The following is a 72,089-nucleotide window of genomic DNA, read 5'->3' on the forward strand; positions in this document are numbered from 1 at the left end:
CGCTTGCTGTTATGAAGTCCCTTGCAGCCCAGATGGGTCCGAAGTCGTGTGCTATGCCATGCAAGTACCTTGAATCGGTATACATTTTCTCAGTCTTGTCTTCTGCCATCTGGTAGGCCTTCATCAGCGCTATCAGTTCTGCTTTCTGGGCTGACAGACTGGGCAGCAGACTTCTGGACCACAGGATCTCTTGATTGCTGGTCACTGCACATCCCGTGTGGAATCTTCCTTCATCATCTGCGAATCTGGAGCCATCCACAGAGAGGATCAACCCTGGGTTGGTCAGTGGCTCTTCTGCCACCTTGGGTAGTCCTGCTGTTTCCTGTTGCATGATGCTGAAGCAATCATGGTCATCCGTCCGGAGCAAATTCAGATCCCTGCAGAAGGTATCATGCAGATTTTGATCAGACTTTTTATCTGAGGGTCCATATCTGTATCCCCCCTTGGGAGTGGGAGTAGAGTGGATGGGTTGAGGACTGTGCATCTGGAGATGGTGACATTGTTGGGCAGGAGTAGAGAGCACTGGAGGCGAAGATGCGTGGCGGTGAAGAGATGTTTTAGCTGGGTTTGGTTGAGGATTGCTGAGATGTCATGCAGAGCCAGGATTTCCACTGATGTCAGTAGTCCTGTCCAGGAGGGCGTGTGCTGCAACTGCTGCTCTCATGCAGGAGGAAGAGGCTTCCCTTGCAACTGGATCCAGGCAAGCTGAAAAGTAGTCCGAAAGTCTCTGCTTTCCCCCCTGAAGCTGTGTCAGGACTCCAGTAGCAAGGCCTTCTTTTCTCATCAAGTAGAGACGGAATGGCTTCTCGTAGTCAGATGGGCCTAGTGCTGGCGCTGAGACTACAGAGCCTTTTAACTTCTTGAACGAACTGAAGGCCACATCTGTCTGGAGGAACGGGGTCACGCTGACGTATTCACACAGAGGCTGCATTAGGACAGAAGCATCAGGGATCCAGGCTCTGCAATACGAAACTAGACCAAGGAAGGCCTGTAGCACCTTTGGAGTTCTCGGAGGGACCATCTTCTCCACTGTGGTCTTCCGGTCATCTGGTGTTTCGCCTGGTGAGCAATACAGTGTCTCTGGAACGTAACTTGCTTCAGACACCACTGGACTTTGTTCTTTGAGATCTTGCAGTGCTGCTCCGCCAGGTAGAGTAGGAGATACAAGGAATGGGCTTTACACGTGTCAAAGTCAGTTGCACAAAGGAGTAGATTGTCCATGTATTGTAACAGGGTTACTTCTGCTTGTTCTGTGTCTCAGTTGGTGAGAACTGTGGACATTGCTTTGGTGAACTGTGAAGGGCTGTTCTGGGCCCACTGTGGCATCACTGTCCATGTGTGGTGTCCCCCCTGGTGCATTATGGCAAACAGGAACTGGTCTTCCGGATGAAGGGGAACAGTGGAGAAAACATTAGCCAGGTTGTTCACTGTGAACACTTTTGATGTGGCAGGCACATTTGAGAGCAGAGTGTGCGGATTCGGCATAATTGCAGTTTCAAACACCGTGGTGTCATTCACAGCTCTCAGGTCATATACCATTCTGAACTTGGCTGGCTCTCCTTTTACAGTCTTTTTCTTGACGGGGAAAAGCGAGGTATTGCAAGGCGATGTGCGAGGAACAATGATTCCTATTTCCAGGTAGACCTTCAGTTGGTCAGAGGCAGCTTGACTCTAGGCCTGGCCTGGGCCTTACGAGGGTACGGGGTACATGGCTTGAGTGACACCCGTACTGGGGCAACTTGAGGTTTTCTCATGTGCTGGGGTCCCTTAGACCATAGACTTTCTGGTACTACATCCAGTATCTTGTAGGGCCGCCAGCATGACTCTTCTCGGGTCAGGGATGAAGAAAGTGTCACTGTCCCATCTTCCTGGAACACTGTGGTTGCCTTCAGCTTCTGCAGTAGGTTCGCTCCCAGCAAGTTGAGTGGCAGGTCCTCTACACCACAAACTGGGACAGGATAGAGTGTCCTGGCTGAGTGCACACGCTCAGTGGCTTTGTAAGCTGAGAATGTCTGACTTGACCATCAATGCCCATGCGAGACACAGAGGATAGGCAGGTGGGATCAGCGAGTTCCACAGGTGTCATCACACTTCTGGCTGCACCACTTTGGATCTGACAACGCCATCCACTTTAAAGGTAATTTGAGGTATTGGTCCTGCAGATGAAGTTTTACATGTCAGGAGCATAGTGTCTTGCGGGCCTGGCTTGCTTGCCTCTGTCCTATGGACGGGGTACTTCACTGCTTTCTGCACTTCTTCCTTGACCTGTTTCTCTGGACCAACTCTTGGGTTGCATGGGTCCAGTCTCTTCGGGGGCGTGGGTGCTTTGCACTGGTTCTGGTAATGGCCAAACTTGCAGCAGAATCAGACGTACACGCTTGGGAGTCAGGGCCACAGCTACCTTTAAGGTAGCTTTATTACCTTTAAAGTGGATGGCGTTGTCAGGGGTGGTTAGTTAATTACCATATTGTCTAGCTCTTCTGTCATTGGTTATCTAAACATATATGGAATATTGTGACTAATGCTCATATGACAGCGGATTAAGCAACTAAACTTGAGTTCTGTGTCTAGGACAAAGTGGATACATCTGATCAGCAGTCACCAAACATCTGACACTCTTCTGCTTTTTTGGATGGAAAACCCCATATGATCTGTCTGGGTTATATCAGTTTGTCAGCCATTTTAAACCATTGATTATAATGTATATATTAGCTGCGAGCATATAAGTATATATTTGATTATAGAAGAGTATACATGCAAGTGAGATCTACATGATATATATATTTCTATCACACAGTCCTCAAAGTTTTGGAGGATGGTACATATGTCTGACATCCATGTCCACTCCTGAGGTCTTATGTGTGGAGTTTGAACTGAATAACGATGGCATTTTTGATGCTGGTAGTCAACAACTGCTCTCTTCTGCTCACAAATCCTTTCCAACATATGCAGTGTTGAGTAGTGTTGAGCGATACCGTCCGATACTTGAAAGTATCGGTATCGGAAAGTATCGGCCGATACCGGCAAAGTATCGGATCTAATCCGATACCGATACCCGATACCAATACAAGTCAATGGGACTCAAGTATCGGACGGTATCCCTGATGGTTCCCAGGGTCTGAAGGAGAGGAAACTCTCCTTCAGGCCCTGGGATCCATATTAATGTGTAAAATAAAGAATTAAAATAAAAAATATTGCTATACTCACCTCTCTGACGCAGCCTGCACCTTACCGAGGGAACCGGCAGCATTCTTTGCTTAAAATGTGCGGAAATAGGCATTCAGGACCTGAAATTACATCACGGCTTGCTGTGATTGGTCGCGTCGCGGTCACATGGGCGGCACGCAACCAATCACAAGCCGTGACGTAATTTTAAAATGCGCGCGTTTCCTGCCTCCCGTGACGTCACGGCTTGTGATTGGTCGTGTCGCCCATGTGACCGCGACGCGACCAATCACAAGCTGGAACGTAATTTTAAAATCCTGAATGCCTAGAATTAGGCATCCAGGACCTGAAAATTACGTCACGGCTTGCTATGATTGGTCGCGTCGCGGCCACATGGGCGGCACGCGACCAATCACAAGCCGTGACGTCACGGAAGGAAGTAAACGCGCGCATTTTAAGCACAGAACGCTGCCGGTTCCCTCGGTGAGGTCCAGGCTGCGTCGGAGAGGTGAGTATAGCAATATTTTTTATTTTAATTCTTTATTTTACACATTAATGTTGTTTCGATACCGATACCCGATACCACAAAAGTATCGGATCTCGGTATCGGAATTCCGATACCCGCAAGTATCGGCTGATACCCGATACTTGCGGTATCGGAATGCTCAACACTAGTGTTGAGTTCAAACACGTGGGGACATGACACACCAGTCAGTGAGCCAGAAGCTGCAAACGCTGCTGAAGCACGGCAAGGACAGCTGAAGCTGTAGCTGACTTTCCAAAATGGGCAGACAGATGGTGTACTTTCTCTAGCAGATCCAGCAGCTCCGAGTAGCTTTTGAGAAATTGTTGAATGATGAGATTAAGCACATGGGCCAGGAAAGGTACGTGTGTGAGCTCACCTTGCCTCAGAGCTGCCACCAGGTTATGGCCATTGTCACACAGGACCATGCCTGGCTGTAGGTTTAGCGATGTCATCCAAAAATCTGACTGCTCTTTCAGCGCTGTCCACAGCTCTTCATCATTGTGCGGTTGGTCACCTAAGCAGATTAGCTTCAGCACAGCCTGTTGCCGCTTGGCTGAGGCAGTGCTGCAGTGCTTCCAGCTTCTGACTGATGTGCTAATTTCAGAGATGGAGGCTGAAAAGGAGGAGAAGGAGTTGCAGGAGCTGTAGACTGTGGGGGCAACTCTGATTGACGTAGGGCTCGCAATCCTTGGCATGGGGAGGATGTATTCCATCCCAAGGTCCAAATGGGTCCTTGCTTCCACTATGCTAACCCAGTGTGCCATCAGTGAGATGTACCATCCTTGCCCACAAGAACTTGTCCATGTGTCCGTGGTTAGGTGGACTCCCACCTATGGTATCAGGGAGTTATTTTAATAGTGGTGTTTATGCATACTTATATTGGGTACCAATCTCTTGATGTATTGTTGTATGGTATTGAGTTATAGCTATATTATAAACTTCTCCTGCGCTCATGTATATATTATCTAAAGGTAACCCTCACACAATATATAGTAAGTATGGGGTCTGTTAAAGAGTAGTAGATTAAGTTGTATTGTACCATGTATGCTGTACTACAATCATTCAGATAACCATGCTACAATAATTTTTGTATTGGTAGAATTATGAGGCATCAGTCAGCAAACCATACTCTTGCCCTTTACGGGGATGATGCTTGTAAATGTTTGTGTGTTTTTAAATGTTTTTAATATATTGTGTGGTTAATGGATTAAACAATAAATTTGTAATTTTTGCATGCTGATCCCTGCAATTTGCATGTCTCTTTCTTCTCTTTATACTTGATTATTTTTGACATGCTGCAGGTTGAACACATAGTCTATAATATTTGATGGTGCCCTCCTTTTTGAATTTCTGTGGACTTTCCTAGTACCAGCATTGTTGAGGGCACGGGTAATGTTGTGGGACATGTGCTGGTGTAATGCCGGTACGGCACACCGGGAGAAATAGTGGCAACTGGAGACCGAGTACCTTGGGACGGCCTCCCTCATCATGTTTAGGAAAGTTTTTGTCTCAATAAGCCTAAAAGGCAACATTTCGAGAGCAAGCAGACAAGAAATGTTCAAATTTAGTACTGTGGCCTGTGGGACATTGGCTGGGTATTTGGGCTGGCGTTCCAATGACTGAGGTATAGACAATTGAAGGCTGCGCTGGGACAAGGACGTGGATGGGCTTGATGATAGTGCTGGTTGACTGCGGGTAACAACAGGTGCAGGACACGAGGCATCTGAACATGCACAGTGTACTGGGGATTGGCTTCTACGCAAAAGAGTGGAAGAAGCACTGGTGTCACCTGCAGACAGTGTTCCTTGAGCCTGTGTTTCGGCCCACAAAGTCTGGTGCTTTGCTGCCATGTGCCTGATCATGCTGGTGGTTGTCAGGCTGGTAGTTTTCCTACCCCTGCTGATGTGGGCATGGCAAGTGAGGCAAATGGCCTGTTTGAGGTTATCGGCAGAGTCTTTTAAAAATAACCTGACTCGGGAAGATCTAACAGTTGCCTTGGCAACTTTCCTCATGTTGGTGTTACGGGGAATGGATGCACGCATCTGTCTGTGGCCAACACACTGCTTCTTCCTGCCTATTGGGGTGATATGCCTCCTAACCCATGTGTGCTGCTGTCATCGCTCTGCATGTCCTCCTGCCAGGTTGGGTCAGTTACTATGTCATCCACCACCTCGTCTTACACATGCGCACCCTGGTCCTCCTCCTGACTTTCTGGCAATTGTGTCTCATCATCGTCACCTTCTTATGACACTTTCCCACCATCGCCTTCATGTGATCGTGGCTGTTGAAATCTTTGGGCATCGCTACATGCGATCTCATCTGGCTCCACTTCTAGTTGATTAGCCGAGAGTCCTGAATCTTTAAAGGGAAAACTGAACAGCTCTTCGGAGTGTCCACATGTGGGATCAGTTTTCTCAGGGCACTTGGCATGGTTGCAGGAAGGAGGATTAGGGTGAGTAATATGCAGTCCACACTCATGGCTATTCAGACTTGACCGTGTGGAAGACGTGGTGGTGGTGGCTAAGTGAATGGAAGCATTATCTGCTATCAAATCAACAACCATTTCGCACTGCTCTGGATTCAATAGTGGTGTGCTGCGGTCCCCTAGAAACTGGGACAGGAAGGTCGACCGAGAAGATGTGGGTCTTTGTTGTGGCACACTTTCAGCTTGGCCACGGCTTTGTCCTCTGCATGCACCATGAGCATCACTTCCACTTCCCCGTCCCTTGCCCCTTGCCTTGCCCATTTTAAATGGACTACTGAAATATTTTAAAAGTTCAATAGAACATAGACCTGGCTATTCATTGCTTGCATTGAGAAACACATGATGGTGTCTCCGCGGCTTTTCTACATGACGGAGATAACAGACGGTTTAAGTGTGTGCGTTTTTAAAAAAAAATTAACCACTAAATAAGGAGTAGACCAAAGCTAGCAGACAAAACAATGCAACGTATGCCTGCTAAGCGAGGATCATAACACCACAGATACACCAGGCATCTGATGGATATAACAGACTGTTTAATTTTTTTTGTAGAAAAAAAATTTAACCACTAAATAAGGAGGAGACAAAGGCTAGCAGACAAAACAATACAAGGCATGCCTGCTAAGCGAGGATTTTGATGCCACAGATATACCAGGCATCTGACGGAGATAACAGATTATTTAAATGTATGGGGGTTTTTTGGAAAAAAAATTTTTAACCACTAAATAAGGAGTAGACCAAGGCTAGCAGACAAAACTATGCAACATATGCCTGCTAAGCGAGGATTTTTACACCACAGATACACTAGGAGTCTGTCGGAGATAACAGACTGATCAAAATGTGGCCTTGATTTTTTGGGGCCCACCAAAATTTTGTCAATAAGTGGGCTATGACATGAAAAAAAATATTGGTCCACTAAAATTGTAAGATATTTGATAATGATATGCGATGAGTGTGGTGTACAAATCACAGTGATAAATATAAGAACTGTAGCTAAATATTTTTGGGCCCGCTACAAATTTTTGGGGCAGCAAAATGGTGTCCTAAAATGTTGGAAGACACTCCAAAAAATAATATAGTACCAAAAAAAGGACAGATTTTTCTGCGCACTCACATCTGATGCCTGGGACAAAAAAAAAATTGTTAGATTTTCACGCTCTTGTATTGCAATAACCTGGCCGTAATCTGCAGCGTGACCGAGCAAATAAATGTAGAAAAAAGGGGGCTATGGATTGCTTACTATTAAAATGAGCAGGTATAAGCGGAAAAAAAAAATTGCCACGGAGACCTGCAGCTACGTATATATAAAATACGCAGCAGCAGACAGGAATGGAGCTTTTTAAGGTACTGTATGCAGTGAGATCTACATACTCACATACAGTGCCTGCATTCCTTGCACTGATGTGTATATGTGCACATAGACTCCCCTGCCTACCTAGTGTTGCAGTCTATGTACCCCGATTTAGTCCTAAAAAGTACTGGTGGCTTATCAGAATTTGTGGATTCTGTGATGGTAGACCCACACTAACTAATAAATGTCAGAATGTGACCCTATCTCAGCAGCAGCTCTCCCTACACTAGCTGAGTCCGGAGCAGAATGCGGCGAGCAGAGCGGCACCAGGTCTCTTATAGACCTGATGACATTGTGCGGCCAACCAATCACTGTAATACCACAACAAAGATGGCTGCGGTATTACAGTGCATGGCAGACAATCCCTGCATGCTGATTGGTGCTCTAAAAAGCACCAAAACTAAAAGGAGGAGACCCGAGCTCCCACCGAATAGTCCCGGAAATACTCGGTGCTCGCCGAGTACACCGAGCACAGTGATACTTGGGTGAGTACCGAGTAGTGGCAAGCACGTTCGCTCATCACTAGTGGAGACCCCTCTATTTTTTCTTAAACAGTTTTTATTGAATATTTTCATATGTTACATACAAAAAGTAAAAAGTATCCATGCAAGGACAAGGAAAAGCAAAAAAGAGCAAAACAGTCAAGTAAAATGGCAAGACAATCAGGTAAAGCATAACCGCTTTACATGCGTCGGATTCACTCAAGTGACCATTAATTGATTGTCCAGAGAGTTGACATAATGCTGTCTTGAGTATCATATTCCTTATCATCATTAACATCCGATAAACAAAATAGAATGAAAAGAAGAATGGAGTGTAAAGTAGGTAATAGTGTTGAGCATTCCGATACCGCAAGTATCGGGTATCGGCCGATACTTGCGGGTATCGGAATTCCGATACCGAAATCCGATACTTTTGTGGTATCGGGTATCGGTATCAAAACAACATTAATGTGTAAAATAAAGAATTAAAATAAAAAATATTGCTATACTCACCTCTCCGACGCAGCCTGGACCTCACCGAGGGAATAGGGCAGCGTTGTTTGCTTAAAATGCGCGCTTTTACTTCCTTCCGTGACGTCACGGCTTGTGATTGGTCGCGTCGCCCATGTGACCGCATTTTTAAAATTACGTCACGGCTTGTGATTGGTTGCGTGCCGCCCATGTGGCCGCGACGCGACCAATCACAGCAAGCCGTGACGTAATTTTCAGGTCCTCAATGCCTAATTCTAGGCATTCATGATTTTAAAATTACGTTCCGGCTTGTGATTGGTCGCGTCGCGGTCACATGGGCGACGCGACCAATTACAAGCCGTGACGTCACGGGAGGCAGGAGACGCACGCATTTTTAAAATTACGTCACGGCTTGTGATTGGTTGCGTGCCGCCCATGTGACCGCGACGCGACCAATCACAGCAAGCCGTGACGTAATTTCAGGTCCTGATGCCTATTTCTGCATTCAGGACCTGAAATTACGTCACGGCTTGCTGTGATTGGTCGCGTCGCGGTCACATGGGTGGCACGCAACCAATCACAAGCCGTGACGTAATTTTAAAAATGCGCGCGTCTCCTGCCTCCCGTGACGTCACGGCTTGTGATTGGTCGCGTCGCCCATGTGACCGCGACGCGACCAATCACAAGCCGGAACGTAATTTTAAAATCATGAATGCCTAGAATTAGGCATTGAGGACCTGAAAATTACGTCACGGCTTGCTGTGATTGGTCGCCTCGCGGCCACATGGGCGGCACGCGACCAATCACAAGCCGTGACGTCACGGAAGGAAGTAAACGCGCGCATTTTAAGCACAGAACGCTGCCGGTTCCCTCGGTGAGGTCCAGGCTGCGTCAGAGGGTGAGTATAGCAATATTTTTTTATTTTAATTCTTTATTTTACACATTAATATGGATCCCAGGGCCTGAAGGAGAGTTTCCTCTCCTTCAGACCCTGGGAACCATCAGGATACCATCCGATACTTGAGTCCCATTGACTTGTATTGGTATCGGGTATCGGTATCGGATTAGATCCGATACTTTCCCGGTATCGGCCGATACTTTCCGATACCGATACTTTCAAGTATCGGACGGTATCGCTCAACACTAGTAGGTAATAGAAAGTATGGAAAAAAGAGAAAGGAGGAAATAGGGGGGTCTGATTAAGAGGACGGAAAAAAATGGGGGGTAAGGGGGAAGAGAAGAGAACTGAGGGGTGAAGTATGAGGAGAGTTGAATCTCCCCCGTTTGTGTTATCGGCCTCTCTATTCTACCCTACTTCGCTAATTTGTCTCCAAGAGTGTTAGGAATTCCGGCAATTCGCGAAACATAATCCATTCCTGCCATGTTTTGTAAAACATATCCTCACGCTGTGTCATAACGGTGGATAGCCTCTAAATCCTACATAGAAAATCCATTTCAACTATCCAAACAAACTTGGGGCTGTCTTAGAACGCAGCTTCCTAGGAATGATAGTATGAGTGGCCATTTTGCAATGTTTTACAAGTCCTATCTTGATGCTCCCGAAGGAGCCTGCGATCATTGACAGTAGGCCCATCTGTGGGTTACTTTGAATGATGTCACCAGAATCCTTTGAGTAAATTTCAAAGACCTTATTCCAAAGTCTTTCAATTGGTGGACAATCCCACCAGATGTGGAGCATGGTACCTCCAGATGCCTCGCATCTCCAGCAGAGGTCAGATACCAGTGGATATATCTTATGAAGGTGGGCTGGACATCTGTACCACCTAGTTAAAAGTTTAAAGTTTGTTTCCTGAGCCCTACAAGCCAAAGGAAGCCTGTGTGCACAAAAGAAAGCTTTTTTCCATTGCTCGAAAGAAAACTCTAGCCCAATCTCCTGTTCCCAATCCAAGGCAAACCATGACTTATTCTCGGGTCTTTCTGACATAAGAATTGAGTAGACTTGTGAGGCTGAGTGTGCAGGGCTCATTTCTTGCATCATCAATGATTCCAGTGGCGTCAGATCTGTCTCATTTAAAGGAGCCGGCTGGAGGGATGACATGAAGGAACGTAGTCGCAAATATGCAAACCATGAGATATGGAGTTCTGGAAATTCCTCCCTCAGTTCTGCCAGTGATCACTGTCTCTCTAATGTCCTAGAGCTGTGCATCACTCGGAGTTTAGGTTGGACCACACTAAAAATGACCCTGCTCCAACATCCGGGGGAAACTCGGGATTGTCAAACACTGGGGTCATGGGACCAGGACTGTTTGAGAAACTCCGTGCCAAAATAAAGAAGTCCCATATTTTTAGTAGATCACATGTCAGAAAAGGTAGAGAGTTGGTCCAGTTACGATGTATCTTAGTGAAGTCAGTGCCAGTGGTGAAAGAGACCTTTCTATCGAGACCCATAGTTTTCCTCTCTGATCATGAAACCAACCCAAGGCCTGTATCACTATGGCTGCCCGATGGTAGTTTCTCAAGTTCGGCATGCCCGTACTGCCATCTGATTTGGGTTTGCTGAGCAGTGTGCAAGTCGAGGTCTCTTCAGCCCCATATGAACTTACTACAGACTGTGTCTAGATGCTTACAAAATTTACCTGTATCACCGGGACTGCCTGAAACAGGTACATCAGTCTGGGGAGAATATCCATTTTGATGACATTTAATTTACCAAACCAGGACAACCTAGCTCTCCCATATCTTTGAAGATTGGCTGTAATACATGTTAAAACAGGGGTGAAGTTGGCCTGATATAATTGGGAAGTCTCTGATGTCAACTGCACCCCCAGATATTGCATTGATGTGGAACACCACCGAAAGGGAAATTCGTTTTGTAGCACTACCCTCTCCTGACCCGGCACACTAATATTAAGTATCTCAGACTTAGATGGATTGATTTTAAAATTACTTACCCTGCTATACCTATCAAACTCCCTCATAACCACGGGTAGTGAAAGTCTCAGATTCATGATATACAGCAATAAGTCATCTGCATATAAAGACAGTTTATGTACTCTAGGCCCAACCTGTATGCCAGTAATATTGGTGTTGTTTCTAAGGGCTACCGCTATGTGCTATAATATACAGCAGCAGTGACAGCAGGCAGCCCTGTTTCGTTCCATTTGATATCTTAAAAGAATCTGAAAAGACACCATTGCACTTTACTTTAGCTGTGGGGTTATGACATAGAGCCTTTATCTTCTCCTGTAGGTTAGGTCCCATATTCATCTGACGGCGTGCACTATGGAGAAAGGACCATTTCACCCGGTCAAATGCCTTTTCAGCATCGGCAGATAGAATACATGTGGATAACTTTGTAGTTTTATTGTGGGACGTAAGTAGGAGTGTCTTAATAGTATTGTCCCTCACCTCTCTCCGAGGGACAAACCCTACCTGGTCAGTATGAATTAAGTCTGGTAGATAGGTGGCCAATCTCATTGCTATAATTTTGGAGTATAATTTTACATCTAGGTTGATTAGTGAGATTGGCCTGTTGCTGGGGTGTAATTTAGGGTCCTTCCTGGCTTTAGGAATGAGAGAAATATGAGCCTACAGTGTCTGGTCAGGAAATGGGTGCGCCAAAGTAACCTTGTCAAGATAGGTGTTAATTGGGGGGGGCTAGTAATTTGTAAAATTTGGCTGTGTAGCCGTCTGGGCAAGGACTTTTATTAGTCAGGGACATTTTGCTTGCATGAGGTCCTCCTCACTAAAAGGTAAATCCAGTATCTCCCTCAAGCTAACGATAACGAGGGAAGGGCAGTCTCTCTGATATATTGATCTGTTTTCGTTTGCTTATCTGTGGGGGACATGTCTGCATAGTGGCTTGTGATGTTAAAGAACGCTTCATAATAGCCCCTGAACGACTTCACAATCTGGCCTGATTCATTCACCTCTACTCCTCTGGTATTGCGAATAGAGGGTATATAGGTATTGGGGCTCCTCGGGTGAATACTTCTAGCCAATGGGCCCCCGCACCAGTCAGCAAACTCGTAAAAGAAACACTGCAATCTTTCCCTGTATTTGGTAAAACTTGATCTACTAATTTTTTCAAGTCCTCTCTTGCCTTTTTTAACTTAGTAAGGGTTGCACTAGCTAGATCACGTTTATGTTCCTGTTCCAGGGTGTGTATCTGCGCAAGCAGCATCTTCATGTGGGCAGTCTTCTCCCTTTTAAGACTGGAACCCTCTTGTACTAAAATCCCCCTAATTATGCATTTACGGGCCTCCCACTGGGTGGGCAACGGGGTGGGGTCTCCCTCATGGTTAGTTAAAAATCTTGGATGATGGTTTTAGTTTCATTAGTTGTCTCAGGTTCCTAATAGACTCCAGCTAAGAAAGTGATGTGAGACCAGTAAATGGTCTATCCTACTATAGGAGTTGTGGAGGTGGGAGAAGTAGGTATAGTCTCTGTCCCTAGGGTGTAGGATGTGCCAAATATTCACTATCTGTAGTCTGTGAAAGTCAGCTTTCCTCACAGCTAAGAGTGAGGGAAGAATGGAGGACTTACCTGAGGAATAGTCAAGTGTCTTGTTCATTATCAGATTCAGGTCACCTCCTATTATCAGTTGACCCTCCGTGAAGCCCTCTATCCTTCTCAGATATTGACAAAATGCCTTGATTTGGCCGTTGTTAGGAAGGTAGAGATTGGCCAAAGTACATAATTGATTTGATACAGAGACTTTCAGAAAAACAAAACGACCCTGATCATCCCTATCTTCCGAGTGAAAACTGAAGATTCTTGTGAATAGCTACACTGACTCCCCTGGATCTGGACTCGGGGTGATGTTCTTTTTTAAAATGAGTTTCTTGAAGAAAAACAATTTGTGTTCCCAGCTTATGCATACCATATAGAACTTTAGTTTTTTTCTGAGGGGTATCAAAACCCCTGACATTTAAAGAGGCTATCTTGATTGTAGACATTCTGTATACATATAATGGAAAGGGGGCACCACGGATCATGGGATACCACCAGGACCTGAGACATATGAGCATACACAAAAGGTGAAACAGACAAGGTCCTAAGAAAGGGGATCACCACAACAAGGAAATGGCGAAAAATTATATATACACAGCTTTATTGAAATATATATACAAACAAGGGTAACAAACACATGGACATATAAAAACACTTAAAAAGCATACAAATGCTATACACAACAGCCCCTAATACGGCCGTACCCCACATAGGACTCGAGTCATGTACATATGATGTAATTACCTAGAACCAAATTGCTCATAGAATGAAAGAAATAGGCCAAGCTACCTGGGCACTCCCCTGGGTACTGCAAATGGGAACAGACCACTAATAGTGTGAATGCAAAATAGCAAGAGTATAAAGCCCACATAGACATACAAATCCCTGCACTGCAAGTGCTAGATAAGGGACACACATGCACAAACCTGCCTAGCATGTAGAGACGACAGGTGTGTACATAACGGTACATAAATGTCAAGCAGCAAAAAATATATCAGCATAATGCCTCAATAGCATGTGACTAACTATCTAACATGCCACTATACAGAAAAATAGCACCAAGATAGTGTGAGCTGTAGAGATAGCATATTACCCAGGGCACATAATGCCCAAGCCTATAGCGCCTGGAAAAAGAGTCCTAATGTGGGCTACAAGGAGACCCAACGCGTATCGCCACCACACCGGGCAGCTTCGTCAGGGGTAATTTAAAGACCAAGTACTTGCCCCTTATATAACACATAAATGAATAGCATTACCATAATCAGCTGTGCTGCTGCTAGATCGGCCGCATGGAGTAGTATGAGTCACACCAACATGGAGAATCTCCCCCATCTGAGCATGCTCCGGCATCGAACGCTGATTGGTGTGAAAATACAGTTGCCGGGGAGACAAGAAAAGCTTCCAGAGTTTAACCCTTCGGTATGAGGGAGCCACTACATGCACCACGCTGCAATGTAATCCATAACTGCAGCAAATGCAAGTGCCGGCTGGCACATACCGATCAGATGTCAGTGTCACACATGTGCAGCCTGGAGCAATGCTGGGATCGCTCTACACAGGCTCCTGTCGCATATTAATGAATGCCCAAACCGAGTAATCCAGGCAATCAAAGCACACAAAATCGTTTGAAAATAGAGGTGCCCACACAGTATAAAACATAATGTATCCACCATATTGGCTATGCAAAGGACCATAGGATACCAGTAGGATGAATGAGCGCAAATTACGCTACATAAATCCAACCAGTTAACCACTACTAACCCATATGTTCAGAAACTGCGTAACGATCGCACAGCGCATGCTCCTGCGCCGCATAGTGATAGAAACCTGCAAAAAATATCAGAGCTGTCAAGACGCATTAAGATGAGCCAAATACACTGTATGAGCTGTCATACTGCCAATAAAGTATGTGAGCGCTAATGCCATGAGAGGGAACCGCTCCATGCACCACGCTACGATACCACCCATAGATGCAGCAAGTACAAGCGCCAGCTAGCACATACCGATCAGATGCTGTTGCCACATAAGTATAGCCTGGAGCAATACTGAGATCGCTCTACACAGGCTCCTGCGTCGTATAATAAGAAATACCCAAAATTACCCAGGCAATCAGGATGCCATTCAGTGAGCACTTCAAAGTAGAAGTGTCCACACAGTGTAAAACGCATCCACTGCAGTGACTGTGCAGGAATGCAATAAAACACCAAACGAATGAATGCATGCAGCCAACGCTACATAACTAACCAGTTAACCCCCTCATGTCCTGTGTGTTCAGGAGCAGCGTAACAATCACACTGCGCATACTCCTACGCTGCATAGCGTTAGGAGCCTGTATAGAATAACCAGGACTATCAAAATGCTTTAGATGGACCCTATTTGCTGTAGGGTTACACCCTAACCCCATAGAATGAAAAATACATTAACGCACATGAACTTGCAACGATATTATAATGGAAGGTACACAGTGGACAAGAAACTCACAGACTATCAAAGATATAGTAGAGGTGCCAAATATTAAAGGGCATTTACAGCAAACCCCACGACTATACCCGAAAGGCCTTATTAAGTGTAGTGGCACAGGGGAGCCAATCTGAATACCCGAATATCCTGGCCCTAAGATGAAAAACAGTGGTACACTTAGGGATTAGAGAACACAAAGACCCCCTATAGATATACAGTACCTCATGAAGGAGTAATCTTTATTGCGCCCACCAACATATACTCATGAATACAGGGACAAAAAATCGTAGATACCATAGTAGAGACTCATATTGCCCCCTGCAACCACGGACACCATAGGTGGTACAGAAAGACATATAGGTCGCTATAGTAGATAACCCAGGGGAGGCCAATTCAATCAGGTTTGTTTGTAAAACCCTGTAAATAGAAGGTCCTCATTGAGACCAAAAGGAGTTAGACAATTAAGATCGAAAATCCATCTAGATTCACGCCTCAAAAGTTCCAGGGTGACATTGCCCCCTCTAATGTTCGTTTGAACGCCCTCCAATCCAAGTATCTTGGTATCCACCAGTTGGGAGTTATGTTCGTCCAGGTAGTGTGTAGCCACTGACGTTAAAGTCTTTCCTTTAGCCTTATCCGCTTTAGCCATGGAAATATTTGAGAAGTGTTGCTGTATGCGTTTCCTCAACTCCTGTGTAGTCTGTCCGACATACACCTTACGGCACGGGCATATCAAAGCGTACACCAGGTTCCGAGATTTGCAATTGAAGTAAGCCTTAGTGGAGATCTGTAAAGGCAAAGTGGGCAAGGTAATAACTCTATCACCAACCATATAGGGACAAACATTACAATTCCCACAAGGGAATGTACCCGTGAGTCTGACCCCCCTATTCAACCTCTTGGTTGGCCGCTGAAAATGGCTATGGCTCAAACAGTCCCTCAAATTTTTAGCCCTCCTAGCTATTAGACTCGGTTGAGTAGCAATGTGTGGTTGCAATCTGACCTCACTACGCAAAATACCCCAATATTTGGAGAGGATATTTCTTACATCCGTCCACTGGTTATTATAGGCCGTAATAACCCCCAATGGTTTAACAGATGTCTTAGCACGAGGATGTAAGAGAACCGACCTGTCGCTATCTCTTGCTGCAACAAAAGCGCGAGAGATTACCTTGTGTGGGTATCCACGTTCACGAAAGCGTGTAGTGAGTTCCCGAGAGCATCTGTCGAAGTCATCTTGCTGGCTACAGTTCCTCTTGACTCTGAAAAACTGTCCTCTCGGAATGCCTGTCTTCAAATGTTGAGGATGGAAACTATTGAAGTGGAGGAGACTATTAGTAGCTGTAGGCTTCCGATACAAGGTGGTATTGATTTTTGTCTCCCTCACACTCAGTTTAAGGTCCAGGAATTCAATATCCACTTGGGAGTAATGAGATGTCAATCGGATGTTCCATGGATTTTCATTTAGTGTCTTGACAAATTCCTGACACTCATCCAGGGTGCCTGTCCAGAGGAATAGAACATCATCAATATATCGAAGCCACTTGATAACATATTTGGCATACCCCTCCAGACAGTACACCCTGGTAGCCTCCCACCACCCCAAAAAGAGGTTGGCATAAGCCGGGGCACAGCGAGCCCCCATAGCCGTGCCCCTCACTTGCCTATAGAAGACACGGTCAAAGGTGAAGAAGTTCCTATCCAGGATAAACAGCAGCAGATCCAACAGAAACGAATCGTGTCTCCTATCCCCCGATGAATTCAAGTCCAGAAAATACGCTACAGCTTGTGTCCCCAACTCATGGCTTATACACGTGTAAAGGGACTCCACATCCAGGGTCACCAGCCACGTGTTGGGAGGAACCTCGAAGTCCTGCAGCAATGAAATCAGAGATGTTGAGTCCTTGACATACGATTGTAAATTAAGGACCAGGGGCTGAAGAAAAAAGTCAATGTAGGTGCAGGGACGCTCAAGTAGTCCCCCTATCCCCGACACTATAGGCCTGCCCGGTGGAACCTCCAACGACTTATGGACCTTGGGGAGCATGTAAAAGGTCGGGGTCCTAGGATGTTGGGTGGTCAAAAACTCTCTCTCACGTTTATTAATGATGTTATATGTAAACGCATTATCTAACAGCCGGTTTAATTTAGCTTGAAAAGCACCTGTAGGGTCAGAGGGAAGTGTACCACTGTTTTTCATCTTAGGGCCAGGATATTCGGGTATTCAGATTGGCTCCCCTGTGCCACTACACTTAATAAGGCCTTTCGGGTATAGTCGTGGGGTTTGCTGTAAATGCCCTTTAATATTTGGCACCTCTACTATATCTTTGATAGTCTGTGAGTTTCTTGTCCACTGTGTACCTTCCATTATAATATCGTTGCAAGTTCATGTGCGTTAATGTATTTTTCATTCTATGGGGTTAGGGTGTAACCCTACAGCAAATAGGGTCCATCTAAAGCATTTTGATAGTCCTGGTTATTCTATACAGGCTCCTAACGCTATGCAGCGTAGGAGTATGCGCAGTGTGATTGTTACGCTGCTCCTGAACACACAGGACATGAGGGGGTTAACTGGTTAGTTATGTAGCGTTGGCTGCATGCATTCATTCGTTTGGTGTTTTATTGCATTCCTGCACAGTCACTGCAGTGGATGCGTTTTACACTGTGTGGACACTTCTACTTTGAAGTGCTCACTGAATGGCATCCTGATTGCCTGGGTAATTTTGGGTATTTCTTATTATACGACGCAGGAGCCTGTGTAGAGCGATCTCAGTATTGCTCCAGGCTATACTTATGTGGCAACAGCATCTGATCGGTATGTGCTAGCTGGCGCTTGTACTTGCTGCATCTATGGGTGGTATCGTAGCGTGGTGCATGGAGCGGTTCCCTCTCATGGCATTAGCGCTCACATACTTTATTGGCAGTATGACAGCTCATACAGTGTATTTGGCTCATCTTAATGCGTCTTGACAGCTCTGATATTTTTTGCAGGTTTCTATCACTATGCGGCGCAGGAGCATGCGCTGTGCGATCGTTACGCAGTTTCTGAACATATGGGTTAGTAGTGGTTAACTGGTTGGATTTATGTAGCGTAATTTGCGCTCATTCATCCTACTGGTATCCTATGGTCCTTTGCATAGCCAATATGGTGGATACATTATGTTTTATACTGTGTGGGCACCTCTATTTTCAAACGATTTTGTGTGCTTTGATTGCCTGGATTACTCGGTTTGGGCATTCATTAATATGCGACAGGAGCCTGTGTAGAGCGATCCCAGCATTGCTCCAGGCTGCACATGTGTGACACTGACATCTGATTGGTATGTGCCAGCCGGCACTTGCATTTGCTGCAGTTATGGATTACATTGCAGCGTGGTGCATGTAGTGGCTCCCTCATACCGAAGGGTTAAACTCTGGAAGCTTTTCTTGTCTCCCCGGCAACTGTATTTTCACACCAATCAGCGTTCGATGCCGGAGCATGCTCAGATGGGGGAGATTCTCCATGTTGGTGTGACTCATACTACTCCATGCGGCCGATCTAGCAGCAGCACAGCTGATTATGGTAATGCTATTCATTTATGTGTTATATAAGGGGCAAGTACTTGGTCTTTAAATTACCCCTGACGAAGCTGCCCGGTGTGGTGGCGATACGCGTTGGGTCTCCTTGTAGCCCACATTAGGACTCTTTTTCCAGGCGCTATAGGCTTGGGCATTATGTGCCCTGGGTAATATGCTATCTCTACAGCTCACACTATCTTGGTGCTATTTTTCTGTATAGTGGCATGTTAGATAGTTAGTCACATGCTATTGAGGCATTATGCTGATATATTTTTTGCTGCTTGACATTTATGTACCGTTATGTACACACCTGTCGTCTCTACATGCTAGGCAGGTTTGTGCATGTGTGTCCCTTATCTAGCACTTGCAGTGCAGGGATTTGTATGTCTATGTGGGCTTTATACTCTTGCTATTTTGCATTCACACTATTAGTGGTCTGTTCCCATTTGCAGTACCCAGGGGAGTGCCCAGGTAGCTTGGCCTATTTCTTTCATTCTATGAGCAATTTGGTTCTAGGTAATTACATCATATGTACATGACTCGAGTCCTATGTGGGGTACGGCCGTATTAGGGGCTGTTGTGTATAGCATTTGTATGCTTTTTAAGTGTTTTTATATGTCCATGTGTTTGTTACCCTTGTTTGTATATATATTTCAATAAAGCTGTGTATATATAATTTTTCGCCATTTCCTTGTTGTGGTGATCCCCTTTCTTAGGACCTTGTCTGTTTCACCTTTTGTGATTGTAGACATTCTGTCAACCCCAAGGATAGTTGCTGTAGAGGATCATAGAGAGGGCCAGAACAGGACTGAGGGTAGAGCCTGAGAGGGTAAGCAGAAGGTTAGGGAAGGATGGGAAGAAAAGAACAAATGGGGAACAGAAAGCAGAAAAAGAAGAGGAAAAAGTAAGTAAATATAGAGAACTTAGAGAAAATTAAGGAACCTAACAAGGGTAGGCAACTTCCTCAATCCTAGGCTGAGGAAACGGTATTCGGGAAGTCCTCTCGTAACAAGGAGAAGATCTCCTGACGCCTGCAAGTGCAAGTTTTCTATGTTGGGGGTGTCTCAAGATGTGGGTACACCGCCCACATGGACCTAGCATCATATCACATTTGTTTGTATAGATCCAAGCATCTAGAAATAAATCAACAAGCACGGTAACTCCAATGCTTCCCCCTATCTTCAGAAAAGCACACACATAGGCGGAATCAATACTATATTCTCTTTGTCTAAAACATGAAGCCGAAATATGGAATACTGCCATCTCAGCCCGCATGTTGGCTCTCCTCCACCAGAAGAGCTGTTGTCCCATTGGGAGCAAGGTGCCCCTCTTAGTCATGTTTAAGTCCCAATTGACATATGGACTATCTTGGTCCTGGTACACTTGACAGGGTCCACATCTTTACAAAAATTATAGAGGAACAAGGAACAAGTGTCACTGTTCTGCAGATTGTGTGGAAGATGGGCGAGAGCCTGTGCAGCTACGCCCGGCCGGTTGCGGCAATCGTTGCTGGGAAAGTCTGCGACGGTTGTTGTATGGCGCCACAGATCTTGGCATGTTTGTTGGCCAGTTAGTTATCTGAACCTGTGGGAGGTTCCAGAAATCCCTGCAAGCCCTGAAGATCCCTCAGCGATGCCACTCCCCTCTGGTCTCGTACCTGTAATTGGAAGGGGAATCTGAATGAATAGGGCATATTCCGTTCTCTCAATGCCTCCAGAAAAGGACGAAAAGCCCTGCGTTTGTCCAGGGTTCTCCAGGACAAGTCTACTAAGAACTGCAGATGGGAACTGCAGGTGGTAACCTTTCTACCACCAGTCACAACTACTGGCTCACACGCTGTTGTCTGAAGTATGACCGGCGGTAACAAATTCACCACTGAACAGAGCCGATGTTTTTTGTGCTGTCGCACAGATGACAAAATGGGAAACACCGGATGCTCAGGCCCCCCATTCATTTGAATGGGGTCTGGGTTCGGGTTCAAGTTTGGGTATCTTTCTGGTCCCTGAAACAAACTTTTTAAAAAAGTTCGGCTGAACCAGCTGATCACGAACATCCGCAAGTTCGACAATCACAAGATATGTCATATAATGGCTATAAATTGGTTTTGTTCCACATGTACACATGATAGCTTATTCTGAAAAGATACCTGAAGCAATAGGTATACATTAAAGGCACTCGCTCTATTTTTATATTTTTGCGGTTAAATGATGAATTAATATATAAATTAGCCTTAGTCCTAAACACCACACAAATGCATATATGGACAGAGCAAAAAAAGGAAGGAAACAAAGTTTCATAATACTTAAAATATATTCCTGCAATAGAAATAATGAGTCAGCAAAAATAATGCAAACGTTTATGTGCACCAAGCTGAATATAAATGTTATGAGTTCTACTCTGAAATTAGTATACTTTATGTAAAATGAAAACTTATAGCCACTAATTGCACAGTCCATAAATGCTTCTTCTTTGCTATGGGGAAGCTGGTGGGTCATCTGTTCAGCAGTCTGAGGAGGGAGTTGGCATTGTCACCAAAAGCAAGAGTTTATTAAATATTATTGTTGAGAATGCATACTATTTTAAGAAGATATGAACACTTGAAGAAAGAGTCTTACAAAAAGCCATGGAAAGTCAAGACACCAGCTAAAATCTATCAGTAATTAGACAGCAATTCTGGTCCAACTGATGGCCTATAAAATGGTGTCTCTTTACTAAGTGCAACACAAGAAACATCTCATGATGGGTAAAACCAGTGAGCTGTCTCAAGACCTTTTCAACCATATTGTTGCAAAATATACTGATGGTATTTGTTACAGATGAATTTCTAAACTATTGAAAGCTTCGGTTAGCACTGGTGGGGCCATAATCCAAAAGTGGAAAGAACATAATTTCACCATAATCCGGCCATGACCATGTTTTCATCACAAGATTTTAGACAGTGGAGTGAAAAGAAATATCAGAAGAATTGTATAAGAGCCAAGGACCACCTGTGGAGAGCTACAGAAAACCTGAAATCAGCAGGTACAATTGTTTAAAAGAAAGCAAAGTAATGCACTCAACATCCATGACATGTATGCACGCTCACCATGCAGGAGTCAATAACATTTAGACAAGCCTCTGAAATACTGGGAGAATATAATCTAGTTAGATTAAACCAAAATTTAACATGTTTGGAGGCAAAAAGGAGCTACATATCTCCCAAAAACACCATACCAACAGTAAAGTTTGGAGGTAGGATCAACATGGTATGATGCTGTTTCTCAGCATATGGACTAGCAAACTTTCTATGATTGAAGATTGAAGTAAGGATGAATGGACAAATACACTGTGACGTTCTTGATAAAAATCTGCTGCTATCAGGATGATGAAGATAAAAAGAGGGTGAACATTTCAGCAAGACAATGATCCCAAACACACAGCCAAGGAAACTCTCAATTGGTTCCAGAGAAAGAAAATAAAGCTGCTAGAATGGCCCAGTCAAACACCCGACCTAAATCCAATAGAAAATGTATTGAAGGAACTAAAACTCAGAGTTCATAGAAGGAACCCACAGGACCTTCAGGATTTGAAGAGTGTTTGCGTGGAAGAATGGAACAAAATCACACCTGAGCAATGCCTGTGACTGGTTTCTCCTTACAGAAGGCATCTTGAAGCTGTTATCACCAACAAAGGTTTTTGTATGAAGTACTAAATACATTTCAGTAAGCATGTTCAATTATTTTCCCTGTATCATTTCTCATTATTACATAAACTTTAAATTATGGAAAACTATGGTTTTATTTATTTTTTGACTGCGTATAATGGATTGGTTTTTATGACATCTGATGAGAATTTCATGTCAGTAGCACTTTTAGAAATTTATTTGCTTAAAAACTGCTCATGTGTTCAATACTTATTTCACATCACCATAGCCCTATTCATGCTGATGGTTCTGTTCTGCATCACTTGACTTCTTTGTCATACTATTTTTGTTTTTATCTATACAAAATGTGTGAATTTAAAGATTCTGAGGGCTCTCAATTTTTCATAATTTGTATCTGTTGGTTGAAAGAGTGCTACAACATAATTTTTCCTATATTAAAAAAGCATAGGTTTAATTTTTATTTACAAATCTACAGTGTTTGGGCTTTTAACAGGAACATAACACTGTTAATAGTGAAAAATTTTGAAGTAGTTTTGCAGATACAAGGCATCAAATATGAAAGAAATAATCTAAGAATTTTAATAACTACAAGTAATGTTTGAAATCCACTTAAAAGTGGAATATTAAATAGTAAAATAAACCAGGGAGAAAATATTTTGCTGTGCACAATTACAAAGATCTCACTGTATTTATGGGAAATATATATACAGTATGTTTCATCTTAAAAAGTATGTAGGAAATACTTTAAACCTGATAACTTTTTAAGTGGCAGCTTCTAGTGATTTTAACTAATGACAGCCAGATGGTGCCAGTTAACATAAACCACAAAGTATTTTCTTAAAAAAAGAATAACTAATTTTATATCTTTAAGACATTTCCAGCTATATTTTTAACAGAGTCAAATAAGCTTTACTCTTATTTATGAAAAATAATGTTTCCTGAGGATATTAATAAAATAGGTGATGTAAGACACTGCAATATAATTAAAATATATCTAAACCCCTTATATTTTAGCCTAATGAAATCCTAAAATAGTCAAACTGAATCATTTAGTATTCATATTAAAATTCTAATACTTGTAATGTAACTGATTGCATATAGATAAAGAGAACCTGTCACAGATTTTTGCTACTCTGAGAGTAGCATTATGTAGGGACAGAGACTCTGATTCCAGTGTTGTATCACTTAGTGTACTGGGTGCAGTTTTCTCTGTGAAGATCTAGCATAGCTGGGAAAGCTGAGCTGTATATAATCCTGCCCCCATACCACTGATTGGCAGCTTTCTGTGTATACTGTATATTGACAGCGGCTAATCAGTGATGGGAGTAAGGTTACACACAGTAGGTTGACTAGTAGGCCCTAGACACCTAGTCCTGCAGCGATTATCTCCTGCAGATACTAGGCTTAATAAAATCAGTGTTTTAAGTGTCACATCACTGGAATCAAAGTTTCTGTCCCTACATCATGCTGATCTCAGATTACATAACAAAAACCTGCTGACATATTCCCTCTAAAGGAGTTTCACAATTGTAGCTAGATGACTTAAAGGGAACCTGTCACCCCCAAAATCGAAGGTGAGCTAAGCCCACCAGCATCAGGGGCTTATCTACAGGATTCTGTAATGCTGTAGATAAGCCCCCGATGTATCTTGAAAGATGAGAAAAAGAGGTTAGATTATACTCACCCAGGGGCGGTCCCAGTCCGGTTCTGGTCCGATGGGCATCGCAGTCCGGTCTGGGGACTCCCATCTTCTTACGATGTCATCCTCTTCTTGTCTTCACGCTGCGGCTCCGGCGCAGGCGTACTTTGTCTGCCCTGTTGAGGACAGAGCAAAGAACTGCAGGCCTCTCTGACCTTTCCTGGCGCCTGCGCACTGCAGTACTTTGCTCTCTCCTCAACAGGGCAGACAAAGTACGCCTGCGCCGGAGCCGCAGCGTGAAGACAAGAAGAGGACGACATCGTAAGAAGATGGGAGCCCCCAGACCGGATTGCGGTGCCCATCGGACCAGAACCGGACTGGGACCGCCCCTGGGTGAGTATAATCTAACCTCTTTTTCTCATCTTTCAGGATACATCGGGGGCTTATCTACAGCATTGCAGAATGCTGTTGATAAGCCCATGATGCTGGTCGGCTTAGCTCACCTTCGATTTTGGCGGTGACAGGTTCCCTTTAACAAAATATTGTATACTATACAGTAACATACTGATTGGTGAAGATGTGACTGATGAACTCTCCACTGATCCTGAAAATAAAGGGGATGCAGATTGTTATACCAGACGCGGGCAGGAACACAACTTTAGAAAATTTCCTAAGGGCCCTATTTTCACTAGCTGATATAAACCTTGTGTGACACTGTAATGTTCGTTGCTGGTTCCCCGTAATTTGCTGCTGTAAACTTGTTTCGTCAGGTGACATGATTTTACTGCATGCACAACAATCATGGTTTTCTTCAGCACAGCACACGTGAAACAGGTGATGTGCTGCCGATAACATGTACATGCTGTATATGGAGACTGAGTGATCGCCATAGTGATCGTTCTGTCTGATTCATTGCTGGCAGGCTTGTGTTAAAAAGCAAATAACGAGCGTCGGACGTCTTGAGTACAGTGGATGGCAGATCATTACTGGCCATATTGGCCTGTGTAAGTGAGCCATTAAAACCATTGCCCTATTCTTATCTCAACTCATGAGGGGCCTACAGTTCTGACCGATACCACTCATTATGCTATGACATACACTAATAACATGACATAAAATTAAAGAAGCACTCACACTGTTTTTATCCTCTTAATATATTGCAGTAATCATATTATACAGCACTGTGTACTTACAATTGCTCATTTTACCCTTCTACACAGTTAGTTTTTTTCCATTTGGTCTATGACATCACATGATTAAAAACTGACTAGCTGAATCATTTCATTCTAACCTCAATCTAGAAACAGGAGGTCAATTTTCCCTCTATGAGTCATCCCCTTCTTCAACTCCTGACTCAACTGATTCCTCCTCCCTCCTGCCAGGGAATTTAGACTGATGTAGAATTGTAAGGGTATGTGCACACGTCAGGATTTCTTGCAGAAATTTTCCTGACAAAAAAACGGAAATTTCTGCCAGAAATCTGCATGCATTTTTTGTGTGGTTTTTGACGCGTTTTTGATGCGTTTTTTGTGCGGTTTTTCCCAGATGCATAGAATTGCGGGAAAACGCAGAAAATCCGCAAAATTAATGAACATGCTCATTTTTTTACCACGATGCGTTTTTTTTGCGGAAAAAAACGCATCTATGTGCACAAAACATGCAGAATACATTCTAAATGATATAATGCATAATGCATGCATTTTTAATGAGTTTTTATAGAGTTTTTAGCGCGAAAAAACGTGAAAAAAACGCGAAAAAACCTGAACGTGTGCACATAGCCTAATTCTAGTGATGACTCATGCAGGGAAAAGAAACTTCCTGTTTCTACATAGAGCTTAGGATTCAACTAGTCAGTTTTTAGTGATGTGATGTCATAGCTCTAACTGAAAAGAAAAGCATTAACTGGATAGAAGGGCAAAATTATCAATTGTAAGAACGCGGTGCCAGATAATATGATAATTGGAATTTGTTAAGATAAAAAATTTGGGGGTGCTTCTTTAAATCTAATAATATCCCAGTAATAACTAATTGAACCATCATTTAGCAAAATTAATTTATTACAAATGTTTCTGACAGTTTAAAATATATCTTCTAAATTCTTGTTGTTGAATGTTAATCTTGCCTGTTAATAAGTTTTACCACAAGAAAGAAAAAGTCACCAGGACACTTTTAGAACACTCTACAATGACCAACGGAAATCCCAAAACATATACACCACAGTAAGGAAATATATATTTTTTAAAGTATACCATTTCTAAGGACTCCCTAAATCTAAAAAGAGAAATTGACAAATTGAGAACATTGGTTGCATGGGGAATGTTTCTAAGATTTTATAAGTATCTGGCATGGAGATGTTACTTTCAGGGCGCAGCTACAACTCATATTGAAAATCACAAAGCATTTTGAAATATCATCCAATGAAGTCGTCTCTGTAGCCTCAGCTATGGATAGAATTCTTTTCTTTAGCACTCCCATTTACATGTTGAAAATCTTTTCGGACACACTGCAGAATTAAAGAATTAGCTATTCTGCTGTGAATTTCCACTGGAAATGTCATGGACTTTAACCACTATATTGACATAGTTGATATCCACTGCATAATTTGAATAAGAATCAATATCAATATTATTATCATTAATTTCTCTATATACTGCAACAATCTTAAAAGTTATCATCGATCCTCTGTTACCTTTCCTAACCATCTGACCACTGTCCGGGAGGAATTGAATGGCGCACTGATTATACATGCGGCATTCTGCTACATTCAAAGTTTACGACACTGACAATAATACCCAAGCTCCATTTAACTCCTTCTGGTGATGGTCTTTCAGGTGAGAATGAAGGTGGGACACTGATTCCTTTCTCTGGCAGTGGCTGGGGGTCCGAAGCCCATGCCAATTTCACAGTTACTGTATTCGGTAAGTATGTGAACATTCGTTCCAACTAGATTACTAATTTTACATGTAGTGTTCAATTTCATTTCAATATCAACATAGCGGAAATGACGTTTTGTACAGTTCATACTGAAATCAATGGCAGAGAAAATCTATTTTTAACCACTTCTTGCTGTGGCCAGTCGTTACTCACCTCTCCTGGATCCAGGGCCAAGTGTTCTATCTTCTTTCTCTTTCGGCCCCTCTGTATACTGGGTTGCCATGGCATCCTAAAAAAAATAAAAATAAAGATTATTATTATCCTGACACACTCCTGTGATGGCAATCACCAGGGCCACTTAGTAGTTGGCATCCACCACTATTGTAGTTAATACTGCGCTACTCTAATCAGGACACATTCAGATTCTGTTATCATGCCTCCTGACATACCCAGCATCCTTATCTTGCCACAGCATGCCTCCTGACATGGTCAGCTGTGCCAGCGTTTCACAGTGTGTCTCCTGACATACCAACCTCTGCTATGCCTCTTGACATACCACCTCTGCTATGTTGCTGAGCTCTATTACACTGTCACATTGTCACCTCAGCTGCCTTGCTAGGCTCCATAGCCATTGAGGGCCCCTTATATAACCAGCTTTGCCATATTGTTGCTATGTGCTTACAGGTATTTTCATCTGTGCTACTATTCAGGACTGTTCTACATAGCCATTGAATGCCCACTGACATACACAGCTATGCTACATAATCGGACTCTGTTATAGTGATACTGTGTGTGCCTCCTCACATACTCAGCTTACTACTGAACTTTGCTACATTGCCACAGTGGGCCTACTGACTTACTCGACTGTGCTACATCACTCAACTCTACTTAAGGCCTCATTCAGTCATCACATACATGTTCTATCTGTGTTTTTTTATGGCTAGAACACCTACCCGTTATAGTCTATGGGGCTGTTCATGTGTCCATGTTTTTTTGCAGACTGAGTGGTCCACAAAAAAATCAAGGAGACATGCCCATTTTTGTTCCATTTCAAAGATGAAAAATACCTGAGTCTATGGGTCTGTGAAAATTTCAGACAGCACACTGATGGCATCAGTGTGCAATCTGTGATTAACAACTAAATGGTAGAAAAAATCATGGATGACTTACTGATGGTTAAAACTGCCATGCTAACCAAACTACAAGGAAAGTTGGATTCCAAAACACTGATGAACAACAGTTCATGTTTTTACGTATGACCTCCTGTTCTACTCAGCTTTTGCAATGACTGCTCTACTTCTCCAGTTGCCTTCCCACCTCTACAGTCTCCATGGTTCCCACCAGACTGCCCTGATGTCTTATGGACTAGGTGAGACATGGTTCCCACTAGACTGCCCTGATGTCTTATTGACTAGGTGAGACATACTATTATAAAGAGCAAGTTCATTCTAGGGTTAAAGTCTTCATCAACTGATGTAGAAGAGATCACAATTCATTAGAGGAGGTTTAAAATGATACTAACATCTGACATGGTTAAAGATTACAGGCTGCACTAGTGCACCATGGCAACTTGCAAATGTTAGTAGAAGTTTGGCATTTTCTTGTTAGAATTACTTTACAATTACAATATTTGTTTCCAGATTAGGTGACTGTGTGTATAAGACAACATTGTGATTCTTCAAGAAAGGTCAACGATGTAAAATCTGACACTTCTGATATGTAACTACACAAACAATTGCACACCTTCTTAACTTTCATCATGGTAAATCACTTTGTTTGCAAAAAAGTAAGCTAAGTGTATTTCCCTCTATACGTGCATGAAGATATTTTTTAAAAGTTAAAAAGAATATTTTTAAAAGTCGCCATGCCATGCTAGCAAAATGAGAGTATACTTACCATCAGCGTCGGACTGGAGCATCTTGGGCCCACCAGAGTGGGGCCCACTATGTAGCTACATAGAACATGCTAATATCAGGGTATAATATAAGATAGTACATATCTTAATTATGTAGCAGGCATTGTGGTAGCCCCCTCATAGAATATAATGTAGCCCCCTCATAGAATATAAAGTAACCCCTCTCACAGGGTATAATGCAGCCCCCCACAAAATATAATGCAACCCCTTATAAGGTATAATGAAGCCCCTCCCTAGAATATAATGTAGTCTTCTTGTTACACCCGGTCCAGTTCCTGTACCTTCGCGGGGTCTCGCTCTGTGCCGGCTCCACGTCATCCTGACACGGCTTCTGCTTCCCCCTCCTCCTCTGCTTCCTGGCATGCATCCAGCAGGATCTTGGGCCGTATGCTCAGGTCTCATGCGCGCTCGCTCCCGGTCTCTTAAAGAGACAGCACGCTTTTTCCAAAAAGTGCTTCTGACCAATGGTGTGTTAATGATCACTATTTCTGGCCCCTCCACCATAGGGAAGGAGCTGCAGCAACAAGTATCCTCTGTTGCTAACTTCCGGTTCATGCTAGTGTGTGCTTCTGTCTCTGAAATTCTTTGCCAGTACTCCGCTCATACTGTTTGTCTCCACAGACTATCAGCTACCCGTTATCTGGCTCTCCAGGACGACCTCCAATCTGCCTACTCCAGTGCTGTCTCATCCCGCCATTCAGTTTTCTGCATCTCTGGACAATGTCTGTACCACCGGTACCAGCTTTTACCTGTACACCCGAAATCCGTACTTATATTTGGTATAGTCGCGTCTGTAATGACCCGCTCTATAAAACTACCCCACTAGTTAACCCCTTCAGTGAACACCGCAAAAAAATAAATAAAAAACGAGGCAAAAAACAATGCTTTATCATCACACTTCTGAACAAAAAGTGCAATAAAATGTGATAAAAAAGACGGATATAAATAAACATGGTACCGCTGAAAACGTCATCTTGTCCCGCAAAAAAGAAGCCACCATACAACATCATCAGCAGAAAAATAAAAAAGCTATAGCTCTCAGAATAAAGTGATGCAAAATCAATTATTTTTTATATCAAATAGTTTTTATTTTGTAAAAGCGCCAAAATATAAAAAAATTATATAAATGAGGTATCGCTGTAATCGTACTGACCCGAAGAAGAAAGCTGCTTTATCAATTTTTCCATATGCGGAACGATATAAAAGCCCCCCTAAAAGAAATTCAGGAATTGCTGGTTTTTGTTCATTCTGCCTCACAAAAATCGGAATAAAAAGCGATCAAAAAATGGCATGTGCTCGAAAATGGTACCAATAAAAACGTCAACTCATCCCGCAAAAAACACAACCTCACAAGACTCTGTGGGCCAAAATATGGATAAATTATAGCTCTCAAAATGTGGTGATGCAAAAACTATTTTTGGAAATAAAAAGCGTCTCTTAGCGTGTTACAGCTGCCAAACATAAAGACACGCTATAAAAATCTGCTATAAATAGTAAATCAAACCCTCCTTTATCACCCCCTTAGTTAGGGAAAATAATACAATTAAAAAATGAAATGTATTTATTTCCATTTTCCCATTAGGGTTAGGGTTAGGGTTGGGGGCTAAGGTTAGGGTTATGGTTGGAGCTAAAGTCAGGGTCTGGGGCTAAAGTTAAGGTTAGGGTTGGGGCTAAAGTTAGGGTTTGGATTATGTTTATGGTTGGGGTTAGGGTTGGGATTAGGGTTAGGGGTGTGTCAGTGTTATGGGTGTGGTTGGGGTTATAGTTAGGGTTGAGATTAGGGCTTGTATTATGGTTAGGGGTGTGTTTTGGTAGGGGTATGATCAGGGTTATGGTTAGGGTTGGGATTAGAGTTAGGTGTGTGGTTAGAGTTATGGTTGGGATTAGGCTTAAGGGTGCATTGGGGTTAGGGTTGGAGTTAGAACTTGGGTGGTTTCCACTGTTTAGGCACATCAGGGGCTCTCCAAACACGACATGGCATCCGATCTCAATTCTGCCAATTCTGCGTTGAAAAAGTAAAATGGTGCTCCTTCCCTTCCGAGCTCTGCCGTGTGCCCAAACAGTGGTTCTCCCCACATATGGGGTATCAGCGTACTCAGGACAAATTGAACAACAACTTTTGCAGTCTAATTTCTCCTGTTACTCTTGTGAAAATAAAAATTTTGGGGCTAAAATATAATTTTGTGGAAAAAAATTATTTTTTATTTTCACGGCTCTGCATTATAAACTTAGCGAACCACTTGGGTGTTCAAAGTTCTCACAATACATCTAGATAAGTTCCTTTGGGGTCTAGTTTCCAATATGGGGTACTTGTGGGGGTTTCTACTGTTTAGGTACATCAGGGGCTCATCAAACGCAACGTGACGCCCGCAGACCATTCCATCAAAGTCTGCATTCAAAAACAGCGCTCCTTCCCTTCCGAGCTCTGCCATGTGCCCAAACCATGGTTCACCCCCATATATGGGGTATCAGTGTATTCAGGACAAATTGGACAACAATGATTGGGGTCCAATTTCTCCTGTTACCCTTGGGAAAATTTAAAAATTGCCGGCTAAAAGATCATTTTGTGGAAAAAAATGATTTTTTAATTTTCACCGCTCTACATTCTAAACTTTAGTGAAACAATTGGGGGTTCAAAGTGCTCACCACACATCTAGATAAGTGCCTTTGGGGGTCTACTTTCCAAAGTTGGGTAACTGGTGGGGGGTTTCCACTGTCTAGGCACATCAGGGACTCTCCAAACGCGACATGGTGTCTGATCTCAATTCCAGCCAATTTTGCATTGAAAAATCAAACTGCGCTCGTATTTGTCCGAGCTCTGCCATATGCTCAAACAGTGGTTTACCCCCACATATCAGGTATCAATGTACTCAGGGCAAATTGCACAACAACTTTTGTGGTCCAATTTCTCCTGCTACCCTTGGAAAAATAAAAAAATTGCCGGCTAAATCATCAATTTGTGGAAAAAAATATGATTTTTTATTTTGCACCACTCTACATTCTAAACTTTAGTGAAACAATTGGGGGTTCAAAGTGCTCACCACACATCTAGATAAGTTCCTTTGGGGGTCTACTTTCCAAAATAGGGTCACTTGTGGGGGTTTCCACTGTTTAGGCACATCAGGGGCTCTCCAAACGTGACATGGTGCCCGATCTCAATTCCAGCCAATTTTGCATTGAAAAATCAAACTGTGCTCCTTCCCTTCCAAGCTCTGCCATGCGCCCAAACAGTGGTTTACCTCCACATATCAGGTATCAACGTACTCAGGGCAAATTACACAACAACTTTTTGGGTCCAATTTTTCCTGTTACCCTTAGGAAAATAAAAAATTGCCAGCTAAAAGATCATTTTGTGGAAAAAATATGATTTTTTAATTTTCACCACTCTACATTCTAAACTTTAGTGAAACAATTGGGGGTTCAAAGTTCTCACCACACATGTAGCTAAGTTCCTTAGGGGGTCTCCTTTCCGAAATGGGGTCACTTGTGGGGGGTTTCCACTGTTTAGGCACATCAGGGGCTCTCCAAATGCGACATGGTGTCCTATCTCAATTCCAGCCAACTTTGCATGGAAAAATCAAACTGTGCTCCTTCCCTTCCGAGCTCTGCCATGCGCCCAAACAGTCACTTTTAGGCATTTTCTGTTATATAGGCCCCTCAAAGTCACTTCAAGTGTGAGGTGGTTCCTAAAACAAATGGTTTTGCAAATTTTGTTGTAAAAATGAGAAATCGCTGGTCAAATTTTAACCCTTATAAGTTGCTAACAAAAAAATTATGTTTCCAAAATTGTGACAATGTAAAGCGGACATGTGGGTCATGTTATTTATTAACTATTTTGCATGATATGACTCTCGAATTTAAGGGCATAAAAACGAAAGTTTACAAATTGCAAAATTTTCAACATTTTCGCCAAATTTCCGTTTTTTCACACATAAACGCAAGTCATATCGAAGTAATTTTACCACTATTATAAAGTACAATATGTCACGAGAAAACAATCTCAGAATCACCAGGATCCGTTGAAGCGTTTCAGAGTAATGACCTCATAAAGTGACAGTGGTCAGAATTGAAAAAAATGGCCTGGTAAGGAAGTTGAAAACAGGCTTCAGGGTAAAGGGGTAAAGCCACTCTGGGGAGAGCTCAAGCACACAGTTCATGCTAGACAGCCCAGGAATTTTCAGGAACTGGAGGCTTTTTGCCAAAAAGAGTTGGCAGCCTTACCACCTGAGAAAATAACGAACCTCATCCACAACTACCACAAAAGACTTCAAGCTGTCATTGATGTTATAGGGGGCAATACACGGTAATACTAAAAACAATAATAATAATTTTATTTCTATAGCACCAACATATTCCGCAGCACTTTACTTTTTAGGCCGTCGTCACACGCAGCATAGGGAAATACGGTCTGTATTTTACGGACGTGAAGCGCAGTAATTTTCCCAAAACACTGTTCCATATTCAATGCGAGGATGCGATTTTTACGGACAAATGTATCCGTGTGTCATCCGTATGGCATCCGTATGGCTTCCGTACAGCGTTTTTTTCTCGCAGGCTTGCAAAATGGACAAATCATGGATCCATCGGCTAAAATATTCCTAAAAACATATATACAGTCTATATATATATTTGTCAGTGAGACACATATATATATTTATATTGAATACAGCGCTAGATAGCAGAAAAGCCGGTTATTCAATTGCCGGCTTTTGCTATCTCCTTCCCAAACCCGACATGATATGAGACATGGTTTTCATACAGTAAACCATCTCATATCCCTTTTTTTATTACATATTCCTCTTTACTAATGTAACATGTGTCTGTGTGTAAAATTTTGAAGCTCTAGCTATTAAATTAAAGGATTAAATCCCGGAAAAAAATTGACGTGGGCTCCCGTGCAATTTTCTCCGCCAGAGTGGGAAAGCCAGTGACTGAGGACAGATATTAATAGCCTAGGGAGGTACCATGGTTTTAGGACCCCCCCTGGCTAAAAACATCTGCCCCCAGCCACCCCAGAAAAGGCACATCTGTAAGATGCGCCTATTCTGGCACTTAGCCTCTCTCTTCCCACTCCCCTGTAGCAGTGGGATATGGGGTAATGAAGGGTTAATGTCACCTTGCTGTCATGATTCTCAATGGCGAGAGAACATAGCCCAGCATATATGAGAACTAGCTCTTGGAAGATGGAAACTATACTGACCATGAACTAAACCTGCCGCACAACTAGAAGTGGCCGGGTAGCATGCCTACGTTTTTTTATCCCTAGATGCCCAGCGCCAGCCGGAGAACTACCTAATCCTAGCAGAGGAAAAGACAGTCCTGGCTCACCTCTAGAGAAATTTTCCCAAAAGGCAGACAGAGGCCCCCACATATATTGGCGGTGATTTAAGATGAAATGACAAACGTAGTATGAAAATAGGTTTAGCAAAATCGAGGTCCGCTTACTAGATAGCATGAAGACAGAAAGGGCACTTTCATGGTCAGCAGAAAACCCTATCAAAACACCATCCAGAAATTACTTTAAGACTCTAGCATTAACTCATAACACCAGAGTGGCAATTTCCGCTCACAAGAGCTTTCCAGACACAGTAACGAAACAGCAGCTGTGAACAGGAACAAAATGCAAAAACACACAAGGACAAAAGTCCAACTTAGCTGGGAGTTGTCTAGTAGCAGGAACATGCACAGAAAGGCTACTGATTACATTGTTGACCGGCATGAAACTGACAGAGGAGCAAGGTTATATAGCGACTCCCACATCCTGATAGGAGCAGGTGAACAGAGGGGATGATGCACACAAGTTAAATTCCACAAGTGGCCACAGGGGGAGCCCCGAATCCAATTTCACAACAGTACCCCCCCCTCAAGGAGGGGGCACCGAACCCTCACCAGAACCACCAGGGCGATCAGGATGAGCCCTATGAAAGGCACGGACAAGATCGGAGGCATGAACATCAGAGGCAGTGACCCAAGAATTATCCTCCTGACCGTATCCCTTCCATTTGACCAGATACTGGAGTTTCCGTCTGGAAACACGAGACTCCAAGATCTTTTCCACAACGTACTCCAACTCACCCTCAACCAACACCGGAGCAGGAGGCTCAACGGAAGGCACAGCTGGTACCTCATACCTGCGCAACAATGACCGATGAAAAACATTATGAATCGAAAAGGATGCAGGGAGGTCCAAACGGAAGGACACAGGGTTAAGAATCTCCAATATCTTGTACGGGCCGATGAACCGAGGCTTAAACTTAGGAGAAGAAACCCTCATAGGGACAAAACGAGAAGACAACCACACCAAGTCCCCAACACAAAGCCGAGGACCAACACGACGACGGCGGTTGGCAAAAAGCTGAGTCTTCTCCTGGGACAACTTCAAATTGTCCACCACCTGCCCCCAAATCTGATGCAACCTCTCCACCACAGCATCCACTCCAGGACAATCCGAAGATTCCACTTGACCGGAGGAAAATCGAGGATGAAACCCCGAATTACAGAAAAACGGGGACACCAAGGTGGCAGAGCTGGCCCGATTATTGAGGGCGAACTCCGCCAAAGGCAAAAAAGCAACCCAATCATCCTGATCCGCAGACACAAAACACCTCAAATATGTCTCCAAGGTCTGATTAGTCCGCTCGGTCTGGCCATTAGTCTGAGGATGGAAAGCAGACGAAAAAGACAAATCTATGCCCATCCTAGCACAGAATGCCCGCCAAAATCTAGACACGAATTGGGTCCCTCTGTCAGAAACGATATTCTCCGGAATACCATGCAAACGAACAACATTTTGAAAAAACAGAGGAACCAACTCGGAAGAAGAAGGCAACTTAGGCAAGGGAACCAGATGGACCATCTTAGAGAAACGGTCACACACCACCCAGATGACAGACATCTTCTGAGAAACAGGCAGATCCGAAATAAAATCCATCGAGATGTGCGTCCAAGGCCTCTTCGGGATAGGCAAGGGTAACAACAATCCACTAGCCCGAGAACAACAAGGCTTGGCCCGAGCACAAACGTCACAAGACTGCACAAAGCCTCGCACATCTCGTGACAGGGAAGGCCACCAGAAGGACCTTGCCACCAAATCCCTGGTACCAAAGATTCCAGGATGACCTGCCAACGCAGAAGAATGAACCTCAGAGATGACTCTACTGGTCCAATCATCAGGAACAAACAGTCTACCAGGTGGGCAACGATCAGGTCTATCCGCCTGAAACTCCTGCAAGGCCCGCCGCAGGTCTGGAGAAACGGCAGACAATATCACTCCATCTTTAAGGATACCTGTGGGCTCAGAATTACCAGGGGAGTCAGGCTCAAAACTCCTAGAAAGGGCATCCGCCTTAACATTCTTAGAACCCGGTAGGTAAGACACCACAAAATTAAACCGAGAGAAAAACAACGACCAGCGCGCTTGTCTAGGATTCAGGCGCCTGGCAGACTCAAGGTAAATTAAATTTTTGTGGTCAGTCAATACCACCACCTGATGTCTGGCCCCCTCAAGCCAGTGACGCCACTCCTCAAAAGCCCACTTCATGGCCAAAAGCTCCCGATTCCCAATATCATAATTCCGCTCGGCGGGCGAAAATTTACGGGAAAAAAAAGCACAAGGTCTCATCACGGAGCAGTCGGAACTTCTCTGCGACAACACCGCCCCAGCTCCGATTTCAGAAGCGTCGACCTCAACCTGAAAAGGAAGAGCAACATCAGGCTGACGCAACACTGGGGCGGAAGAAAAGCGGCGCTTGAGCTCCCGAAAGGCCTCCACAGCATCAGGGGACCAATCAGCAACATCAGCACCCTTCTTAGTCAAATCAGTCAATGGTTTTACAACATCAGAAAAACCAGCAATAAATCGACGATAAAAGTTAGCAAAGCCCAAAAATTTCTGAAGACTCTTAAGAGAAGAGGGTTGCGTCCAATCACCAATAGCCTGAACCTTGACAGGATCCATCTCGATGGAAGAGGGGGAAAAAATGTATCCCAAGAAGGAAATCTTCTGAACCCCAAAAACACACTTAGAACCCTTCACACACAAGGAATTAGACCGCAAAACCTGAAAAACCCTCCTGACCTGCTGGACATGAGAGTCCCAGTCATCCGAAAAAATCAGAATATCATCCAGATACACAATCATAAATTTATCCAAATAATCGCGGAAAATGTCATGCATAAAGGACTGGAAGACTGAAGGGGCATTTGAAAGACCAAAAGGCATCACCAAATACTCAAAATGGCCCTCGGGCGTATTAAATGCGGTTTTCCACTCATCCCCCTGCTTGATTCGCACCAAATTATACGCCCCACGGAGATCAATCTTAGAGAACCACTTGGCCCCCTTTATACGAGCAAACAAATCAGTAAGCAGTGGTAACGGATATTGATATTTAACAGTGATTTTATTCAAAAGTCGATAATCAATACACGGCCTCAAAGAGCCGTCTTTCTTAGACACAAAGAAAAAACCGGCTCCTAAGGGAGATGACGAAGGACGAATATGTCCCTTTTCCAAGGACTCCTTTATATATTCTCGCATAGCAGCGTGTTCAGGCACAGACAGATTAAATAAACGACCCTTAGGGTATTTACTACCCGGGATCAAGTCTATGGCACAATCGCACTCCCGGTGCGGAGGTAGTGAACCAACCTTGGGTTCTTCAAAAACGTCACGAAAGTCAGACAAGAATTCAGGAATCTCAGAGGGAATAGATGATGAAATGGAAACCAAAGGTACGTCCCCATGAGTTCCTTTACATCCCCAGCTTAACACAGACATAGCTCTCCAGTCGAGGACTGGGTTATGAGATTGCAGCCATGGCAATCCCAGCACCAAAACATCATGTAGATTATACAGCACCAGAAAGCGAATAACCTCCTGGTGATCCGGATTAACACGCATAGTCACTTGTGTCCAGTATTGTGGTTTATTACTAGCCAATGGGGTGGAGTCAATCCCTTTCAGAGGTATCGGAGCCTCCAATGGCTCCAAATCATACCCACAGCGTTTGGCAAAGGACCAATCCATAAGACTCAAAGCAGCGCCAGAGTCGACATAGGCGTCCGCGGTAATAGATGACAAAGAACAAATCAGGGTCACAGATAGAATAAACTTAGACTGTAAAGTGCTAATTGAAACAGACTTGTCAGGCTTCTTAGTATGCTTAAAGCATGCTGATATAACATGAGTTGAATCACCACAATAGAAGCACAACCCATTTTTTCGTCTAAAATTCTGCCGCTCGCTTCTGGACAGAATTCTATCACATTGCATATTTTCTGGCGTTTTCTCAGTAGACACCGCCAAATGGTGCACAGGTTTGCGCTCCCGCAGACGCCTATCGATCTGAATAGCCATCGTCATGGACTCATTCAGACTCGCAGGCACAGGGAACCCCACCATAACATCCTTAATGGCATCAGAGAGACCTTCTCTGAAAATCGCCGCCAGGGCGCACTCATTCCACTGAGTAAGCACAGACCATTTGCGGAATTTTTGGCAGTATATTTCAGCTTCATCTTGCCCCTGAGACAAGGACATCAAGGCCTTTTCCGCCTGAAGCTCTAAATGAGGTTCCTCATAAAGCAACCCCAAGGCCAGAAAAAACGCATCCACATTGAGCAACGCAGGATCCCCTGGTGCCAATGCAAAAGCCCAGTCCTGAGGGTCGCCCCGGAGCAAGGAAATTACAATCCTGACCTGCTGTGCAGGGTCTCCGGCAGAGCGAGACTTCAGGGACAAAAACAATTTGCAATTATTTTTAAAATTTTGAAAGTGAGATCTATTCCCCGAGAAGAATTCAGGCAAAGGAATTCTAGGCTCAGACATAGGTGCATGAACAACAAAATCTTGCAAATTTTGTACCTTTGTGGCGAGATTATTCAAACCTGTAGCTACACTCTGAAGATCCATTTGAAACAGGTGAACACAGAGCCATTCAAGGATTAGAAGGAGAGGAAGAGAGGAAGGCTGCAGTATAGGCAGACTAGCAAGTGATTCAATTAAGAGCACACTCAGAACTAGAGGGAAAAAAAAAAAAATTGTAGCAGACTTCTTTCTTCTCTCCTTTCTCAGCCAGACATTTAACCCTTTTTTGGGCCGGTCAAACTGTCATGATTCTCAATGGCGAGAGAACATAGCCCAGCATATATGAGAACTAGCTCTTGGAAGATGGAAACTATACTGACCATGAACTAAACCTGCCGCACAACTAGAAGTGGCCGGGTAGCATGCCTACGTTTTTTTATCCCTAGATGCCCAGCGCCAGCCGGAGAACTACCTAATCCTAGCAGAGGAAAAGACAGTCCTGGCTCACCTCTAGAGAAATTTTCCCAAAAGGCAGACAGAGGCCCCCACATATATTGGCGGTGATTTAAGATGAAATGACAAACGTAGTATGAAAATAGGTTTAGCAAAATCGAGGTCCGCTTACTAGATAGCATGAAGACAGAAAGGGCACTTTCATTGTCAGCAGAAAACCCTATCAAAACACCATCCAGAAATTACTTTAAGACTCTAGCATTAACTCATAACACCAGAGTGGCAATTTCCGCTCACAAGAGCTTTCCAGACACAGTAACGAAACAGCAGCTGTGAACAGGAACAAAATGCAAAAACACACAAGGACAAAAGTCCAACTTAGCTGGGAGTTGTCTAGTAGCAGGAACATGCACAGAAAGGCTACTGATTACATTGTTGACCGGCATGAAACTGACAGAGGAGCAAGGTTATATAGCGACTCCCACATCCTGATAGGAGCAGGTGAACAGAGGGGATGATGCACACAAGTTAAATTCCACAAGTGGCCACAGGGGGAGCCCCGAATCCAATTTCACAACACCTTGCTATTGTAAGGTGACATTAAACCAGGTTAATAATGGAGAGGCATCAATTATGACACCTATCCATTATTAATCCAATAGTATGAAATGGTTAATAAAACACACACACATTATTAAAAAGTATTTTAATGAAATAAAGACACAGGGTGTTTTAATACTTTATTATACTCTCAATCCACCTGAAGACCCTTGTCACCTGAAATAAAGTTAAACAAAACAAACAACAATATTCCATACCTTCCGTCGATCAGTTTTGTGAAAAAGAGAAAAGTTCCCAGGCTCGAGTTCATATGAGTTCATCCAGCAGAGGGCGCATTACTGCGTCTCGAGGTAACTACAGGACATTCCCCTGCATTCCATTCATTCACAAATTTTTACACACAGGAGCACAGCTCCATTAGCAGAGCTCCTGGGTGTAAAATGATTTAACCCCTTCAGATGGATTTACAGCGTGGGACAAGACTGATCGACGGAAGGTATGGAATATTGTTGTTTGTTTTGTTTAAATTTAATGAGAGTATAATAAAATATTAAAACACCCTATGTCTTTATTTCATTAAAGTACTTTTTAATAATGTGTGTGTGTCTTTTATTAACCATTTCATACTATTGGATTAATAATGGATAGGTGTCATAATTGACGCCTCTCCATTATTAACCTGGCTTAATGTCACCTTACAATAGCAAGGTGTCATTAACCCTTCTTTACCCCATATCTCACCTCTACAGGGGAGTGGGAAGAGAGAGGCTAAGTGCCAGAATAGGCGCCTCTTACAGAAGTGCCTTTTCTGGGGTGGCTGGAGACAGATGTTTTTAGCCAGGGGGGGTCCTATAACCAAGGAACCTCCCTAGGCTATTAATATCTGCCCTCTGTCACTGGCTTTCCCACTCTGGCAGAGAAAATTGCGCTGCAGCCCACGCCAATTTTTTCCGTGATTTAACCCTTTAATTTAATAGCTAGACACCCCAAATTTTACACAGAGACACTAGTTACATTAGTAAAGAGGAATATGTAAAATAAGAAGGGATATGAGATGGTTTACTGTATGTAAACCATGTCTCATATACTGTCGGGTTTGTGAAGGAGAGAGCAAAAGCCGGCAATTGAATTATCGGCTTTTCTGCTATCTAGCGCTGAATTAAATATAAATATATATGTGTCTCAATGAAATATATATATATATATATATATATATATATATATATATATATATATACCTATTCTATGTGTACACATTTATTCTACCTATTCTATTCTATTCTGTCAGTGTGATTTTACTGTACACCACACTGAATTGCCGGCTTTTCTAGAGAACACCGCTGCGTATTTCTCGCAAGTCACATGCATGGTCCATGTGTAATCCGGTGTCACACTCAGCGTAGGGAAATACGGTCCGTATTTTACGGCAGTAAAATGCAGTAATTTTCCCAAAACACTGTTCCGTATTCAATGCGAGGATGTGATTTTTACGGACAAATGTATTCGTGTGTCATCCGTATGGCATCCGTATGGCTTCCGTATGGCAATTTTTTTCTCGCAGGCTTGCAAAATGGACAAATCATGGATCCATCGGCTAAAATATTCCTAAAAACATATATACAGTCTATATATATATATGTCAGTGAGACACATATATATATTTATATTGAATACAGAGCTAGATAGCAGAAAACCCGGTAATTCAATTGCCTGTGACACCCTGTGTCTTTATTTCATTAAAATACTTTTTAATAAAGTGTGTGTTTTATTAACCATTTTATACTATTGGATTAATAATGGATAGGTGTCATAATTGATGCCTCTCCATTATTAACCTGGCTTAATGTCACCTTACAATAGCAAGGTGACATTAACCCTTCATTACCCCATATCCCACTGCTAAAGAGAAAGGCTAAGTGCCAGAATAGGGGCATCTTACAGATGTGCCTTTTCTGGGGTGGCTGGGGGCAGATGTTTTTAGCCAGGGGGGTCCTATAACCATGGTACCTCCCTAGGCTATTAATATCTGCCCTCTGTCACAGACTTTCCCACTCTAGCGGAGAAAATTGCGCGGGAGCCCACGCAAATTTTTTCCGGGATTTAACCCTTTAATAGCTAGACACCCCAAATTTTACACAGAGACACTTGTTACATTAGTAAAGAGGAATATGCAAAATAAGAAGGGATATGAGATGGTTTACTGTATGTAAACCATGTCTCATATACTGTCGGGTTTTTTGAAAGAGAGAGCAAAAGCTGGCAATTGAATTACCGGCTTTTCTGCTATCTAGCGCTGAATTAAATATAAATATACATATATATGTATGTGTCTCACTGACATATATATATATATACATATATTTATATATATATATACCTATTCTATGTGTACACATTTATTCTACCTATTCTATTCTGTCAGTGTGATTTTACTGTACACCGCACTGAATTGCCGGCTTTTCTAGAGAACACCGCTGCGTATTTCTCGCAAGTGACACGCATGGTCCGTGTGTAATCCGTAATTTTCTCGCCCCCATAGACTTTCACTGGTGGATTTTTTGCAGCATGCTGCGATTTTCTATGGCCGTACAAGACCGTATAATAAGGATCCGTAAAATACGGCAGATAGGAGCAGGGCCATAGAGAATCATGGTACCGTATGCAATCCTTATTTTCTGCGCCTCTCATACATCCATAAAACACACCAGTGTGATGCCGGCCTTAGAGGGGACTTTTACCGACAATAAAATACATGACAGCATAACAATAATCACATAAATCAACAGATGCCAAGAGGAATGAGGGCCCTGCTCGCAAGCTTACAATCTATGAGAAATTGGAGAGACATGAAAGGTGGATGGTAACAATTGTTTTCCTTGTTCTGACCAGCAATAGTGTAATGCTGCATGAACCAGATGGCCAGTAGTTTGAATATTTACCTCAAATATTCAACTTTGTCTTAATCCCTACATTTTCCTCAATTTTTAAATTTGGAACTTAATGTAACATCATGCTGTAATGTACTGAAGATTCATGTCATGATGGAAAAAAATAAACATACAAATGTGATAGTTAGGGGTATTGAAGGGTTATTTCTGCACTATTTGGCAGCAATAACTTTTCTTTTGCTCAAACATTACTCCATTTTCAGAAACCTTGTAGAATTTTAAGTATAAAACACATACCAGGAGTGAATCGAACCCACGTGGATACATTTCCATTGGATTTTAAGTCCAACGCCTTAACCACACGGCCATCCTGGTGAATGCACATGCATTTTTAGATTTCGTAGGCAGCTAGGGTTTATTGAATGTGTGCTCAGTTACGAAGTTTGCACTAGCAGAATTTTTTTAAGCTACTTATCAAGAGCTTTAGACAGACCTTTACTGGGAACCTTACTGTTGACTGTAAATTTCATCCAGAAAAAAATATTTTTCCACTATATGTAGACTTTCATTTTTTATTATATGCTTAGTGTGGTGACCAAGAGTGAATATTGGAATAAAATGCCATCGAGAATTGTAAATAACACTAATCACAAAGTTCTAGTTTCTTTAGACAGCTTATCCTCTCGAAAAAAACTCTCATAGTTGACAATTTCATCACTTTACCATATGCCAGATTTTCTCAGACATATTTTACATTTCATGACATCCAACGCACACAGGCCATGTTTTTTTCTGGATTACCCCCTCTCAAGTAGATAATGTTTTTTGTGAATGGATTGCACTATAATTCTTAATTTCTCATATTATTATAACATCAAATGTTTCTTTGATACCGTAGTTTGAATATATACCTCAAACATTCAACTTTGTCTTAATCCCTACATTTTCCTCAATTTTTAAATTTGTAACTTACTATAATATCATGCTCTAATGTATTAGAGATTCATCTCATAATGGAAAAAATAAACATAAAATGGCGATAGTATGGGGTATTGAATGGTTAATACTGCACTATCTGGCAACAAGAACTTTTCTTTTGCTCAAAAATTAATACAATTTCAGAAACCTTGTAGAATTTCAAGTATAAAACTCAAACCAGGAGTGGGGATCGAACCCACACGGATACATATCCATCGTATCTTAAGTCCAACACCTGAACCATTCACCCATCCTGGTGAACACACATGAACTTCGGGATTTCGTAGGCAGCTAGTGTTTATTGAATGTCTGCTCAGTTACGAAGTTTGCACTTACTGAATTTTTTTAAGCCAGTTATCAAGAGCATTAGACAGACCTTTACTGGGAACTTTACTGTTGACTGTAAATTTCATCCAGTAAAATTATTTTTCCACTATATGTAGACTTTCATTTTTTATTATATGTTTAGTGTTGTGACCAAGAGTGAATATTTGAATAAAATGCCATCGAGATTAGTAAATAACACTAAACACAAAGTTCTAGTGTCTTTAGACAGCTTATCCTCTCGAAAAAAAACCTCATAGTTGATAATTTTATCAATTTACTATATGCCAGATTTTCTATGACTTAGTTTACATTTCATGACATCCTACGCACACAGGTCATCTTTTTTTCTGGATTACCCCCTCTCAAGTAGATAATGTTTTTTGTGAATGGATTGCACCATATTTCTTAATTTCTCATATTATTATAACATCAAATGTTTATTTGATACCGTAGTTTGAATATATACCTCAAACATTCAACTTTGTCTTAATCCCTAAATTTTCCTCAATTTTTAAATTTGTAACTTACTTATCATTAATTTGTTACTTACTTATCATTCATGATCTAATGTATTAGCGATTCATCTCATAATGGTAAAAATAAACATAAAATGGCGATAGTATGGGGTATTGAATGGTTAATACTGCACTATCTGGCAACAAGAACTTTTCTTTTGCTCAAAAATTAATACAATTTCAGAAACCTTGTAGAATTTCAAGTATAAAACTCATACCAGGAGTGGGGATCGAACCTACGCAGATACATATCCACTGCATCTTAAGTCCAACGCCTTAACCACTCGGCCATCCTGGTGAATGCACATGAATTTTTGTATTTCATAGGCAGCTAGTGTTTATTGAAGGTGTGCTCAGTTACGAAGTTTGCACTAACAGAATTTTTTTAAGCCACTTATCAAGAGCATTAGACAGACCTTTACTGGGAACCTTACTGTTGACTGTAAATTTCATCCAGTAAAATTATTTTTCCACTATATGTAGACTTTCATTTTTTATTATATGTTTAGTGTTGTGACCAAGAGTGAATATTTGAATAAAATGCCATTGAGATTTGTAAATAACACTAATCACAAAGTTGTAGTTTCTTTAGACAGCTTATCCTTTCGAAAAAAAACCTCATAGTTGACAATTTCTTCACTTTACTATATGCCAGATTTTCTAAGACTTAGTTTACATTTCATGACATCCTACGCACACAGGCCATCTTTTTTTCCGGATTACCCCCTCTCAAGTAGATAATGTTTTTTGTGAATGGATTGCACTATAATTCTTAATTCCTCATATTATTATAACATCAAATGTTTCTTTGATACCGTAGTTTGAATATATACCTCAAACATTCAACTTTGTCTTAATCCCTAAATTTTCCTCAATTTTTAAATTTGTAACTTACTATAATATCATGCTCTAATGTATTAGCGATTCATCTCATAATGGAAAAAATAAACATAAAAGGGCGATAGTATGGGGTATTGAATGGTTAATACTGCACTATCTGGCAACAAGAACTTTTCTTTTGCTTCATTACTCCAATTTTACCTCAAATATTCAACTTTGTCTTAATCCCTAAATTTTCCTCAATCTTTAAGTTTGGAACTTACTGTAATATCATGCTCTAATGTATTTTAAGCCACTTATCAAGAGCATTAGACAGACCTTTACTGGGAACTTTACTGTTGACTGTAAATTTCATCCAGAAAAAAATATTTTTCCACTATATGCAGTCTTTCATTTTTTATTATATGTTTAGTGTTGTGACAAAGAGTGAATATTTGAATAAAATGCCATCGAGATTAGTAAATAACACTAAACACAAAGTACTAGTGTCTTTAGACAGCTTATCCTCTCGAAAAAAAAACTCATAGTTGATAATTTTATCAATTTACTATATGCCAGATTTTCTAAGACTTAGTTTACATTTCATGACATCCTACTCACACAGGCCATCTTTTTTTCTGGATTACCCCCTCTCAAGTAGATAATGTTTTTTGTGAATGGATTGCACCATATTTCTTAATTTCTCATATTATTATAACATCAAATGTTTATTTGATACCGTAGTTTGAATATATACCTCAAACATTCAACTTTGTCTTAATCCCTAAATTTTCCTCAATTTTTAAATTTGTAACTTACTATAATATCATGCTCTAATGTATTAGAGATTCATCTCATAATGGAAAAAATAAACATAAAAGGGCGATAGTATGGGGTATTGAATGGTTAATACTGCACTATCTGGCAACAAGAACTTTTCTTTTGCTCAAAAATTAATGCAATTTCAGAAACCTTGTAGAATTTCAAGTATAAAACTCATACCAGGAGCGGGGATCGAACCTACGCAGATACATATCCATTGGATCTTAAGTCCAACGCCTTAACCACTCGGCCATCCTGGTGAATGCACATGAATTTTAGGATTTCGTAGGCACCTAGTGTTTACTGAATGTGTGATCAGTTACGAAGTTTCCACTAACAGAATTTTTTTAAGCCACTTATCAAGAGCATTAGACAGAACTTTACTGGGAACCTTACTGTTGACTGTACATTTCATCCAGAAAAAAATATTTTTCCACAATATGTAGACTTTCATTTTTTATTATATGTTTAGTGTGGTGATCAAGAGTGACTATTGGAATAAAATGCCATCGAGATTTGTAAATAACACTAATCACAAAGTTCTAGTTTCTTTAGACAGCTTATCCTCTCAAAAAAAACCTCATAGTTGACAATTTCATTACTTTACTTTATGCCAGATTTTCTCAGACTTTGTTTACATTTCATAATATCCTGCGCACACAGGGCATCTTTTTTTCTGGATTACCCCCTCTCAAGTAGATAATGTTTTTTGTGAATGGATTGCACCGTATTTCTTAATTTCCCATATTATTATAACATCAAATGTTTTTTTGACACCGTAGTTTGAACATATACATCAAATATTCAACTTTGTCTTAATCCCTAAATTTTCCTCAATTTTTAAGTTTGGAACTTACTGTAATATCATGCTCTAATGTATTAGAGATTCATCTCATAATGGAAAAAATAAACATAAAAGGGCGATAGTATGGGGTATTGAAAGGTTAATACTACACTATTTGGTAATAAGAACTTTTCTTTTGCTGAAACATTACTCCATTTTCAGAAACCTTGCAGAATTTCAAATATAAAACTCATACCAGGAGTGGGGATAGAACCCAAGCAGATACATATACCATTGTATCTTAAGTCTAATGCCTTAACCACTTGGCCATCCTGGTGAATGCACATTAATTTTTGGATTTCGTAGGCAGCTAGTGTTTACTGAATGTGTGATCAGTTACAAAGTTTCCGCTAACAGAATTTTTTGAAGCCACTTATCAAGAGCATTAGACAGACCTTTACTGGGAACCTTACTGTTGACTGTACATTTCATCCAGAAAAAAATATTTTTCCACTATATGTAGACTTTCATTTTTTATTATATGTTTAGTGTGGTGACCAAGAATGAATATTGGAATAAAATGCCATCGAGATTAGTAAATAACACTAAACACAAAGTTCTAGTTTCTTTAGACAGCTTATCCTCTCGAAAAAAAACCTCATAGTTGATAATTTTATCACTTTACTATATGCCAGATTTTCTAAGACTTAGTTTACATTTCATGACATCCTACGCACACAGGCCATCTTTTTTTCTGCATTACCCTCTCTCAAGTAATGTTTTTTGTGAATGGATTGCACCATATTTCTTAATTTCTCATATTATTATAACATCAAATGTTTATTTGATACCGTAGTTTGAATATATACCTCAAACATTCAACTTTGTCTTAATCCCTAAATTTTCCTCAATTTTTAAATTTGTAACTTACTATAATATCATGTTCTAATGTATTAGAGATTCATCTCATAATGGAAAAAATAAACATAAAAGGGCGATAGCATGGGGTAATGAATGGTTAATACTGAACTATCTGGCAACAAGAACTTTTCTTTTGCTCAAAAGCTAATACATTTTCAGAAACCTTGTAGAATTTCAAGTATAAAACTCATACCAGGAATGGGGATCGAACCCACGCGGATACATATCCATTGGATCTTAAGTCCAACGCCTTAACCACTCGGCCATCCTGGTGAAAGCATATGAATTTTTGGATTTCGTAGGCAGATAGTGTTTATTGAAGGTGTGCTCAGTTACGAAGTTTGCACTAACAGAATTTTTTTAAGCCACTTATCAAGAGCATTAGACAGACCTTTACTGGGAACCTTACTGTTGACTGTAAATTTCATCCAGAAAAAAATATTTTTCCACTATATGTAGACTTTCATTTTTTATTATATGTTTAGTGTTGTGACCAAGAGTGAATATTTGAATAAAATGCCATTGAGATTTGTAAATAACACTAATCACAAAGTTCTAGTTTCTTTAGACAGCTTATCCTTTCGAAAAAAAACCTCATAGTTGACAATTTCATAACTTTACTATATGCCAGATTTTCTAAGACTTAGTTTACATTTCATGACATCCTACGCACACAGGCCATCTTTATTTCCGGATTACCCCCTCTCAAGTAGATAATGTTTTTTGTGAATGGATTGCACTATAATTCTTAATTCCTCATATTATTATAACATCAAATGTTTCTTTGATACCGTAGTTTGAAAATATACCTCAAACATTCAACTTTGTCTTAATCCCTAAATTTTCCTCAATTTTTAAATTTGTAACTTACTATAATATCATGATCTAATGTATTAGCGATTCATCTCATAATGGAAAAAATAAACATAAAAGGGCGATAGTATGGGGTATTGAATGGTTAATACTGCACTATCTGGCAACAAGAACTTTTCTTTTAGATCAGTTACGCACCATATTTCTTAATTTCATGATCTAATGTATTAGCGATTCATCTCATAATGGAAAAAATAAACATAAAAGGGCGATAGTATGGGGTATTGAATGGTTAATACTGCACTATCTGGCAACAAGAACTTTTCTTTTAGATCAGTTACGCACCATATTTCTTAATTTCTTATATTATTATAACATCAAATGTTTATTTGATACCGTAGTTTGAATATATACCTCAAACATTCAACTTTGTCTTAATCCCTAAATTTTCCTCAATTTTTAAATTTGTAACTTACTATAATATCATGATCTAATGTATTAGCGATTCATCTCATAATGGAAAAAATAAACATAAAAGGGCGATAGTATTGGGTATTGAATGGTTAATACTGCACTATCTGGCAACAAGAACTTTTCTTTTAGATCAGTTACGCACCATATTTCTTAATTTCATGATCTAATGTATTAGCGATTCATCTCATAATGGAAAAAATAAACATAAAAGGGCGATAGTATTGGGTATTGAATGGTTAATACTGCACTATCTGGCAACAAGAACTTTTCTTTTAGATCAGTTACGCACCATATTTCTTAATTTCTCATATTATTATAACATCAAATGTTTATTTGATACTGTAGTTTGAATATATACCTCAAACATTCAACTTTGTCTTAATCCCTAAATTTTCCTCAATTTTTAAATTTGTAACTTACTTATCATTAATTTGTTACTTACTTATCATGATCTAATGTATTAGCGATTCATCTCATAATGGTAAAAATAAACATAAAAGGGCGATAGTATGGGGTATCGAATGGTTAATACTGCACTATCTGGCAACAAGAACTTTTCTTTTGCTCAAAAATTAATACAATTTCAGAAACCTTGTAGAATTTCAAGTATAAAACTCATACCAGGAGTGGGGATCGAACCTACGCAGATACATATCCATTGCATCTTAAGTCCAACGCCTTAACCACTCAGCCATCCTGGTGAATGCATATGAATTTTTGGATTTCGTAGGCAGCTAGTGTTTATTGAAGGTGTGCTCAGTTACGAAGTTTGCACTAACAGAATTTTTTTAAGCCACTTATCAAGAGCATTAGACAGACCTTTACTGGGAACCTTACTGTTGACTGTAAATTTCATCCAGAAAAAAATATTTTTCCACTATATGTAGACTTTCATTTTTTATTATATGTTTAGTGTTGTGACCAAGAGTGAATATTTGAATAAAATGCCATTGAGATTTGTAAATAACACTAATCACAAAGTTCTAGTTTCTTTAGACAGCTTATCCTTTCGAAAAAAAACCTCATAGTTGACAATTTCATAACTTTACTATATGCCAGATTTTCTAAGACTTAGTTTACATTTCATGACATCCTACGCACACAGGCCATCTTTATTTCCGGATTACCCCCTCTCAAGTAGATAATGTTTTTTGTGAATGGATTGCACTATAATTCTTAATTCCTCATATTATTATAACATCAAATGTTTCTTTGATACCGTAGTTTGAAAATATACCTCAAACATTCAACTTTGTCTTAATCCCTAAATTTTCCTCAATTTTTAAATTTGTAACTTACTATAATATCATGATCTAATGTATTAGCGATTCATCTCATAATGGAAAAAATAAACATAAAAGGGCGATAGTATGGGGTATTGAATGGTTAATACTGCACTATCTGGCAACAAGAACTTTTCTTTTGCTCAAACATTACTCCATTTTCAGAAACCTTGTAGAATTTCAAGTATAAAACTCTTACCAGGAGTGGGGTTCGAACCCACGTGGAAACATATCCATTGGATCTTAAGTCCCACGCCTTAACCACTCGGCCATCCTGGTGAATGCACATGAATTTTAGGATTTCGTAGGCACCTAGTGTTTACTGAATGTGTGATCAGTTACGAAGTTTCCACTAACAGAATTTTTTGAAGCCACTTATCAAGAGCATTAGACAGACCTTTACTGGGAACCTTACTGTTGACTGTACATTTCATCCAGAAAAATTTTTTTTTCCACTATATGTAGACTTTCATTTTTTATTATATGTTTAGTGTGGTGATCAAGAGTGAATATTGGAATAAAATGCCATCGAGATTTGTAAATAACACTAATCACAAAGTTCTAGTTTCTTTAGACAGCTTATCCTCTCGAAAAAAACCTCATAGTTGACAATTTCATTACTTTACTATATGCCAGATTTTCTCAGACTTTGTTTACATTTCATAATATCCTACGCACACAGGCCATCTTTTTTTCTGGATTACCCCCTCTCAAGTAGATAATGTTTTTTGTGAATGGATTGCACCGTATTTCTTAATTTCCCATATTATTATAACATCAAATGTTTCTTTGATACCGTATTTTGAATATATACCTCAAACATTCAACTTTGTCTTAATCCCTAAATTTTCCTCAATTTTTAAATTTGTAACTTGCTATAATATCATGATCTAATGTGTTAGCGATTCATCTCATAATGGAAAAAATAAACATAAAAGGGCGATAGTATGGGGTATTGAATGGTTAGTACTGCACTATGTGGCAACAAGAACTTTTCTTTTGCTCAAAAATTAATACAATTTCAGAAACCTTGTAGAATTTCAAGTATAAAACTCATACCAGGAGTGGGGATCGAACCCACGTGGAAACATATCCATTGGATCTTAAGTCCAACGCCTTAACCACTCGGCCATCCTGGTGAATGCACATGAATTTTTGGATTTCGTAGGCAGCCAGTGTTTATTGAATGTGTGCTCAGTTACGAAGTTTGCACTAACAGAATTTTTTTAAGCCACTTATCAAGAGCATTAGACAGACCTTTACTGGGAACCTTACTGTTGACTGTAAATTTCATCCAGAAAAATTTTTTTTTCCACTATATGTAGACTTTCATTTTTTATAATATGTTTTGTGTGGTGACCAAGAGGGAATATTGGAATAAAATGCCATCGAGATTTGTAAATAACACTAATCACAAAGTTCTAGTTTCTTTAGACAGCTTATCCTCTTGAAAAAAAAACCTCATAGTTGACAATTTCATTACTTTACCATATGCCAGATTTTCTCAGACATATTTTACATTTCATGATATCCTACGCACACAGGGCATCTTTTTTTCTGGATTACCCCCTCTCAAGTAGATAATGTTTTGTGTGAATGGATTGCACCATATTTCTTAATTTCTCATATTATTATAACATCAAATGTTTCTTTGATACCGTAGTTTGAATATATACCTCAAATATTAAACTTTGTCATAATCCCTAAAATTTCCTCAATTTTTAAGTTTGGAACTTACTGTAATATCATGTTCTAATGTATTAGAGATTCATCTCATAATGGAAAAAATAAACATAAAAGGGAGATAGTATGGGGTATTGAATGGTTAGTACTGCATTATCTGGCAACAAGATTTTTCTTTTGCTGAAATATTACTCCATTTTCAGAAACCTGGAAGAATTTCAAGTTCATAACTCATACCAGGAGTGGGGATTGAACCCACGCAGATACATATCCATAGGATCTTAAGTCCAAAACCTTAACCACTCGGCCAGCCTGGTGAACGCACATGAATTTTTGGATTTCGTAGGCAGCTAGTGTTTATTGAATGAGTGCTCAGTTATGAAGTTTGCACTAACAGAATTTTTGAAGCCACTTATCAAGAGCATTAGGCAGACCTTTACTGGGAACCTTACTATTGACTGTAAATTTCATCCAGAAAAAAATATTTTTCCACTATATGTAGACTTTCATTTTTTATTATATGTTTAGTGTGGTGACCAAGAGTGAATATTGGAATAAAATGCCATCGAGATTTGTAAATAACACTAATCACAAAGTTCTAGTTTCTTTAGACAGCTTATCCTCTCGAAAAAACCTCATAGTTGACAATTTCATCACTTTACTATATGCCAGATTTTCTAAGACTTAGTTTACATTTCATGACATCCTACGCACACAGGCCATCTTTTTTTCTGGATTACCCCCTCTCAAGTAGATAATGTTTTTTGTGAATGGATTGCACCGTATTTCTTAATTTCCCATATTATTATAACATCAAGTGTTTTTTTGACACCGTAGTTTGAATATATACCTCAAATATTCAACTTTGTCTTAATCCCTAAATGTTCCTCAATTTTTAAATTTGGAACTTACTGTAATATCATGCTCTAATAAATTAGAGATTCATCTCATAATGGAAAAAATAAACATAAAAGGGCAATAGTATGGGGTATTGAATGGTTAATACTGCACTATTTGGCAACAAGAACTTTTCTTATGCTCAAACATTACTCCAATTTTAGAAACATTGTAGAATTTCAAGTATAAAACTCATACCAGGAGTGAGGATCAAACCCACGCAGATACATATCCATTGGATCTTAAGTCCAACGCCTTAAAGACTGGGCCATCCTGGTGAATGCACATGAATTTTCGGATTTCGTAGGCAGCTAAAGTTTATTGAATGTGTGCTCAGTTACAAAGTTTGCACTAACAGAATTATTTTAAGCCACTTATCAAGAGCATTAGTCAGACCTTTACTGGGAACCTTACTGTTGACTGTAAATTTCATCTAGAAAAAAATATTTTTCCACTATATGTAGACTTTCATTTTTTATTATATGTTTAGTGTGGTGACCAAGAGTGAATATTGGAATAAAATGCCATCGAGATTTGTAAATAACACTAATCACAAAGTTCTAGTTTCGTTAGACAGCTTATCCTCTTGAAAAAAAACCTCATAGTTGACAATTTCATTACTTTACCATATGCCAGATTTTCTCAGACATATTTTACATTTCATGACATCCTACGCACACAGGGCATCTTTTTTTCTGGATTACCCCCTCTCAAGTAGATAATGTTTTTTGTGAATGGATTGCACCATATTTCTTAATTTCTCATATTATTATAACATCAAATGTTTCTTTGATACCGTAGTTTGAATATATACCTCAAATATTAAACTTTGTCATAATCCTTAAAATTTCCTCAATTTTTAAGTTTGGAACTTACTGTAATATCATGTTCTAATGTATTAGAGATTCATCTCATAATGGAAAAAATAAACATAAAAGGGAGATAGTATGGGGTATTGAATGGTTAGTACTGCATTATCTGGCAACAAGATTTTTCTTTTGCTGAAATATTACTCCATTTTCAGAAACCTGGAAGAATTTCAAGTTCATAACTCATACCAGGAGTGGGGATTGAACCCACGCAGATACATATCCATAGGATCTTAAGTCCAGAACCTTAACCACTCGGCCAGCCTGGTGAACGCACATGAATTTTTGGATTTCGTAGGCAGCTAGTGTTTATTGAATGTGTGCTCAGTTATGAAGTTTTTTGTGAATGGATTGCACCGTATTTCTTAATTTCCCATATTATTATAACATCAAGTGTTTTTTTGACACCGTAGTTTGAATATATACCTCAAATATTCAACTTTGTCTTAATCCCTAAATGTTCCTCAATTTTTAAATGTGGAACTTACTGTAATATCATGCTCTAATAAATTAGAGATTCATCTCATAATGGAAAAAATAAACATAAAAGGGCAATAGTATGGGGTATTGAATGGTTAATACTGCACTATTTGGCAACAAGAACTTTTCTTTTGCTCAAACATTACTCCAATTTTAGAAACATTGTAGAATTTCAAGTATAAAACTCATACCAGGAGTGAGGATCGAACCCACGCAGATACATATCCATTGGATCTTAAGTCCAACGCCTTAACCCCTTAATCCCATATGACGTACTATACCGTCGAGGTGGGGTGGGCCTTAATTCCCGGTGACGGTATAGTACGTCATACGCGATCGGCCGCGCTCACGGGGGGAGCGCGGCCGATCGCGGCCGGGTGTCAGCTGCATATCGCAGCTGACATCCGGCACTATGTGCCAGGAGCGGTCACGGACCGCCCCCGGCACATTAACCCCCGGCACACCGCGATCAAACATGATCGCGGTGTACCGGCGGTACAGGGAAGCATCGCGCAGGGAGGGGGCTCCCTGCGGGCTTCCCTGAGACGATCGGTACAAGGTGATGTACTCACCTCGCACCGAACGTCTTCTCCCTGCAGGCCCCGGATCCAAAATGGCCGAGGGGCTGTATCCGGGTCCTGCAGGGAGCACTTCCGGGTCGGAGCAGGCTGCAGATGAAAGCTGCAGCCTGCTCCGATGAAAGTATGATCGCAGATCTGATAGAGTGCTGTGCACACTATCAGATCTGCGATCTGTGATGTCCCCCCCTGGGACAAAGTAAAAAAGTAAAAAAAAAAATTTCCACATGTGTAAAAAAAAAAATAATAATTCCTAAATAAATAATAATAAAAAAAAATATATTATTCCCATAAATACATTTCTTTATCTAAAAAAAACAAACAAAAACAATAAAAGTACACATATTTAGTATCGCCGCGTCCGTAACGACCCAACCTATAAAACTGGCCCACTAGTTAACCCCTTCAGTAAACACCGTAAGAAAAAAAAAAAAAAAACTAGGCAAAAAACAACGCTTTATTACCATACCGCCGAACAAAAAGTGGAATAACACGCGATCAAAAAGACGGATATAAATAACCATGTTACCGCTGAAAACGTCATCTTGTCCCTCAAAAAACGAGCCGCCATACAGCATCATCAGCAAAAAAATAAAAAAGTTATAGTCCTCAGAATAAAGCGATGCCAAAATAATTATTTTTTCTATAAAATAGTTTTTATCGTATAAAAGCGTCAAAACATAAAAAAATGATATAAATGAGGTATCGCTGTAATCGTACTGACCCGACGAATAAAACTGCTTTATCAATTTTACCAAGCGCAGAACTGTATAAACGCCTCTCCCAAAAGAAATTCATGAATAGCTGGTTTTTGGTTATTCTGCCTCACAAAAATCGGAATAAAAAGTGATAAAAAATGGTCACGTGTCCGAAAATGTTACCAATAAAAACGTCAACTCGTCCCGCAAAAAACAAGACCTCACATGACTCTGTGGACCAAAATGTGGAAAAATTATAGGTCTCAAAATGTGGTAACGCAAAAACTTTTTTGCTATAAAAAGCGTCTTTTAGTCTGGTTTCACACTTGCGTTTTTATCTGCATGCGTTTTTTAAAAAAACCGCATGTGTGAAAAAATGCATGTAAACGCGGTAAAACGCATGCGTTTTTATAGAAAAACACAAGAAAACAAGAAAAAAACAAAAAACCCTAACCCTACCCCTAACCCTACCCCTAACCTGAAATACGTGGCACTGAAATACGTGGCACTGAAATATACCTTTATATACGTATATACGTATATAAGTGCCACGATATTTCAGTGGCCACGTATATAAGTGCCACGTATTTAAGTGCCACGTATTTAAGTGCCACGTATTTAAGTGCCACGTATTTAAGTGCCACGTATTTACGTGCCACGTATTTACGTGCCACGTATTTTTCAGTGCCTGAAATACGTGGCACTGAAATACGTGGCACTGAAATACGTGGCACTGAATTATCGTGGCACTGAAATATCGTGGCACTGAAGTATTTACGTGCCACGTATTTTTCAGTGCCTGAAATACGTGGCACTGAAATACGTGGCACTGAAATACGTGGCACTTAAATACGTGGCACTTAAATACGTGGCACTTAAATACGTGGCACTTAAATACGTGGCACTTATATACGTGGCACTTATATACGTGGCACTTATATACGTGGCACTTATGACTGTCAGAAAATGTTCAGTAAACGGTAAGGGGTAGGGTTTCAGGTAGAATTGGGGAGTTTCCACTGTTCAGGCACATCAGGGGCTCTCCAAACGCGACATGGCGTCCAATCTCAATTCCAGCCAATTCTGCGTTGAAAAAGTAAAACAGTGCTCCTTCCCTTCCGAGCTCTCCCGTGCGTCCAAAAAGGGGTTTACCCCAACATATGGGGTATCAGCGTACTAGGGACAAATTGAACAACAACTTCTGGGGTCCAAGTTCTCTTGTTATCCTTGGGAAAATAAAAATTTTGGGGGCTAAAAATCATTTTTGTGGGAAAAAAAATATGTTTTATTTTCACGGCTCTGCGTTGTAAACTGTAGTGAAACACTTGGGGGTTCAAAGTTCTCACAACACATCTAGATAAGTTCCTTGGGAGGTCTAGTTTCCAATATGGGGTCACTTGTGGGGGGTTTGTACTATTTGGGTACATCAGGGGCTCTGCAAATGCAACGTGACGCCTGCAGACCAATCCATTTAAGTCTGCATTCCAAATGGCGCTCCTTCCCTTCCGAGCTCTGTCATGCGCCCAAACAGTGGTTCCCCCCCACATAGGGGGTATCAGCGTACTCAGGACAAATTGGACAACAACTTTTGGGGTCCAATTTATCCTGATACCCTTGTGAAAATACAAAACTGGGGGCTAAAAAATCATTTTTGTGAAAAAGAAAAATAATTTTTATTTTCACGGCTCTGCGTTATAAACTGTAGTGAAACACTTGGGGGTTCAAAGTTCTCACAACACATCTAGATAAGTTCCTTGGGGGGTTTAGTTTCCAATATGGGGTCACTTGTGGGGGGTTTGTACTGTTTGGGTACATCAGGGGCTCTGCAAATGCAACGTGACGCCTGCAGACCAATCCATTTAAGTCTGAATTCCAAATGGCGCTCCTTCCCTTCCGAGCTCTGTCATGCGCCCAAACAGTGGTTCCCCCCCACATAGGGGGTATCAGCGTACTCAGGACAAATTGGACAACAACTTTTAGGGTCCAATTTATCCTGATACCCTTGTGAAAATACAAAACTGGGGGCTAAATTTCATTTTTGTGAAAAAAAAAATATATATTTTCACGGCTCTGCGTTATAAACTGTAGTGAAACACTTGGGGGTTCAAAGTTCTCACAACACATCTAGATAAGTTCCTTGGGGGGTCTAGTTTCCAATATGGGGTCACTTGTGGGGGGTTTGTACTGTTTGGGTACATCAGAAGCTCTGCAAATGCAACGTGACGCCTGCAGACCAATCCATTTAAGTCTGCATTCCAAATGGCGCTCCTTCCCTTCCGAGCTCTGTCATGCGCCCAAACAGTGGTCCCTCCCCACAAATGGGGTATCAGCGTACTCCAGATAAATTGGACAACAACTTTTGGGGTCCAATTTATCCTGATACCCTTGTGAAAATACAAAACTGGGGGCTAAAAAATCATTTTTGTGAAAAAAAAAATAATTTTTATTTTCACGGCTCTGCGTTATAAACTGTAGTGAAACACTTGGGAGTTCAAAGCTCTCAAAACACATCTAGATAAGTTCCTTAGGGGGTCTACTTTCCAAAATGGTGTCACTTGTGGGGGGGTTTAATGTTTAGGCACATCAGGGGCTCTCCAAACGCAACATGGCATCCCATCTTAATTCCAGTCAATTTTGCATTGAAAAGTAAAATAGCGCTTCTTCCCTTCTGAGCTCTGCTATGCGCCCAAACAATGGTTTACATCCACATATGGGGTATCGTCGTACTCAGGACAAATTGCACAACAACTTTTGTTGTCTAATTTCTTCTCTTACCCTTGGGGAAATAAAAAAATGGGGGTGAAAAGATCATTTTTGTGAAAAAATATGATTTTTTATTTTTACGGCTCTGCATTATAAACTTCTGTGAAGCACTTGTTGGGTCAAAGTGCTCAACACACATCTAGATAAGTTCCTTAAGGGGTCTACTTTCCAAAATGGTGTCACTCGTGGGGGGTTTCAATGTTTAGGCACATTAGGGGCTCTCCAAACGCAACATGGCGTCCCATCTCAATTCCAGTCAATTTTGCATTGAAAAGTCAAATGGCGCTCCTTCCCTTCTGAGCTCTGCCCTGCGCCCAAACAATGGTTTACACCCACATATGGGGTATCAGTGTACTCAGGACAAATTGCACAACAATTTTTGCGGTCCAATTTCTTCTCTTACCCTTGGGAAAATAAAAAATTGGGGGTGAAAAGATCATTTTTGTGAAAAAATATGATTTTTTATTTTTACGGCTCTGCATTATAAACTTCTGTAAAGCACTTGTTGGGTCAAAGTGCTCACCACACATCTAGATAAGTTCCTTAGGGGGTCTACTTTCCAAAATGGTGTCACTTGTTAGGGGTTTCAATGTTTAGGCACATCAAGGGCTCTCTAAATGCAACATGGCGTCCCATCTCAATTCCAGTCAATTTTGCATTGAAAAGTCAAATGGCGCTCCTTCCCTTCCGAGCTCTGCCCTGCGCCCAAACAATGGTTTACACCCACATAAGGGGTATCAGCGTACTCAGGACAAATTGCACAACAATTTTTGGGGTCCAATTTCTTCTCTCACCCTTGGGAAAATAAAAAATTGGGGGTGAAAAGATAATTTTTGTGAAAAAATATGATTTTTTATTTTTACGGCTCTGCATTATAAACTTCTGTAAAGCACTTGTTGGGTCAAAGTGCTCACCACACATCTAGATAAGTTCCTTAGGGGGTCTACTTTCCAAAATGGTGTCACTTGTGGGGGGTTTCAATGTTTAGGCACATCAGGGGCTCTCCAAATGCAACATGGCGTCCCATCTCAATTCCAGTCAATTTTGCATTGAAAAGTCAAATGGCGCTCCTTTGCTTCCAAGCTCTGCCATGCGCCCAAACTGTGGTTTACCCCCACATATGGGGTATCAGCGTACTCAGGACAAATTGTACAACAACTTTTGGGGTCTATTTTCTCCTGTTACCCTTGGTAAAATAAAACAAATTGGAGCTGAAATAAATTTTGTGTGAAAAAAAGTTAAATGTTCATTTTTATTTAAACATTCCAAAAATTCCTGTGAAACACCTGAAGGGTTAATAAACTTCTTGAAAGTGGTTTTGAGTACCTTGAGGGGTGCAGTTTTTAGAATGGTGTCACACTTGGGTATTTTCTATCATATAGACCCGTCAAAATGACTTCAAATGAGATGTGGTCCCTAAAAAAAAATGGTGTTGTAAAAATGAGAAATTGCTGGTCAACTTTTAACCTTTATAACTCCGTCACAAAAAAAAATTTTGGTTCCAAAATTGTGCTGATGTAAAGTAGACATGTGGGAAATGTTATTTATTAAGTATTTTGTGTGACATATGTCTGTGATTTAAGGGCATAAAAATTCAAAGTTGGAAAATTGCGAAATTTTCAAAATTTTCGCCAAATATTCGTTTTTTTCACAAATAAACGCAAGTTATATCGAAGAAATTTTACCACTAACATGAAGTACAATATGTCTCGAGAAAACAATGTCAGAATCGCCAAGATCCGTTGAAGCGTTCCAGAGTTATAACCTCATAAAGGGACAGTGGTCAGAATTGTAAAAATTGGCCCGGTCATTAACGTGCAAACCACCCTCGGGGCTTAAGGGGTTAAAGACTCGGCCATCCTGGTGAATGCACATGAATTTTCGGATTTCGTAGGCAGCTAAAGTTTATTGAATGTGTGCTCAGTTACAAAGTTTGCACTAACAGAATTATTTTAAGCCACTTATCAAGAGCATTAGTCAGACCTTTACTGGGAACCTTACTGTTGACTGTAAATTTCATCTAGAAAAAAATATTTTTCCACTATATGTAGACTTTCATTTTTTATTATATGTTTAGTGTGGTGACCAAGAGTGAATATTGGAATAAAATGCCATCGAGATTTGTAAATAACACTAATCACAAAGTTCTAGTTTCTTTAGACAGCTTATCCTCTCGAAAAAAAACCTCATAGTTGACAATTTCATTACTTTACCATATGCCAGATTTTCTCAGACATATTTTACATTTCATGATATCCTACGCACACAGGGCATCTTTTTTTCTGGATTACCCCCTCTCAAGTAGATAATGTTTTTTGTGAATGGATTGCACCATATTTCTTAATTTCTCATATTATTATAACATCAAATGTTTCTTTGATACCGTAGTTTGAATATATACCTCAAATATTAAACTTTGTCATAATCCCTAAAATTTCCTCAATTTTTAAGTTTGGAACTTACTGTAATATCATGTTCTAATGTATTAGAGATTCATCTCATAATGGAAAAAATAAACATAAAAGGGCGATAGTATGGGATATTGAAAGGTTAATACTGCACTATCTGGCAACAAGAACTTTTCTTTTGCTGAAAAATTACTCCATTTTCAGAAACCTTGTAGAATTTCAAGTAGAAAAATCATACCAGGAGTGGGGATCGAACCCACGTGGATACATATCCATTGGATCTTAAGTCCAACGCCTTAACCACTTGACCATCCTGGTGAATGGCCATCCTGGTGAATGGCCATCCTGGTGAATGGCCATCCTGGTGAATGGCCATCCTGGTGAATGGCCATCCTGGTGAATGGCCATCCTGGTGAATGGCCATCCTGGTGAATGGACATGAATTTTTGGATTTCGTAGGCAGCTAGTGTTTATTGAATGTGTGCTCAGTTATGAAGTTTGCACTAACAGAATTTTTTAAGCCACTTATCAAGAGCATTAGACAGACCTTTACTGAGAACCTTACCGTTGACTGTAAATTTAATCCAGAAAAAAATATTTTTCCACTATATGTAGACTTTCATTTTTTATTATATGTTTAGTGTGGTGTCCAAGAGTGAATATTGGAATAAAATGCCATCGAGATTTGTAAATAACACTAATCACAAAGTTCTAGTTTCTTTAGACAGCTTATCCTCTCGAAAAAAAACCTCATAGTTGACAATTTCATCACTTTACTATGTGCCAGATTTTCTAAGACTTAGTTTACATTTCATGACATCCTACACACACAGGCCATCTTTTATTCTGGATTACCCCCTCTCAAGTAGATAATGTTTTTTGTGAATGGATTGCACCATATTTCTTAATTTCTCATATTATTATAACATCAAATGTTTCTTTGATACCGTAGTTTGAATATATACCTCAAATATTCAACTTTGTCTTAATCCCTAAAATTTCCTCAATTTTTAAGTTTGCACTATCTGGCAACAAGAACTTTCTCTGCAGGGGGGTCTGTACGGCCTCTCCGGGATCTGTGCGGCTTGCTGGGCGTCTGTACGGCCTGCCGGGGGGTCTGTACGGCCTCTCCAGGGTCTGTGCGGACTGCCGGGGGTCTTTGTGTCTGTGTAGGCATTGTCCAATGGGACGACAAGTCCCATCAGGCTATACCTGCTACAATGACAGTGATTGACACATTAGCCAATGATGGGACAGTAGTAGTCCCATCATCCGGCTAATGTATTGAATGTAAAAAAAAACCTCCATACATACTCCATACATGCAACATACATGCTACATACATACATGCTACATACATATATGCTACATACATACATGCTACATACATGCTACATACATACATGCTACATACATGCTACATGATACATACATGCTACATACATGCTACATACATGCTACATACATACATGCTACATACATGCTACATGCCACATACTTGCTACATACATGCTACATACATGCTACATACATACATACATACTGCATACATACTACATACATGCGTGCTACATACATGCTACATACATACATGCTACATACATGCTACATACATACATACATGCTACATGCTACATACATGCTGCATACATGCTACATACATACATGCTGCATACATACATGCTACATACATGCTACATACATGCTACATACATGCTACATGCTACATACATGCTGCATACATGCTACATACATACATGCTGCATACATACATGCTACATACATGCTACATACATGCTACATACTACATACATACATGCTACATACATGCTACATGCTACATACATGCTACGTACATGCTACATACATGCTACATACATGCTACATACATACATGCTACATACATGCTACATGCCACATACTTGCTACATACATGCTACATACATACATACATACTACATACATACTGCATACATACTACATACATACATGCTACATACTTGCTACATACATGCTACATACATGCTACATACATACTACATACATACAACATACATACTGCATACATACTACATACATACATCCATACATACTACATATATACATACATACATACTGCATACATACATACATAGGAAGCAGCTAAGGCTTGTAATATAACTTGCCGTGTCCAAACCCTCAGAATAAATATGAAAATAGCTTTGGAGGATATTCACTAAATTAAAACATAACTTTTAATAGATATGTAAAATACTCGGGCCCTTAACAAAACACATACATAGACAGTGTAACAAAGTGCTAAAGTGAACCAGTGCTGAAAATTAAAAAAATTGGAACAGTCTTACCAATTTAGACGGACAAATGGAGGAGGTCTCACCAATTCTGTGGGGTAGGTGGTTCCAAGACGAATATAAAACGAAGAAAAACAGGCCAAGGGTAGGGAAATGTAATATTGTCACTGTCTTCCCTGTGAACCCTTGAAGAGCTCCTGTCCTCACAAGGACATGCCCCAAGTGAGCCCTGCTATGGCCACCCACCAACCACAGTAAACCCTAATTGTCTCTTATCTCCCTACGCGTTTCAACTCCAATACAGGAGAATCATCAGGGGAGTTATATATATAAAAAATGCCAATGGGTCTCCTTAGTAATTCAGTCCATAAGAATCCATACTGGTCCGTATACAATTATATGCAGAACGGGTCCCGCAGTGGCTGGGAGTCCCGCCATAAACCAGCAGCAACAACGGTTATGTCCGCAGTTTATAGTCCTATATAGGAGACAGTTCTTCAGAGGGTATGTATATTGTGGGTTTATTATTTTGCCAAGCGAGGGGCTTCAAATGGATTGAGAGAGCAATAAAATATTAAAACAACCGGTGTGTTTATTTCATTAAAATACTTTTTAATCATGTGTGTGTGTGTTTTTTAACCCTTTCAAACAATTGGATTAATAATGGATAGGTGTCATAATTGACGCCTCTCCAATATTAATCTGGCTTAATGTCACCTTACAATAGCAAGGTGGCATTAACCCTTCATTACCCCATATCCCACCGCTACACGGGAGTGGGAAGAGAGTGGCCAAGTGCCAGAATAGGTGCATCTTCCAGATGTGCCTTTTCTGGGGTGGCTGGGGGCAGATGTTTGTAGCCAGGGGGGGCCAATAACCATGGACCCTCTAGGCTATTAATATTTGCCCTCAGTCACTGGCTTTACCACTCTGGCGGAGAAAATTGCGCGGGAGCCCACGCCAATTTTTTCTGCCATTTAACCCTTTATTTTAGCAGCTACAGCGCCCAAATTTTGCACATACACACTACTAACATTAGTAGTGTGGAATAGGCAAACAAAAAGGGGGATATGACATGGTTTACTGTATGTAAACCATGTCTCATATCCTGTCGGGTTTTTGTGAAGGAGAAATGAAAAGCTGGCAATTGAATTACCGGCTTTTCACAGATATCGCGCTGAATTAAATATAAATACAGAATATATATATATGTGTCTCAATGACATATATATATATATATATATATATATATATATACTGTATATATGTTTTACCGAACATTTGAGCACATAAATCCATTAGATGTCGGTTTTGCAAGCCTGCGAGAAAATATCGCAGTACGGATGCCATGCGCAAAATACGCTGACACACCCTGCCTACGGAGGACATACAGATCACTATTTTGGGAACATTTCTCCGTATTACGGCCGTAAAAAACAGACCGTATTGTCTTACGCCGAGTGTGACTCCAGCCTAAGGGCTCATTTCCACATGCGAGTCGTACATCCGTGTCTCGCAGGTTAAAACCCTCTTCTGGCGCCAGCACTCCAGAGCAGAGCGTGCGGCTGCACAGCAACACATGGAACTGCACGCTCCGCTCCCAAGTGCCAGAAGAGGGTTTTAACCTGCGAGACACGGACATATGTCTCACATGTGGAAATGAGCCCTAAAGCCCATACCAGGAGTGGGGATCGAACCCACGCAGATACAAACCCATTGGATCTTAAGTCCAACGCCTTAACCACTCAGCCATCCTGGTGAATGCACATGAATTTTCGGATTTCGCAGGCAGCTAGCGTTTATTGAAGGTGTGCTCAGTTATGAAGTTTGCACTAACAGACTTTTTTAAGCCACTTATCAAGAGCATTAGACAGACCTTTACTGGGAACCTTACCATTGACTGTAAATTTCATCCAGAAAAAAATATTTTTCCACTATATGTAGACTTTCATTTTTAATTATATGTTTAGTGTGGTGACCAAGAGTGAATATTGGAATAAAATGCCATCGAGATTTGTAAATAACACTAATCACAAAGTTCTAGTTTCTTTAGACAGCTTATCCTCTTGAAAAAAACCTCTAAGGCTACTTTCACACTGGCGTCGGCACGGGGCCGTCGCCATGCGTCGGCTCGACGTGCCGATGGACAGTGTGATTATTTTGCACAACGGGGGCAGCGGATGCATTATTACAACGCATCCGCTGCCCCATTGTGAGGTGCGGGGAGGCAGGGGCGGAGTTGCAGCCGCGCATGCGCGGTCGGAAAAGACGGCTCGACGCTGCAAAAAACGTTACAAGCAACGTTTTTTGCTGGCGACAGACCGACATGACACGACGCAACCGTCGCACGACGGTTGCGACATGTGGCAATGCATCGCTAATGTAAAGTCTAAGTAGAAAAAACGCATCCTGCAAGCACTTTTGCAGGATGCTTTTTTTCTCCAAAACGACGTATAGCGACGTGCAGCACACGACACTAGTGTGAAAGTAGCCTTAGTTGACAATTTCATCACTTTACCATATGCCAGATTTTCTCAGACATATTTTACATTTCATGACTAGTGTTGAGTAGGGTTGAGCGACTTTTCATTTTTTGAGATCGAGTCTGGTTTCACGAAACCCGACTTTCTCAAAAGTCGGGTCGAGTGAAATCGGCCGATCTTATTGAAAAGTCGGGGTCGGGGATTGGCCAAAACACGAAACCCAATGCAATTCAATGGGGAAGCATACTTTTTTAATATTTGCTTCAGCGCGATAATGTTGAAAAGCCGGTAATTCAATTGCCGGCTTTTCATTTCTCCTGCCTAAACCCGACATGATATGAGACATGGTTTACATACAGTAAACCATGTCATATCCCACTTTTTTTTGCATATTCCACACTACTAATGTTAGTAGTGTGTATGTGCAAAATTTCGGCGCTGTAGCTATTAAATTTAAGGGTTAAATCGCGGAAAAAATTGGCGTGGGCTCCCGCGCAATTTTCTCCGCCAGAGTGGTAAAGCCAGTGACTGAGGGCAGATATTAATAGCCTAGAGAGGGTCCATGGTTATTGGCCCCCCCTGGCTACAAACATCTGCCCCAGCCAGCCCAGAAAAGGCACATCTGGAAGATGCGCCAATTCTGGCACTTGGCCACTCTCTTCCCACTCGCGGTGATGCGCCCCCTGGTGGATGTCCTCATATGACCTGGAGCGTGGGAAAAAGTTCCCAGGCTGCAGTTCATGAGGACATCCAGCAGAGGGCGCATCACCGCGACTGAAGGTAACGATAGGTCATTGACCTACATTTCCTTCATTCGCCGGGATTTACAGGCACGAGCACAGCTGCATTATAGCAGAGCTCCTGCCTGTAAACTATGGATTTACCTCGTGGGACGTGACATTTCATCAGAGGGTATGTATATTGTTGGTTTATTATTTTTCCAAGCGAGGGTCTTCAGGTGGATTGAGAGAGCAATAAAATATTAAAACAACCTGTGTGTTTATTTCATTAAAATACTTTTTAATCATGTGTGTGTGTGTTTTTAACCCTTTCATACAATTGGATTAATAATGGATAGGTGTCAGAATTGACGCCTCTCCATTATTAATCTGGCTTAATGTCACCTTACAATAGCAAGGTGGCATTAACCCTTCATTACCCCATATCCCACCGCTACACGGGAGTGGGAAGAGAGTGGCCAAGTGCCAGAATAGGCGCATCTTCCAGATGTGCCTTTTCTGGGGTGGCTGGGGGCAGATGTTTGTAACCAGGGAGGCCAATAACCATGGACCCTCTCCTGGCTATTAATATCTGCCCTCAGTCACTGGCTTTACCACTCTGGCAGAGAAAATTGCGCGGGAGCCCACGCCAATTTTTTCCGTGATTTAACCCTTAAATTTAATAGCTACAGCGCCGAAATTTTGCACATACACACTACTAACATTAGTAGTGTGGAATATGCAAAAAAAAGGGGGATATGACATGGTTTACTGTATGTAAACCATGTCTCATATCATGTCGGGTTTAGGCAGGAGAAATGAAAAGCCGGCAATTGAATTACCGGCTTTTCAACATTATCGCGCTGAAGTAAATATAAATATATATATATATATGTGTCTCTATGACATATATATATATATATATATATATATATATATAAAAAAAACAAAACCCGACTTTGGATTACAGATCGTGTACCGCCGACCCGATCCCAGAGTGGGATCGGGTCAGGTTTCATGAAACCCGACTTTGCTAAAAGTGCCGATCTGTTTCGCTCAACCATAGTGTTGCGCATTCCGATACTGCAAATATCGGGTATCGGCCGATATTCGTTGTATCGGAATTCCGATACCGAGTTCCGATATTTCTGCAATATCAGAAATAGGAATCCGAAGTTCCCACAGTGCAAAAACGCAGTATAATTGAGTGTGGGCGGTGCGTGGGCGAAGACTGCGTGTCTCTGTGCGGGACTGTGGTTGGTCTGTGCGTGCCTGCTGGGGGGTCAGTACGGCCTGCCGGGGGGTCTGTACGGTCTCTCCGGGGTCTGTGTGGACTGCCGGGGGTCTTTGTGTCTGTGCAGGCATCGTCCGATGGGACTACAAGTCCCATCAGGCTATGCCTGCTACAATGACAGTGATTGACACATTAGCCAATGATGGGACAGTAGTAGTCCCATCATCCGGCTAATGTGTTGAATGTAAAAAAGAAAACTCCATACATACTCCATACATGCAACATACATGCTACATACATACATGCTACATACATATATGCTACATACATATATGCTACATACATGCTACATGCTACATACATACATGCTACATACATGCTACATACATACATGCTACATACATGCTACATACATACATGCTGCATACATACATGCTACATACATGCTACATACATATTACATACATACATACAACATACATACTGCATACATACTACATACATACATCCATACATACTACATACATACATACATACATACTGCATACATACATACATACATTCTACATATACACTACATACAATACATTCATACATTACATACAATACAAACATACAGACATACAGTACATTAAACATAGAGTACATACTCACCATTACTTGTCATTTTGATCTCCGAAGCCAGTGTCATCTGTAAAAAATATGAAAAAAACAAACAACCAATATACTCCCTGATCCGCAGAAATCCATGAGTGTCCCACGACGATTTCCCATGGAGAACGGCAGCAGCAGCTGTTGCAACCGCTCTCCAGGGGCTCCAGGAACACAATGATGGGAGGAAGGTATCCTTCCGCATTGTATTCCTCCACCGCTGTAAAAAAAAAGTCCCTAGTCTCACTTTATGGCATTGCTGGGTGAGAAATTTTCACAGGCAGCAATTGCCATAAAGTGAGACTTTGTCCTAAGGTAACCTCTCAGTGATGCACTGCAGGAGCCATTGTCTCCTGTCAGTGTGTCACTGAGGGTCCTATAGAGCAGTGACATCACCCGATGTCACTGTTCTATAGGGGAGATTGTCGTGGGACACTCGTTATTAATTGGACTACGGAGGACAGGTAGTATGCGGTTTATTATTTTATTTTTTTTGCAGGCACTGAAGTATGGTAAGTAGTGTTGAGTATTCCGATACCGCAAGTATCGGGTATCGGCCGATACTTGCGGTATCGGAATTCCGATACCGGGATTCCAATACTTGCCGCGTATCGGATACCGGAATCGGAAGTTCACAGATTCAAACTGCACAAATTCAGCCAATGAGAATGATTCCAAGTGTGGGCACATCCTGTTCAGCATGGAGGGCATGAAACTACTGGCATGGCTGTGATTGGCTGCTGAAATGATGTCATGATGCAGTTTAAAAGTCGCTGGCGCCATTTTGCGCTCACTCTGCTGTGAATTCAGTTAGTGACAGGACGCTGTTTGCTGACTGAGGGCCAGTTTAGAGATAGCGATTTGCTTCTTTGTGCTTTCCAAAGGCTAATTTAGCAACCGCTGTGTTCACCTACTATTCACCTTGCTTTTGCCTTGTAGCGCTGTTTTCACAGCGATCTGCAAGGTTTGTGTGTGTGTGTGAGTGCAGCCCACTCTCTAGTCTGAGTGCAGCCACATAGGCCATCCATAGCTGGTTGTATTCAGTTCAGGGAGGGTGGTTCATTGCCTCATACTGTTCTTTTTTTTTTTTTCCAAGTAGTGTAGTCTGCTGCTAATTTTTTCAAAAAAATCCTATTAGTGTCTTTCCACCCGTCTCCAGCTAATTTGTGGAAAAACACTACATAGGATAACGTAGAGGAGGGTTTTTGGGCCTTGCAGCGCCGTTTACGGCTGTCTGCACGGTCTCCGTGTGACTGCAGCTCGCCCTGTAGTCTGTGAGCAGCCATAGCCTGGTTGTCTCCAGCTCAGGGTTCTTCACTGCGTCATACCGCAAAATCAATTTTCATTTTGTTTTAAGTAGTGCAGGTTGCTGCACATTTTTTCAAAAAATTCCTATTAGTGTCTTTCCACCCATCTCCAGCTAACTTGTGGAAAAACACTACATAGGATAACGTAGAGGAGAGTTTTTGGGCCTTGCAGCGCCGTTTACGGCTGTCTGCACGGTCTCCGTGTGACTTCAGCTCTATCTGTTGTCAGTTCAGCCCCCAAAAAATAAATAAATAATAAAGTTCACCAAACACACCAGTGACACCACTTTACATTTGTGTAGGCCACATTAGCTCATATTAAAGTCTAGTCCACACTTTAGAAAATTAGTGTTTCTTATACCTGTTAGAAGGAGTTGTTCAGGAATAAGCACACAAAGCCGTTAGTACTTTTCTGCTTATCTTTATCAGTCAACCAAGATGAAGAAGGCAGTGAGTAAGGCACGTGGGCGTGGGCGTGGGCGCGGAGCAGGGAGGGGACGTGGGGATTCTGTGCCTGCTGCGGGCACCGGTGACTCATCAGCACCCACTTTCACCAGGGAACAGTCATTCATGCGCAGCTTTGTCGCAGAGCGCTGTACACCGCTGCTGCGTGAAGAACAAATTGAAGCCGTTGTCGGATGGATGGCAGCTAATGCATCAACTTCAATTAGTACCACATCCTCTCAGACACAGAGCACTGGAGAGCAGCCATCTGTCTCTTCACCACCTGCCAAATTGCCCAGGCAGACAGAGAGCCCAGGACAGGAGCCGTCTCTACTTCTGTTCTCTGAATCTCTTGGCTTGGAAACAGGGGGCCAGCCAAGCAGCATTGGAGAAATGGAAGAAGAGGCAGGGTGCAGTGATGCCCAACAGCTTTTTCTCTCTTCCTCTGAAGAGGCGGGTGGGCCAGTGGCTCCGTTCACTGTTATGGTTTCCAATGGCAAGGAAACATCAGAAGCATAGAATAAACGGACAAGCTCTCGGGTGATGGAAACTAGAGCTGACCGCGATGCTAAACCTACACACCACACTAGAAGTAGCCAGGGGGCATTCCTGCGTAGTCTCTAGATGCCGCGCGCCAGCCGGAGAACTAACTACCCCTGGTAGAAGAAAACACAGTCCTGGCTTGCCTCCAGAGAATGTCCCCACAGGAGATAGCAGCCCCCCACATATAATAACGGTGAGAGCAGATGAAAAGACACACGTAGTATGAAAGCAGATTTAGCACAGAGAGGCCCGCTAACTAAATAGCAGAAAGATACAACAGAGGACTTCGCGGTCAGCTGCAAAACCCTTCAAAACACCATCCTGAAATTACCTTAACTCATGTGACAACTCATGCCACTGGAGTGGTAATTTCAGCCCAACAAGAGCTTCCAGCTGCAGAGATTCACATAAGTGCAAACTGGACAAAACATACAAAAATAGACTTAAGGACTAAAGTGTCCAACTTAGCTGAGCAGAAAACTGGGAGCAGGAACATGCAACAGAATCACTCTGGATACATTGATGGCCAGCATTAGAATGACTGAGGAGCAAGGTTAAATAGGATACTCCCACATCCTGATAGGAACAGGTGAACTGAAGGCAAAGCTTGCAGGACACCAGTACCACAAGAGACCACCGGGGGAGCCCACGAACCGAATCACAACAGTACCCCCCCATAAGGAGGGGGCACCGAACCCTCACAAGAACCACCAGGGCGATCTGGATGAGCCCTATGAAAGGCACGGACCAAATCAGAAGCATGAACATCAGAAGCTGTAACCCAAGAATTATCCTCTTGACCGTAGCCCTTCCATTTCACCAGATATTGAAGTCTCCGTCTGGAAACACGGGAGTCCAAGATTTTCTCCACCACGTACTCCAATTCACCCTCAACCAGCACAGGAGCAGGAGGCTCAACAGAAGGCACAAGTGGTACCTCATACCTCCGCAATAATGACCGATGGAAGACATTATGGATAGCAAAGGATGCTGGGAGGTCCAAACGAAAAGACACAGGGTTAAGAATTTCCAAAATCTTATAAGGACCGATGAACCGAGGCTTAAACTTAGGAGAAGAGACCCTCATAGGGACAAAATGGGAGGACAACCACACCAAGTCCCCAACACGAAGACGAGGACCAACACGACGATGGCGATTAGCAAAACGTTGAGTCTTCTCCTGGGACAACTCCAAATTGTCCACCACCTGCCCCCAAATACGATGCAAACTATCCACCATGGTATCCACTCCAGGACAATCCGAAGACTCCACCTGACCAGATGAAAAACGAGGATGGAACCCTGAATTGCAAAAGAAAGGGGAGACCAAAGTGGCAGAACTGGCCCGATTATTAAGGGCAAACTCAGCCAACGGCAAAAAGGAGACCCAGTCATCCTGATCAGCAGACACGAAACACCTCAAATAAGTCTCCAAGGTCTGATTAGTACGTTCCGTCTGGCCATTTGTCTGGGGATGAAATGCAGACGAAAAAGACAAATCAATGCCCATCCTGGCACAAAACGCCCGCCAAAATCTGGACACAAACTGGGATCCC

The 72,089-nt window shown here is 41.4% G+C and overlaps 1 protein-coding gene and 9 non-coding genes across 10 annotated transcripts; all 10 read right to left on the minus strand.

The window, feature by feature from the left end:
• Positions 1–13,426: 13,426 nt before the first annotated feature.
• Positions 13,427–28,502, minus strand: LOC143808920 (uncharacterized). The gene is made up of 5 exons (XM_077292099.1): positions 28,422–28,502; positions 27,338–27,413; positions 17,075–17,107; positions 16,582–16,913; positions 13,427–16,197 (listed from the first exon to the last, which is right to left on the minus strand). The coding sequence occupies exons 1-5, from the start codon at positions 28,500–28,502 to the stop codon at positions 15,808–15,810; spliced, it is 912 nt and encodes a 303-aa protein (XP_077148214.1). The 3' UTR covers positions 13,427–15,807.
• A 16,282-nt stretch (positions 28,503–44,784) lies between these two features.
• On the minus strand, positions 44,785–44,867 carry TRNAL-UAA (transfer RNA leucine (anticodon UAA)). The gene has a single exon. It is a non-coding gene; the product is annotated as a tRNA-Leu (tRNA).
• A 1,520-nt stretch (positions 44,868–46,387) lies between these two features.
• TRNAL-UAA (transfer RNA leucine (anticodon UAA)) lies at positions 46,388–46,470 on the minus strand. Its single transcript has one exon. It is a non-coding gene; the product is annotated as a tRNA-Leu (tRNA).
• Positions 46,471–48,105: 1,635 nt separating this feature from the next.
• TRNAL-UAA (transfer RNA leucine (anticodon UAA)) lies at positions 48,106–48,188 on the minus strand. The gene has a single exon. It is a non-coding gene; the product is annotated as a tRNA-Leu (tRNA).
• Positions 48,189–49,820: 1,632 nt separating this feature from the next.
• TRNAL-UAA (transfer RNA leucine (anticodon UAA)) lies at positions 49,821–49,903 on the minus strand. The gene has a single exon. It is a non-coding gene; the product is annotated as a tRNA-Leu (tRNA).
• Positions 49,904–50,681: 778 nt separating this feature from the next.
• On the minus strand, positions 50,682–50,764 carry TRNAL-UAA (transfer RNA leucine (anticodon UAA)). Its single transcript has one exon. It is a non-coding gene; the product is annotated as a tRNA-Leu (tRNA).
• A 777-nt stretch (positions 50,765–51,541) lies between these two features.
• Positions 51,542–51,624, minus strand: TRNAL-UAA (transfer RNA leucine (anticodon UAA)). The gene has a single exon. It is a non-coding gene; the product is annotated as a tRNA-Leu (tRNA).
• Positions 51,625–52,402: 778 nt separating this feature from the next.
• TRNAL-UAA (transfer RNA leucine (anticodon UAA)) lies at positions 52,403–52,485 on the minus strand. The gene has a single exon. It is a non-coding gene; the product is annotated as a tRNA-Leu (tRNA).
• An 8,611-nt stretch (positions 52,486–61,096) lies between these two features.
• Positions 61,097–61,179, minus strand: TRNAL-UAA (transfer RNA leucine (anticodon UAA)). The gene has a single exon. It is a non-coding gene; the product is annotated as a tRNA-Leu (tRNA).
• A 3,649-nt stretch (positions 61,180–64,828) lies between these two features.
• TRNAL-UAA (transfer RNA leucine (anticodon UAA)) lies at positions 64,829–64,911 on the minus strand. Its single transcript has one exon. It is a non-coding gene; the product is annotated as a tRNA-Leu (tRNA).
• Between the last annotated feature and the right edge of the window lie 7,178 nt (positions 64,912–72,089).

Source organism: Ranitomeya variabilis, chromosome 2 (genome assembly GCF_051348905.1).
Source record: "Ranitomeya variabilis isolate aRanVar5 chromosome 2, aRanVar5.hap1, whole genome shotgun sequence".
NCBI lineage: Eukaryota > Metazoa > Chordata > Amphibia > Anura > Dendrobatidae > Ranitomeya > Ranitomeya variabilis.

What these genes read in the sequence shown, in the direction of transcription:
- LOC143808920 (XM_077292099.1), bottom strand. Translation starts at nt 28,502, where the DNA reads ATGTCTCACCTAGTCCATAAGACATCAGGGCAGTCTGGTGGGAACCAT. An exon ending in GTGGGAAGGCAACTGGAGAA is followed by an intron (nt 27,414 to 28,421) that starts GTAGAGCAGTCA and finishes TATTTTTTTTAG; the next exon opens with GATGCCATGGCAACCCAGTA. An exon ending in TTTGACCGTGTCTTCTATAG is followed by an intron (nt 16,914 to 17,074) that starts GCAAGTGAGGGG and finishes TCCTCTGGACAG; the next exon opens with GCACCCTGGATGAGTGTCAG.